General features: G+C 40.7%; 2 protein-coding genes across 2 annotated transcripts; both read right to left on the bottom strand.

Annotated features, from left to right (window-relative positions):
- Positions 1–21,688: 21,688 nt before the first annotated feature.
- On the bottom strand, positions 21,689–22,081 carry LOC138872783 (uncharacterized). The gene has a single exon (XM_070151199.1). The coding sequence runs from the start codon at positions 22,079–22,081 to the stop codon at positions 21,689–21,691; it is 393 nt and encodes a 130-aa protein (XP_070007300.1).
- Positions 22,082–23,784: 1,703 nt separating this feature from the next.
- LOC138872782 (uncharacterized) lies at positions 23,785–36,157 on the bottom strand. The gene is made up of 6 exons (XM_070151198.1): positions 35,898–36,157; positions 25,432–25,966; positions 25,111–25,320; positions 24,604–24,946; positions 24,398–24,489; positions 23,785–24,312 (listed from the first exon to the last, which is right to left on the bottom strand). The coding sequence occupies exons 1-6, from the start codon at positions 36,155–36,157 to the stop codon at positions 23,785–23,787; spliced, it is 1,968 nt and encodes a 655-aa protein (XP_070007299.1).
- Positions 36,158–72,089: the final 35,932 nt, after the last annotated feature.

Below are 72,089 nucleotides of genomic sequence, written 5' to 3'. Positions count from 1 at the left end.
ATACGCGTCACACCCCTTCTCAACCATTCACTGAGCCTTAAAGAAAGAAATAACTCTACTGGGAGTGTGATCTAAAGCACCCCTCCACTTAACATGCGGTACACCTGACATACCCAACGTCATGGTTTTGGCGTGATAATCAAGAATGGCATAATGGGATGACAACCAGTCCATGCCTAAGATAATGTCAAAATCTGACATGCTGAGTAACAATAAATCGGCTCTAGTCTCAAAACCACTAAGTGCAACCAAACACGACCGATAAACGCAGTCCACAACAAGAGAATCTCCAATAGGAGTAGAAACATAAATAGGGGAACTCAAAGAATCCCGAGATACACCCAAATGCGGAGCAAAATAAGAAGACACATAAGAATAAGTGGATTATGGCTCGAATAGAACCGATGCACCTTTTTCACAAACCAAGACAATACCTGTGATGACAAAATCGGAGGCAACAACCTCGGTACGGGTAGGAAGGGCATAGTATCTGGCCTGGCCTCCTCCTATAGAGCGACCTCTACCTCCCTGACCTCCACCTCTAGCTGGCTGAGTAGGTGGGGTAGCAACTGGAGCTATAACCATAGCCTGAGAACTCTGCGGGGCACGTTGTGGCTGAGAAGTCTATAGAGGTGCACCCCTTCCTAGCTAGGGAAATAACTCACCATATGGAGGGTGTCACCACACTCAAAACAACCTCGCGGCTGACGTGTTAGTGGGAACTGTGTGGTACGGGTACACTAAGACCCCTGAACACCTAAAACACTATGTGAAATTTGAGACGTAAACTGAGCTGGTTGAGCCACAAAACCTCTACCATGCTGTAATATTCCTCCAAAATAAGGACCAGTAGGCCTCTCCAATCTACGAGGTCACCTCGCTTCCCTATACTCTCTTTGTCGACCTCGTCTGTCCTTTCTCTCTTGGACCCACCTGCCATCTACTCGGCGAGAGGTCCTCACCACCCGCTAAACTGGGACCACCGGCTGTGTCGCCATGACACCTAGAACTTGAACAATGGGAACGCGCTGCTCTGGAGTGGGGGTGGTGGAAGTCTGGGTTCTTTCCCTGATCAGTGAAGTAGTCAGTACAACCTGAATCAATCCCGCCTGAACAAATGTATCAAATATCCTCAGGAACTATTTTAAGGCCTCCTGAAGTGCTGGAGTAGTAGTAGGAGTAGGCGTATCATGTACCTGGACTCCGGCTGGAACTACTGGTGGCACTTCGAGGGCAGCTCGCGCGGGTGCTCTGGCTGCACCACTTACGTGTCCTCGGCCTCTACCCTGGCCCCGACTTCTAACGGCTCTTGTAGGGGGTGCGGGTGCCTGGTCATCTCTGGTAGCACGTGTTCTCACCTTATGTGAGGGAATGAAAGATAAAGATTTAGGATTGTGATGTCAAAATCTCACACAACAGAGAATTCAAATGAAGTGGAATTTTCCTAACAATTACATAGCCTCTCGCATATAAGTACAGACGTCTCCATACCGATCCGCGAGACTCTAATAAACCGGCTTATGATTCATGACTCTAGAGCTTTGATACCAATTTTTCACGGCCTCAGTTCGCCCTCTGTGAACTATCGTGACGACACCTAGTCTCTACGACTAGGTAAGCCTAACAAAAGCGGAAAAGAAAACAATTGCGGAAAGAAAATAATTAAAAACTGAGATAACAAAATATTACAGTGTTTAAGGTGCCGCCTGGCATGTAACAGTACAAAATCTCAACCTAACACTCCCAAGATCCGGAACCTCATGAATCACAAGCTAAGAGTTTACATAAAAGTTCTAACTCCAGAAATATCTATCAATAAGAAAAATATAGAAGGGCTATACTACATTAAACCTAAAGTTCAAGAGCAGAAGTTTTCAAGAATCTTCAAATAAATTCAACTTCTATGTTCAATAATACAATATTTACCAGATTTGAAAAGGAAGTCTATACAAAGTATACAGTGTTAACATCAAGTTTCAACTACAAAGGTTTCTTAACACGGTCTAAAAATTGAAATTAACACAGGCATAAATAAGGAGTAACGACGAGAAATAAAATAGATAGTGAAAATACAACAAAAAAAAAAAATTATCCAAGTTGTGAATCCTCAGAGGAAATGAGAGAAATACCTAAGTTTTTGGCACACTGAAGATGAGTAAGTTCCTCTCCAAAGATAAATTTTATGCTTCCATCTTCAACATTCATATCTCAACACGGAATCGTCTTCAACAGCTCCGATATGAGTTATATAGAGAGAAGGTGGGCTTTGAATGGCACTCACAACAACCAATACGAGTTTCAAGAGAAGGGGTAAAAGGGATTTGGGAAAATAGAGGGTTTTAAATGGCCATCACAGTTCTAGGGTTTTGGCAGTCAATCAGAGGAGAATGAGAGAAATAAAACATTTACTTAGGTGAAAAATATGATATTTCAATTTTACTACCAAAGAATCTGAGGCGACTCAATCACCTCAATAGACCTTTTGTGGCAACTGTTGATTGGTCACTACACATGCCTCTTCAGCAAAAAAAATTATTTTGTAGGAATTAAAAAAGTAGTATATTAGAAGCGACTTTAATAAAGTCTCCACTAAAAGTTTACTTTCTGTAACGACTATAGTTGTCGCCGGTAAATAAATAATTATTTGTGGTGACTTTTTCAGTCGCAGCTAAAACCATAACAATAGTGGCAATTTAAGTGGTCGACACCGAAAGTTGCCACTAAAAACTTTGTTTCTTGTAGTTAGGGACTCTTCGGTCTGTGGATGCAGCAGATATACCTCGAAGTCTCTATGGAAGGGCCTCGCCTCAAGGATGATAGGGCTGTGTCGAAGTACCTGGATCTTAACATGAAAAACATGCGCAGAAAGGGAGTGAGTACACCACAGCGGTACTCAGTAAGTGCCAACCCTAACGTCGGTCGGGTAGTGACGAGGAAGGTTAGGGCCCTACTAAGTTTAAATAAAAAATAAGATATAACAATATAGGATAAGACAGTATACTTAAGTGCAACAGTAAGACGTAACACAGAATAGAAAGAACAACAACAACTACAACAGAGACAAATTAATCACATAAAGGAATACAACTCAACATAGAGATAGCAACTGGGGATCTACCAGGATACCGTCTTGTAGCCCCCAAATGTAAATATCCAGCAAACTGGGGATCTACCAAGATACCGTCTTGTATCCCCCAAATGTAAATGTCCTGTGGATCTCCCAGGTGTCGTCCCGTAGTCCAACTCATAGTGCGCCAGAGATCTACCGGAAACCCGCTCCGTAGTCCCCAAATGTAAATACCTAGTACTGGGGGAATCTACCAGGTGCAGTCCCGTAGTTCCAATATAAATGTGCAGGGGGATCTACCGGAATACAAATCCGTAGTCCCAAAGTAAACATGCATGGGGGATCTACCGGGATACCGTCCTATAGTCCCATAGTAAACACACAGCAACAACAAGAAAGAATATTCAGTTCAATCCAAATTTCATAACAAAGTAAGACAAGTATTTCTAACCTAGCATGTCACACATAATTTAAATAAAACTGTTTGAGCAAGTAAAACAATTAAGTCAATTAGACATGCTTTCCTAAGCTAATAGTAGGCTCAAATTTCAAGTAGTATAAACAAGAAAGGAAACACAATTATAGTTACTTAATGAAAACAGATTTTCAACAATTAGCACAAGTATACACTTGTCACCTCACGTACAAGGCCTTTCAAATATCACCAATACCAAATCCTAAATGGAGTTTCCTCCACACAAGGTTAGGCAAGTCACTTACCTCGAACAGGCTCAAAATCAACCCGTGACCACGTTCTTGCCACGAGTACTCGACTCTAAATGACCCAAATCTATTCAAATCAATTGCATAATGTAAATAACACTTCAAGTAACTGATTCCACTAATAAATTCTAAGCTAATATGCAAAATTAGGTAAAATGACCAAAATGCCCTCTGGGCCCACGTCTCGGAATCGGGTAAAATTTATATTTTTAGAATTCTCATACTCTCACGAGTCTAACCATACCAAAATTATTTAATCCAATTTCAAATTCCCAATCAAAACTCGAAATTTTGGTCTAAGAACTTTTTCCAAATTTTCCCCAATTTCTCACCCCAAATCCGAAATTAGATGATGACATCATGTTTAGATTAATGGGTTATAAGAAAAAAGGAGTTAAGAATCATTACCCTATCAATATCTCTGAAAATCTCTCAAAACCTCGCTCAAATCCGAGCTCCCAAGCTTTAGTTTTCACAAAAATGGCTTAACCCTCGACTTTGAAATTTTATATTTTGCCCAGACGCGTTGTTCTTCGCGAACGCGAGACTACTATCACGAACGCGATGCAAAAAAATCCTACTAGCCAACTTCCTCTTTCGCGAACGCATAGCTTACACTAGCGGACCCTACGCGAACGCGAGGAGCATGTCGTGAACGCAAAGACCAAAGGGTCCATACCTTCGCGAACGCGGCACATCATCTAGAACGCAAAGCACGCTTTAGCTGCTTCACCTAGATGCTCTATGCGAACGCGAGACCCTCTCGCGAACGTGATGAATATTTTCTCCGCAACACAATAGCAGAAAATCTGCAATCTTTCCAAGTCCAAAAATGACCCGTTGAGCATCCGAAACACACCCGAGGCCCCCGAGACCTCAACCAAACATGCCAACCAATCCTAAAACATCATTCAAACTTGTTCCAATCTTCGTAACGCTCAAAACAATATCAAAACACCAATTTAACATCTGATTCAAGCCTAAGAACTCCAAAAACTCTCAAATTACGCTTTCGATCAAAAAATCTATCACACCTCGCTCGAATGTCCTGAAATTTTCAAGCACGTAACATTCAACACTACAGAGCTACTCCAACTTTCGGAATTCCATTCCGACCCCGATATCAAAATCTCACTATCGAACCGAAAACTTCAAAAATTCAACTTTCGGCATTTCAAGCCTAAATAAGCTATATATCTCCAAAGCACAATCCGAACATGCCCCTAAGCCCGAAATCACCCAACAGAGCTAACGGAACTGCCGGAATTCCATTCCGTGGCTATCTTCACACTACTCTGACTACGGTCCAACTTCTAAAACTTAAGCTCTCATTTAGCGACTAGGTGTCCCAAAATACTCTGAAACTCAAATCCAAACATCCCAGCGAATCAAAATAGCATAAACAAACACGGGGAAAGCTATTAATAGGGGATTGGGGCATAATTCTTAAAACGACCGGACGGGTCGTTACATCCTCCTACACTTAAACATTCGTTCGTCCTCGAACGAGCATAGGGACATACCTGAAGTAGTGAAAAGATGAGGGTACCAGCTGCGCATATCGTGCTCGGTCTCCCAGGTCGCCTCCTCGACCGGCTGACCCCGCTATTGAACATTCACTGATGCGATGTTCTTTGACCTAAGCTTTCGAACCAACATGTCTAATATTTCCACTGGCTCCTCAACATAAGATAGATCCTTGTCCAACTAAACTGAACTGAAATCCAACACGTGCAACGGATCACCGTGATACCTCTGGAGCATCGAAACATGAAATACTGGATAAACTCCTGCGAAACTGGGAGGTAAGGCAAGCTCATAAGCAACCTCCTCAACACGCCGCAATATCTCAAAAGGGCCAATAAACCTCGGACTCAACTTCTCTTTGTTACCAAATCTCATAAAGCCCTTCATAGGCGAAACCCGAAGCAGAACCCGCTCTCCAACCATATAGGAAACATCACCTAGACTAGGCTGTATGGAGCCTATCCTGAATCACCTTAACCTTCTCCCAGGCATCCTCAACCAAGTCTGTGCCCAATAATCTAGCCTCACCTGGCTCAAACCAACCCACCGGGAATCTACACCGCCTACCATATAAAGCCTCATACGGTGCCATCTGAATGTTGGACTGATAGCTGTTGTTATAAGCAAACTCCACCAATGGCAAGAACTGATCCCAAGACCCTCCAAACTCAATCACACACGCACGGAGCATATCCTCAAGAATCTGAATAGTGCGCTCAGACTATCCATCTGTCTGAGGGTGAAATGCTGTACTCAACTCCACCCGAGTACCCAACTCATGTTGTACGGCCCTCCAAAACCGTGATGTGAACTGAGTACCTCTATCTGAAATGATGGAAACTGGATTACCATGCAAACGAACAATCTCCCGGATATAGATCTACGCTAGATGCTCCTAAGAATAGGTAGTACACATAGGAATGAAATGCACGAACTTGGTCAACCAATCGACAATCACCCAAATGGCATTGAACTTCCTCAAGGTCCGTGGGAGCCCAACTACAATGTTCATGGTGATCCGCTCCCACTTTCACTCCAAAATCTCTATCTGCTGAAGCAACCCACCCATTCTCTGGTGCTCATACTTCACCTACTGATAATTGAGGCACCGAGATACAAACCCAACTATATCTTTCTTCATCCGCCTCTACCAATAGTGCTGCCTCAAATCCTGGTACATCTTCGTGGCACCCGGATGAATGGAATATCGCAAATTGTGGGCCTCCTCTAAAATTAACTCCCAAAGCCCATCAACATTGGGTACACATATCCGACCATGCATTCTTAATACCCCGTCATCACCAATAGTCACATCTCTGGTATCTCCGTGCTGAACCTTATCCTTGAGGACAATCAAATGAGGGTCATCAAACTGACGCTCCCTGATACGATCAAATAAGGAAGACCGAGAAACCACGCAAGCTAGAACTCGACTAGGCTCCAAAAGATCCAATCTCACAAACTGGCTGGCTAAGGCTTGAACATCCATTGCCATGGGCCCCTCCGCTGTTGGTAAATAAGCCAAACTCCCCAAACTCTCTGCCCGATGGCTCAAAGCATAGGTCACCACATTGGCCTTGCCCGGGTGATACAAAATAGTGATATCATAGTCCTTCAGCAGCTCTAACCACCTCCTCTAGCGCAAATTAATATCCTTCTTCTTAAACAGATGCTGCAAACTCCGGTGATCAGTATTAATCTCACAAGGCACACCGTACAAATAATGACGCCATATCTTCAAGGCATGAACAATAGTAGCTAACTCGAGATCATGGACAGGATAATTCTTCTCATGTACCTTCAATTGCCTAGATGCGTAGGCAATCACCATACCGTCCTACATAAATACCGCTCCAAGGTCAATCCTCGAGGCATCACAATAGCCAGTATAAGACCCCGAACCTATAGGCAATATCAAAACTGGGGCGGTAGTCAAAGCTGCCTTGAGCTTCTAAAAGCTCAACTAACACTCTTCCATCCATTGGAACAGAGCACCCTTCTAGGTCAACCTGGTCATAGGCGCTGCAATAGATGCAAACCCCTCAACAAAATGATGGTAATAACCCGCCAAGCCAAGAAAACTACGGATCTCTTTAGCTGAGGATGGTCTGGGCCAACTTTGCACTGCTTCCACTTTCTTCGGATCCACATTTATCCCCTCACTAGAAACCACGTGACCCCAAGAATGCCACAGAATCCAACCAAAACTCACATTTCGATAACTTAGCATATAACTTCTTCCCTCTCAAAGTCTGGAGCACTGTCCTCAGGTGCTGCTTATGATCTTCCTGACTCCGGGAATACACCAGAATATCATCAATAAAGACAACGGCAAAGAGTCAAGATATGGTCGGAACACACTGTGCATCAAATGCATAAAGGATAACTAGCTCCCGAATCTTCAACTGATGGTAACCTGAGCGCAACTCAATCTTAGAAAACACTCGGGCACCCAGAAGCTGGTCAAACAAATCATCAATACGAGGCAAAGGATAACAGTTCTTCACAGTAACTTTGTTCAACTTTAGCGATAATCAATGCACATATGCATAGAACTATCCTTTTTCTTTACAAACAAGACAGAAGCACCCCAAGGTGATACACTGGGTCTAATAAAACCCTTATCAAGAAATTCCTATAACTGATCCTTCAACTCCTTCAACTCAGGAGGGGCCATATGATATGGAGGAATAGAAATGGGCTGAGTGCCCGACAACAGATCAATGCCAAAATCAATATCTCTATCGAGCGGCATGCCCCGAAGGTCAATTGGAAACTCATCAAGAAAATCCCATACTACAAGGACTGAATCAACTAAAGGGGTATCAATACTGACATTTCTCACATAAACTAGACACGCGTCACACCCCTTCTCAACCATTCGTTGAGCCTTAAAGAAAGAAATAACTCTACTAGGAGTGTGATCTAAAGAACCCCTCCACTTAACATGCGGTACACCTGGCATACCCAGCGTCACGGTTTTGGCGTGATAATCAAGAATAACACAATGGGGTGACAACCAGTCCATGCCTAAGATAATATCAAAATCTACCATGCTGAGCAACAATAAATCGGCTCTAGTCTCAAAACCACTAAGTGCAACCATACACGACCGATAAATGCGGTCCACAACAAGAGAATCTCCCATAGGAGTAGAAACATAAATAGGGGAACTCAAAGAATCCCGAGATACACCCAAATGCGGAGCAAAATAAGAAGACACATAAGAATAAGTGGAGCCTGGATCGAATAGAACCGATGCACCTCTGTGACAAACCAAGACAATACCTGTGATGACAAAATCGGAGGCAACAACCTCGGTACGGGCAGGAAAGGCATAGTATCTGGCCTAGCCTCCCCCTCTAGAGCCACCTCTACCTCCCTGACCTCCACCTCTAACTGGCTGAGTAGGTGGGTAGCAACTGGAGCTGTAACCATAGCCTGAGAACTCTGCGGGGCAAGCTGTGGTTGAGAAGTCTATGGAGGTGCACCCCTTCCTAGCCTAGGGAAATAACTCACCACATGGCGGATGTCACCACACTCAAAAAAACCTCGCGGCTGATGTGTTAGTGGGAACTGTGTGGTACGAGTACTCTGAGACCCCTGAACACCTAAAACACTGTGTGGAATTTGAGATGTAAACTTAGCTGGTTTAGCCACAAAACCTCTACCATGTCGTACTCTTCCTCCAAAATAATGACCAGTAGGCCTCTCTAGTCTACGAGGTCACCTCGCTTCCCTATACTTTCTCTCTCAACCTCGTCTGTCCTTTTTCTCCTGGACCCACCTGCCCTCTACTCGGTGAGAGGTCCTCACCATTCGCTAAACTGGGACCACCGGCTGTGTCGCCATGACACCTAGAACTTGAACAATGGGAATGCGCTGCTCTGGAGTGGGGGTGGTGGAAGTCTGGGTCATTTCCCCGATCAGTGAAGTAGTTGGTACGACCTGAATCAATCCCGCCTGAACCAATGTACCAAATATCCTTAGGAAATATGTTAAGGCCTCCTGAAGTGCTGGAGTAGTAGTAGGAGTAGGCGTATCAGGTGCCTAGACTCCGGCTGGAACTGCTGGTGGCACTTCGAGGGCAGCTCGCGTGGGTGCTCTGGCTGCACCATGTACGTGTCCTCGGCCTCTACCCCAGCCCTGACTTCTGAAGGCTCTTGCACGGGGTGGGGGTGCCTGGTCATCTTTGGTAGCACGTGTTCTCACCATATGTGAGGGAATGAAAGACAGAAGTTTAGGATTGTGATGTCAAAATCTCGCACGACAGGGAATTCAAATGAAGTGGAATTTTCCTAAAAGTTACATAGCCTCTCGCAGATAAGTACAGACGTCTCCGTACCGATCCGCGAGACTCTAATAAACCGGCTTGTGATTCATGACCCTAGAGCTCTGATACCAATTTTTCACAGCCCCGGTTCGCCCTCTGTGAACTATCGTGATGGCACCTAGTCTCTATGACTAGGTAAGCCTAACAAAAGCGAAAAAAAAACAAATACGGAAAGAAAATAATTAAAATCTGAGATTACAAAATATTACAGTGTTTAAGGTGCCGCCTGGCATGTAACAGTACAAAATCTCAACCTAACACTCCCAAGATCCGGAACCTCATGAATCAAAAGCTAAAAGTTTACATAAAAGTTCTAACTCCAGAAATATCTATCAACAAGAAAAATACAGAAGGGCTATACTACATTAAACCTAAAGCTCAAGAGCAGAAGTTTTCAAGAATCTTCAAATAAATTCAACTTCTCTGTTCAATAATACAATATTTACCAGATTCGAAAAGGAAGTCTATACAAGGTATACAGTGTTAAACATCAAGTTTCAACTACAAAAGTTTCTTAACACGGTCTAAAAATTGAAATTAACACAGGCATAAATAAGGAGGAACGACGAGAAATAAAATAGAAAGTGAAAATACAACAACAACAACAAAAAATTATCCAAGTTGCGAATCCTCAGAGTAAATGAGGGAAATACCTAAGTTCTTGGCACACTGAAGATGAGTAAGTTCCTCTCCAAAGATAAATTTTATGCTTCCATCTTCAACTTTCATAGCTCAACACGGAATCATCTTCAACAGCTCCGATATGAGTTATATAGAGAGAAGGTGGCTTTTGAATGGCACTCACAACAACCAATACGAGTTTCAAAGAAGGGGTAAAAGGGATTTGGGAAAATAGAGGGTTTTAAATGGCCATCACAGTTCTAGGGTTTTGGAAGTCAGTGAGAGGAGAATGATTTGGGTAAATGAGAGAAATAAAACATTTACTTAGGTGAAAAATATGATATTTCAATTTTACTACCAAAGAATCTGAGGCGACTCAATCACCTCAATAGACCTTTTGTGGCAACTGTTGATTGGTCACTACACATGCCTCTTCAGCAAAAAAATTATATTGTAGGAATTTAAAAAGTAGTATATTAGAAGCGACTTTAATAGTGGCAATAATTATTTGTGGCGACTTTTTTCAGTCGCAGCTAAAACCATAACAATAGTGGCAATTGAAGTGGTCGACACTGAAAGTTGCCACTTAAAACCTTGTTTCTTGTAGTGAGGGACTCTTCGGTCTGTGGATGCAGCAGACATACCTCGAAGTCTCTATGGAAGGGTCTCACCTCAAAGGTGATAGGGCTGGGTCGAAGTACCTGGATCTGCACATGAAAAACATACGCAGAAAGGGAGTGAGTACACCACAGCGGCACTCAGTAAGTGCCAACCCTAACATCGGTCGGGTAGTGATGAGGAAGGTTAGGGCCCTATTGAGTTTAAATAAAAAAAAGATATAATAGTATAGGGTAAGACAGTATACTTAAGTGCAACAGCAAGACGTAACACAGAATAGAAAGAACAACAACAACTACAACAGAGACAAATTAATCACAGAAAGGAATACAACTCAACATAGAGATAGCAACTGGGGATCTACCAGGATACCGTCTTGTAGCCCCCAAATGTAAATATCCAGCAAACTGGGGATCTACCAGGATACCGTCTTGTATCCCCCAAATGTAAATGTCTTGTGGATCTCCCAGGTGTCGTCCCGTAGTCCAACTCATAGTGCGCCAGAGATCTACCGGAAACCCGATCCGTAGTCCCCAGATGTAAATACCCAGTATTGGGGGAATCTACCAGGTGCAGTCCCGTAGTTCCAATATAAATGTGCAGGGGGATCTACCGGAATACAAATCCGTAGTCCCAAAGTAAACATGCATGGGGGATCTACCGGGATACCGTCCTATAGTCCCATAGTAAACACACAGCAACAACAAGAAAGAATATTTAGTTCAATCCAATTTCAAATTCCCAATCAAAACTCAAAATTTTGGTCTAAGAACTTTTTCCAAATTTTCCCCAATTTCTCACCCTAAATCCGAAATTAGATGATGACTTCATGATTAGATTAATGGGTTATAAGCAAAAAGGGGTTAAGAATCATTAAACAATCGATATCTTTGAAAATCCCTAAAAACCTTACTCAAATCCGACCAAGCTTTTGTTTTCACAAAAATGGCTAAACCCTCGACTTAGAAATTTATATTTTACCCAGACGCATTCTTCTTCGCGAACGCGAGACTACATCGCGAACGCGGTGCACAAAAATCCTACTGGATAACTTCCTGTCTAGCGAACGCGAGGTCTGCTCACGAATGCGTAGCTTACACTGGCGGACCCTACGCGAACGTGAGGACCATGTCGCGAACGCGAAGAACAAAGGGTCCATACCTTCACGAACGTGGGATATCATCGCGAACGCGAGACCCTCTCGCCAACGCGATGAATGTTTTCTCTGCAACACAACAACAGAAAATCTGCAATCTTTCCAAGTCCGAAATTGACCCGTTGAGCATCCGAAACACACTCGAGGCCCCCGGGACCTCAACAAAACCTAAAACATCATTCAAACTTGTTCCAAACTTTGGAACGCTCAAAACAACATCAAAACACCAATTTAAAATCTGATTCAAGCTTAAGAACTCCAAAAACTCTTAAATTATGATTTCTATCAAAAAGCCTATCACGCCTCATCCGACTGACCTGAAATTTTGCAAGCACATCATATTCAACATTACGGAGCTACTCCAACTTCCAGAATTCCATTTCGACCCCGATATCAAAATCTCACTATCAAACCGGAAACATCAAAAATTCAACTTTCGGCATTTCAAGCCTAAATAAGCTACAGACCTCCAAAGCACATTCCGAACACGCCTCTAAGCTCGAAATCAGCCAATGGAGCTAACAGAACCGACGGAATTCCATTTCGAGTCCGTCTTCACACTGCTTCGACTACGGTACAACTTCTAAAACTTAAGCTCTCATTTAGAGATTAAGTGTCCCAAAACACTCCGAAACTCAAAACCAAACATCCCGGCAAATCAAAATAGCAGAACCAAACACAGGAAAAACACTTAATAGGGGATCGGGGCATAATTTCTTAAAACAACTGGCCGGTTTGTTACACTTTTATTTCTAATTCTTGTTGATAACTGAACTTTGGTGTTCCTTATATTTATCTGTTGTTCTTCTGTTATTACGTGATGCTCCCCGCAGCATGTTTCCCCCTCCTATCTTTAACTGTACATTTCTGCCTTTATTTTCCGATGTATATGATTTAACTTCACAGGTTTATTTGGTAGTCTAGTCCTAGCCTCGTCACTACTTCGCTGAGGTTAGGCTAGACACTTACCAGCACATGGGGTCGGTTGTGCTAATACTACACTCTACACTGTGTGCAGATCCCTTTGCAGCAAATTTTGGACCGTAGTGAGGGTGTTGTCTTCAGTCCATTCAGGCGACCCGAGGTAGTCCTGCATGCGTCCACAGGCCTTGGCATCTCCTCCGATCATTTCCTTTTTGTTTTTACTTATTCAGAGATAGATTCGTGTATTTCAATTCAGACTTTATTTATAGTATTCATAGATGGTCCGTGACATTGTGACACCAAATTCTGGGTGAGTTGTACTTAGACTTCCGCAGTTTGTATTAATTTAAATTATCACATTTCATCTTCCGCACTATTTTGTTATTATTATTTTTGTTGATTGGTTATGTTGTTTGGAATTGCTAGGGGACTAAAAATGAAAATGGTTGAAAATTTTCACTATTAGCGCCATCACGACTCCCGAGGGTGAAAAACAATATTGTAATCCTCTTTTCTTTTTCACATTTACGTCACAACTCAATTCACAATTTGAGCCAATTATACTTCCACAAATCGTTTTACAACTTGAGCCAATGCTCTTCAATGTTCAAATACCAATATTACTTCTACAAGCCTTGCTCAATAATAGAAATCATCACATAAGGCATGAACAATACAAATAGAGTCACATTAATCATAGTATAGGACTCACGGGCATGCTTGACACCAACGTATAGATATTCGTCACCATGTCTATATGTCGTACTCAACAACTAACACATAGAAAATATGACACAACTCCTAATCCCTCAAGCTAAGGTTAGACCAAACACTTACCTCGATGCCATGAACAGAATTCAAGCCTCAACTACTGCTTTACCTTTTGATTCCACCACCAATTCGCTCGTATCTTGCCATAAGTTACTTAACTATATCAATAAATGCTAAATGAATCAATTCTACTACATGAAAATAGGTTTTCTAATGTTTTTCCCAAAAAGTCAAAAATCGACCCCAGGCCCGTTTGGTCACCTGAAATTCGGACCAAAACCCGATTACCCATTCACCCCCGAGCCCAGATATACAATTGGTTTTGGAATCCGACCTTAATTTAAGGTCTAAATCCTCAAATTTTGATATTTCTAAGTTCTACCCAAAATTCCCATCCACCATGAAAACCCTAGATTCTAGGATTAAGTCTTGTAAAAAGAAGTTAAGGAGTGAAAGAAATAAGTTAAAAATCACTTACATGTGTTTTGGGGAAGAAAGAGTGCCTTGAAAAATCGCTTCTTATGTTTTAGGGTTTTAAAAATTGAAAAATAACTAAAAAGTCCCGTTTATATACCCCTCTCAGACCCTCACCGTGGATTGCATAAAAAGGACTACGGTCGTGGAGCTCCTCCGGGGACCGCGAAATATAGAGCTCGGCTGTGAAGGCTCAGCCTTGCTCACCGCATGAATCCTACTGCGGTCGCGAAGAACCCATCATGGCCGCGAAGGCTGCACCGTGGACCACGAGACCTGGCTTCAGAGACCTGCAACTTCTCTAAACCTGCAACTTTTCTAAGTGTAAAAACATCCCGAAATGTATCCGAAACTCACCCGAGCCCTCGGGGCTCAAATCCAAACATGCATACTAACTCAAGGAAATCGTATGGACTTACTCGTGTAATCAAATCGCCAAATTAACACCTTTAACAACGAATTAAGCATCAAAATCAAAGAAAATATCTCATGAACTCTTAAGTTCCATTTTTGACAACCGACGGTCCAATTCACGTCATTTCAAGTCCGTTTCTTACCAAATTTTATAGGCTCAACTTAAATCCTATATAAGACCTGTACCGGGCTCAGGAACAAAAAATACGGCCCCGATACCATCAAATTCAAACATATTTAAATTTCTGAAAACTCTTATAATTTCAGTTAAACAATTTTCTTCAAAAATTCATTTCTCGGGATTAAGACCTCAGAATTCAGTTTCGGGCATACGCCCAAGTTATAAATTTTACTAAGGATCCTACGAGATAGTGGGATCATGGGTCCGGGTCCGTTTACCAAGAATGTTGACCAAAGTCAACTTTAATCAAATTTTAAAAGCCAATTTCCATATTTTACTTAGATTTCATATAGAAGCTTTCTGGAAGCGCACCGGACTGCGCACACAATACGAGGTGAGATAGAAAAGAGGTTTTTAAGGCATCGAATCACAGAATTTACTTTCAAAACGAGTGATGAGCTATTAGGTCATCACATTCTCCACCTCTAAAACAACCGTTCGTCCTCAAACGGACATAAGAAGGAAGTACCTGAGTCGGAGTAAAGATGGGAATATCGGCTTCGCATATCAAACTCGGACTCCCAGGTCGCTGCCTCAATAGACTGGCCTCTCCACTAAACATGAACAGAAGGGAAACTCTTCGATTTCAACTAACGAACCTGCCGGTCTAGAATAGCTACCGACTCTTCCTCATAGGACAAGTCCTTGTCCAATTGGACAGTACTGAATCTAACACGTGGAATGGATCGCCATGATACTTCCGAAGCATGGACACATGAAACACTATATGCATGGATGATAAACTCGACGGCAACGCAAGTCCGTAAGCCACCTCTCCCACTCGATCAAGAATCTCAAATGGGCCAATGAATCTAGGGCTAAGCTTGACCCTCTTCCCAAATATCATCACGCCCTTCATAGGTGACACCCGAAGCAACACCCGCTCGCCAACCATGAATGCTACATTACGAACCCAAGTAAAATAATAAACAAAGTTGAGATGTGCATTATTAACAATTACTAACGCAGATGATGGTATCTTGTAGACAGGATCTCTAACAATTAAGACTTGGGACCTATTTTATTGTTATACTTAGTCCTATTGGCATGATTTCTAGTGAACACTTCAAGACAATAACAAATGGAGTGATCAAAATTCTATAGGTATGATGCTAATGATCAACGCAATATAATATCAAATGAAGTGATCAAAATCCTATAGGCATGATTACTAGTGAACACTGCAAGACAATAACAAATGAAGTGATCAAAATCCTATAGGCATGATTGCTAGTGAATATGTTGAGGCACATTGAAAAATAGTTCATAGACATTTGTTCCTATAGGCAGGTTTTCTAGCAACACATAACAATAAGAACAATTGCAGCATTTAAATTCATGTTTGCTAACAGGCAGTATATATGTGTGTGCTTCCCCTAATGACATGATTTCTACAGTGCACATATAGATCGAACGACACATATAGCAAGTGAATCAACGAGTCCTATAGGCATATTATCTACCCCTTTTCATGCAAACATTAAGGATCTACCTGTTCCTCATTTTTTACTAACACTTAGTTGTTCATTACAAATTTATTACAGGTCCAATAATAAATATAATTACAAGTACTGTACAAATAATGACAGTATCCCCATAGCATGCCCAAAAAATACCCAGCATTTCCTGTGCCTTTAATAACTCTTACGCAACATACCCAAGAACCATATTCATCATCACAACCTAGAATCCATAGAAGAGCTTAATCTAGATCACACAACAATTGACCAACAAATTTACATATTCAGTAGACCATAGGAAGAAAGAGTTGAGTGTCAGGAATAGTGCAGGTCTCAGTAGTAGAAGGAATGACTAAAAGACCCCAAATTCTAGTGTGTAAGAGTTTACAAGGGTCTCAAGTGGACCTCGAGCAGTGCTCACACTAGGGAGGTCAGTAGTAAGAGCCTTGGTGGCCTTGGCTTTCAGCCGGCCAAGAATGATAGGTTCAGAATAGCATAGGTTACAAATGAAAGAGAGTGGACAATGATTAAGGGACAGAAGTTGAGGAAATAGACTCATAGCTTAAAGTAGACATAGCAAAGTTGAGAACACATAGCAACTAAGCAAACAAGTCACAAGGCTTAGAAGCAGGCTCAACAAGACTTAGAAGCAGGCTCAGCAAGACTTAGAAGCAGGTTCAACACTTAACAAAATAACATATAGGCAGTCACATATTGAAAGAATAAAGGGAGAAAAACGTTTACAAAGATTCCCATACATAGGTGCATAATCTAAACAAGTTTAAAACCTAAAAGGTCCAAATTATGCTAAGTATACATCCTAGTATCACAAGACATCCATGTTAACACTATAGCAGAACAACATTTAGACAGGATAGGGAAGAAAGTTATTACAACTACTTGTGAATCAAGGGAGCCAAAACACGCTAAAAGTCATATTGATAAAAAACTAGCCATGGTTGATAAAAGATTCTTGATATATGATTTAGAACATACGGTGTAAGCAAGATAACACCACAGAAATTCAGAATAAGAAGATAGACTCGTACCCTCTAGTAAATGTAAATATTCATGTTTTGAACACAATTGAATAGTTAGCTAAAGAGAGTACAAATTGTGTAGGTAAAGCATGATCAAATAACAGAATTGACGGCCTGAAGCAATGATATACAACAAAGAGATGATGACAAGTGCGCAACTGGCAAGGACACACAGAAGTAGCCTAGAACACATTGGCTAAACGGACTTAAGAGAGCCCAAATTATTCAAATTAGGCATAAGTATGTCTCAGAACTAGCAACATTAAGTGAAATTAAATGCTAAAGAGACTTAAATGAGTGTAAAGTAAACAGAGTTGCACACAAAAGGTAGCCCAGAAACACGTTAAGTGACGCATTTTAGAAGTGAGAATATATGCAAATCACAGGCACGTTAGAACAAAACAGCAAAGCCAAGTGTCCTAACAGTTCTGGATAGTAAGAAAGAACAAAGGTTCCATAAAAACTCAGAATCTTAATGCGTCAAAATTACCAAGTGCTTCAAAAGAACCCCGAGCAATGCTCGCATTTAGAAGAGGTTGAATAATAGGATCCCAATGGCCTTGGCTTCCAGATGGCCAAGAAATAAAGCACAGAACAAGAGAATGAAGGAATAACAGAACAATAGCTTCAAATTTTTTGAAAATTTAGCGATTAAGGTATGTCTTAAAGGGGAATGGGGAGGGGTTTATATATAGTAGCAGAAATTGAATAAGTAAACAAGGACATCTGTAAAATCAAACATAAATAATTAAGTATTAACATGCATAATCAATAAATATCGGATTTAGGGAAAAAAAAGTAAACCCTAATTGACAGAAATCAGAAATTAACCAGAGATCATTTCTAATCGAACCCATATAGCCATGATACAAATGCATATGGACACGATTTTGTCTAGATTCAAGCAATTGAAGTAGAACGGGCCCAAATCTGAGATATGGTACTTGACAAGTTTAGGCAACTAGTAAGTGATAATATAGTCTTGCAAGTAATACTGGGTAACACATAAAAGGCAAGAAAATCATGGAAGGGATCCATGATTGAAACGGATTAGGAGAAGATTGAGAGGGAGGCTAGGGTTTCTAGGGGAGGGAGGAATGTTTGAGGGCGACTACTGAAGAGATAATAGGGATTAGGGTTTGGGTGAGGGAATATAAGGAGAATGGGGGGAAGTGTTATGAGCCATTGATCAATTTTGATTAACGGTTGGGATTAAAACAGGCCGGGGTCTAGTTCTTTGAACTGGGTTGGGGAATAGGGTCATTTGGGCTGATGAGTTTGTTGGTCCAGGGATTTATTTGGACCTTAATGGTCCGAAATTAATCCCAAATTCTGGCCAAATTTTAAAATAGATAATTGGGGATAATAATTAAAATAAAAATAGTTAAATAAGATATAAAAATGCTATTTATGAAAATTAACACTTTAAAATAGTAATAATAGAAGATTATAAAAATATAAGCTATTATTTTGACTTTGAATAAGATAACAAATGTAATACAATTGTAAAATACAGGCTATTATTACAAGATTGTGCAAATCGCCAGAAAAATACTAATGTATTTATATAAAATGAGGTAAAAATATTTGAAATATATATTATACATGCAATAATAATTTTAGGTAACTAAATAACCACAAAATAAATTGAAGGAGTAATTAATAATTATTCAAGTAATTTAAATGGAGGAAAATCAATTTAAAAGCTCTAAAAATCATGAAAAATTATAGAAAATGCTTGTATAGATTTTGTAAACTAAATAATGATGCAAAATGATGTTTTGAAAGTATATATACCATTTGATAAAGAAGAGGAAAAAAGTAGGTATCAACGGCTGCCCCTCTTTACCCGGAAATGATGAAAGAGTTGTTGGGTAAAGAAAATGATGACCAATTTTGGTCGAATCGAGTGAGGAATGATATGATTTTAAAAATGGGGTCGAACCATGGTTTCTAGTTGCTTACATATCCCTGGTGTTACGAGAATTGGGTCATGTGTAGTTCTGGATCCAACGATGAACGAAACCGATGGAGTTGTTATATGAATGGTCGTTTGTTTCGGAAAAGGTTCTTTTGGGCAGGATAGTTTCGGACGAATCTATACGAAGTTATGAATATGAATTTGAAACGTTATGGCTATATCAATGAGCAAATATTTGAACGGTCATGGAGTAAGAAGTGGGAATTGATGATGGTCGCTTACATTTTGAAATAATTGCAAGATGTGAACGTTATGAACGGAAACTGGAGCGAGGATTTCTCCTATTTGAAGAATGGTTACTTCTTGAATTCCCTGCAAAACTTAAAACCAATACATGGTAATATATATGGGTTATTGTAAGAATTTAACATGATGCAAATTCCTTTTGGACCATGAAGGTTGTCTTTGGACGGTGAGGATGATGTCCTTAGACCATGACGTCCTGGGCCATGAGTCGTGAGATAAGGGATTCACAGGCCATGAAATGATGTCCTCGGGCCATGAGAATGGTGCCTCTAAACTATTATGCCTTTGAATAATGATGTGCAATATTGAGAGATCCTCAGGCCATGACATGGTGTCTTCAAGATATGAGGATGATGCCTTCGGACTATGACGCCTTTGGACAAAATGGCGATGTTTCCGCCCATGAAATACAAAGATATGATACTTGGTCATATGAGAAATGAAACAAGACAGAGCTTAGTCTTGCATAAAATTGGGGCAGAGCTTAGCCCTAAGAAGGCAAAAAATAGTGCTAGATTTCAAGAAGCATAGCATTCGGTATTATGCAAGGAAAGGTAGAGCTTAGCCTTATGTAGTTGAGGATGCAGGGCTTAGCCTCATGTAAGAAAGGGATATAGTACTTAGTCTCATGCAATTAGGAGATAGTGCTTAGTATCATGCAAGGAAAGGCAATTCTTAGCCATATACAGTTGGGAAGGTAGGGCTTAGCCTCATGCAAAATCAGAGACAGTGCTTAGTCACATGCAATTAGGAGACAGTGCTTAGTCTCATGCAGGGAAAGTCAATGCTTAGCCTTATGTAGTTGGGGAGGCAAGACTTAGCCTCATGCAAAATAGGAGACAGTTCTTAGTCTCATGCAATTAGAAGACATGGCTTAGTCTCACGCAATAGAAGGCAGTGCGTAGCCTTATACAATTGAGGAGGCAGGGCTTAGCCTCATGCAAAAATAGGCCTACCTCCTGCAGAAATAGGAGACAATACTTAGTCTCATGCAATCGGGGAGGCAATGCTTAGCCTCATATAAAATAGGGAGGCAATACTTAGCCTCATGGAAAATAGGAGACAAACTTAGTAGGCGTTTGGACATAAGAATTGTAAAATTCCAAAAAAGGTGAAATATTTTTTCAAGTGAAAATGGTATTTAAAATTTAGAGTTGTGTTTGGACATAAATTTTAGTTTGGGATTTTTTTGAAGTTTTGTGAGTGATTTGAGTGAAAATTTTGAAAAACAACTTTTTGCAGTTTTTCAAATTTTTGAAAATTTTCAAAATGCATCTTCAAGTGAAAATTAAAATTTTTATGAACAAACGCTGATTTCAAAAAAAGTTAAAATTTTTTGGAAAAATCTTCCATCAAATTTTATGTCCAAACGGGCACTTAGTCTCATGCAAAGAAAAGACAATGAGTGATAGCAAGTATTTCTTATCTGGAGACATGTTTGCTTTTGGCAATTTTGTCATTATGAAGATAGTGATTTTGATATGTATGAATACCCCTGTTATGTTTATTGTACCTGCATCCAAAGAAAAATCGTGAGTTTTGTGGGGAAGGTCGGTTCGTGCTTTTGTCTTCAGCTTGCCCATGCACCTCTCTTGAGATTCTGTTTGAGTTACCCTAGGTAACATCTGGCTGTCATAGAAATAAAGTTTTTAAAAAATATGCGTGCATTTGATGAATATAGTTATTTAAAAACATAGTAGTATGAAATATCAAGTAAATTAGATGAACCAATAACTGTGACACTTTAGAGACATTGCGACTTCTTTGCATTAGAATTTTGAGGGTCCTCTTCAAAATTCTACCCCAGTTTAATAAGCGGTTCTTTGGTCATTCCGTATATGATGAAATTGGCTGAACATGCTCCAGAATTTTGAGGGTCCTTCTCAAAATACTGCCCCAGTTTCTGACCATGGGGAAAATGAAGATTTTATAAAGATATGACCGAACCCACATGACTGCCTATGTATCCCCTCTTAAATGTGAATCAGGTCAAACGTTGTTCAATTACATCAGATGAAGAAATGCAAACAATCTAAACATAGTATCTTTTGACTGCGTTTGAATTGATAGGCTTTGGCCAAATCTCTCCATCCATTTCCGCGAGTATGAGTGCTCCTCCTGTTAGTACTCTTTGAACCATGTAGGGCACTTGCTAATTGGGTGAAAAATTCCCTTTGGATTCATCTTGATGCGGAAAGATCCGGTTTAGCACCAGCTGCCCTGGTGTGAACTGTCTGGGTCTGACCTTTTTGTTGAAAGCTCTGGACATTCTGTTCTGAAGAGGTTGACCATGGCATTCCACATTCATTCTTTTCACGTCAATAAGAGCCAATTGTTCATAGCGGCTTTGTATCCATTTTGCGTCGCTGAGTTCAACTTCTTGTATGATTCTTAAAGAAGGAATTTCAACTTCGGCGGTAATAACAAATTTAGTACCGTATACCAACAAGTAGGGATTTGCCCCGGTTGATGTGCAAACTGTGGTACGGTACCCCAATAAGGAAAATGGTAATTTCTCGTGCCATTGCTTGTGATTGTCTACCATATTTCTCAATATTTTCTTGATGATATTATTTGCAGCCTCCACGACTCCACTCATTTGAGGCATGTGGAATTCTTATGCTCGATTTTGAAGATTTCAGACATGGCTTTCATTAAGTCACTATTGAAGTTGGCGGCATTGTTGGTGATGATGGATTTTGGTACCCCGAATCGGCAAACAATACGTTCCCTCACAAAATTTGCGACGAATTTCTTAGTTGCAGCCTTATAAGATGCAACCTCAATCCATTTTATGAAGTAGTCTATGGCTACTAAAATGAATCTGTGCCCATTCGAAGTAGCGGGCTCGATCGGACCGATGACATCCATTCCCCAAGCGGCAAAAGGCCAAGGTGCACTTATTGGATTGAGTTCATTTGGTGGTACCCGTATCATATATGCATGTATTTGACACTGGTGATACCTTTAGACATACCTGATGCAGTTTGTTTCCATAGTCATCCAAAAATATCCTGCTTTCAATATTTTCTTGGCTAAAACGAAATCATTCATATGCGGTCCGCAAGTTCCGGCATGTATCTCTTAGAGCAGTTTGGAAGCTTCCTTGACATTAGTGCACCGTAATATCCTAGGTCTTTAGTCCTTCTGTACAGAATTCCTCCACTTTGGAAGAAATGGTTGGCTAATCTTCAGAGTGTGCATTTCTGAGTATGATTTGTAAGCTTCGGGTATTCTCCTTTTGCCAAGTATTCCTTGACATCATGGAACCACAGATTCCCATCCGTTTCTTCTTCAACATGAGCCCAATAAGCTGGTCGATGTGTCCGGGTGCATTATCATGGAAGACAAAGTGGCCAATGCGTCTGCGAATTCATTATGGATTCTCGGAACATGTTTGAACTCTATCTTTATGAACCTCTTCATCAACTCTTGCAGATCATATAAATATGGTAATATTTTGGTATTCTTTTTATCCCACTCTCCTAGAACCTGATGTACCAGAAGATCTAAATCACTAATTACCAGCAATTCCTAGATATTCATGTCAATGGCCAAATTGAGCCCCAAGATGCAAGCCTCATATTCTTCTATATTGTTAGTGTACGGAAACCTGAGTTTTGCGGATACCGGGTAATGCTGAGCTGTCTATGACACCAAAATGGCTCCAATACCCACTCCTTTGAAGTTCGAAGCCCCATTGAAGAACATTCTCCAACTGTCGTAAGTTTCGATGATATCTTCTCCTACAAATGATACTTCTTTATTGGGAAAATACATTTTCGGTGGTTCATATTCTCCTCCTATAGGATTTTCTGCAAGATGATCTGGTAATGCCTGTCCCTTGACTTCCTTCTGAGTTACAAAAACAATATCAAATTGACTCAACAATATCTACCATTTTGCTAGTTTCCCTGTAGGCATGAGTTTCTAGAAAATGTATTTCAGATGATCCATCCTTGATATGAGATATGTAGTGTAGGCACAGAAGTAGTGCCTCAATTTCTGAGCTATCCACGTCAGGGCACAACAGGTGCGTTCCAGCAAAAAATACTATGCTTCATAGGGTGTGAACTTCTTACTCAGATAGTATATGGCCTGGTCTTTTATCCCCGTCTCGTCTTGATGTCCCAAGACACAACCCGAAGCCCCATCTAGTACAGACAAATAGAGTAGCAGAGGTCTCCCGGTTCTGGCGGGACCAACTGGTGGTGTGGACAAATATTCCTTGATTTTGTGAAAAGCTTTCTAGCAGTCTTCAGTCCAACTTGTTGCGGCATCCTTCTTTAACATTTGGAAAATTGGCTCACAGATCACGGTCGATTGTGCTATGAAGCGGCTAATATAATTGAGACGCCCCAAGAAACTCATCATATCTTTCTTATTCTTTGGAGGTGGAAAATCCTGGATAGCTTTGAATTTTGACGGGTTTAGCTCTATTCCTCGGTGGCTGACGATGAATCCTAACAACTTCCCGGCAGGGACCCCAAAAGCACATTTTGCGGGGTTCAGTTTCAGATTGTACCTCCGAAGTCGATCAACGAACTTTCTCAAATCCACTATATGATTTGTATCCTTCTTGGATTTGATGATGACATCATCCACGTACACTTCTATCTCATTGTGTATCATGTCCTGGAAAATGGTTGTCATGGATCTCATATAAGTGGCCCCAGCATTCTTCAAACCAAAAATACACTCCCCATGGCGTAATAAAGGATGTCTTCTCGGCATCCTCTTCATACATCCAAATCTGATTATATCCCGCGAAGCAATCTGCAAAGGATTGGAGTTCATGCTTGGCACAGTTGTCGATTAGTGTGTGTATATTGGGTAATCTCGATAGACAACATACTCTGACCTTCCCATCCTTCTTTGGAACTGGCACGATGATATCCAACCAGGTAGGATATTCGACCACTCTGAGAACCTTAGCTTTGATCTGCTTGGTGACTTCATATTTTATTTTCAAACTCATATCTGACTTGAACTTTCTGAGCTTCTACTTTATAGGCGGACACATTGGGTTGGTAGGTAGTTTATGAGCCACTATAGATGTGCTCAAACCATTCATATCATCATAAGTCCATGAAAAAATGTCTTCATACTCTTTCAGAAAACGGGTGTACTCTTCTTTCTCTGATAGTGACAGGTGAATGCTTATGCGAGTTTCTTTGACTGTTTCAGAATCTCCCAAATTGACTATCTCGGTTTCGTCTAGATTAGACTTAGGCTTGTTCTCAAAATTTTCCACTTCTCTGGAAATTTCTTCAGGTATTATATCTTCTTCTTCTAATTCCTGTAAGTCACTATCCTTATGTTGCCTTGTTTCATTACATGTCAGAGTTGTCGGTTCATCAAGATAAGTAATAATACTATTGTAGAGAAATGTAAAGGATAATAATAAATACTAAAATAGCAATGCATTAAATAAATCTTGAAAACATCAAACAAGTACGGGTCGATGACTCGAGCAATTATTTTAAACAAAATATGTTCAAAAACAAAATATTGAAAATGTCATAAATGCTCAAACATTATTTTAAAAATAAATCATGCTAATTTCCAGGCTACCCAGGAACTCGACGGGCTTGGGATAAAAATAGCTCCTTTTCCCACGGTCTGAATTGTAAGGTCTTCCTCCTCCTCCTCCTCAACTATTGCACTCCAATCCATGTCTTCGTCATCTAGAAATAGGTTCCTTAGCCCAGCTAAAGCTTCATTTTCTTCAGACCCACATATCATGTCAATTTGTTGAAATGTCTGGTGCAAATGCGGTATTGGCTGTTCAAGAGGGTAATAAGGACCACGCCATGGCAGTGACCAATCATTGTACTCCTGTCAGGTGTACTGATATTCAAGTCCAAAAGTCGTACCATGGCGCTTTATTTGTACCGGCTTGGTAATCCCTTGGAGATTCTTGCCGAGACCCTTGCCGGGTTCATACCCTGTCCATAACAATATGCTTTTAATCTTGTTACTCCACCATTTGTCTTTCTCAATTGCATTGACGCGCTCGATGTAATGGTACGTTTCTCCCCCCAACTTCCTTCTATTCTTGACAACCAAAATAGTTTGATTGGTGTAAATGGGATTACTACCATCCCCGTGGATGATTACTTCCTGATGATTCCATTCGAACTTCACATCCTGGTGTAGAGAAGAGGCAACGGCCCCATCAGCATGTATCCACATTTGTCCCAACAACAAATTGTATGTGGAAGATATGTCCAATACTTGAAATTCAACATCAAACCAAGTCGGGCCCATTTGCAAACAGAGGTTGGTCTCCCAGATTGTGGCCCTTTGGGACCCATTGAATGCTTTCACGTTCATAATTCCTGCTCGTATTTCATGCAAACCTTTACCCAATTTCTTCAAAGTAGTCAATGGACAAATGTTGAGACTTGAACCCCCATCTATCAGGACCCTGGCGATGAATTTTCCTCAAATTGCATTATGATATGTAGTGCCGTGTTGTGACTCAGTCCTTCCAGTTGTCACACCTCCTGCTTTTACACCCCGAGGGGGTATACGAGAGTTTTTTCCAATTTAAGTGGCATTATTCGTTATGAGATTATTTATTTAATTCTTAGAGTCGCCACTTGGAATATTTTAATTGCTGTCCCAAGTCACCTGTTTATTTTAAATCTCAAATCGAGGAAATTTCGACTTTCCTTGTGAAGTTTGCGAACTAGAAATTCTATGTAAGGAATTTTGTTAACCCGAGAGAAGGTGTTAGGCATTTTCAGGTTCCGTGGTTCTAGCAAGGTCAAGGTCACTTAGTGATTTATACTTGGCTTAAATTGTTTAACTACTCATTTTAGAACCTATGTGCATTTACCTTTTTAACCGCTTTTAATCACTTGAATTATGCGTAATTAAAGAATTGAGTTACGCGTATGTATATTCTTTTCTTTTGGCGTGTCAAAATCATGTCACGCGAACATGTCCACGATTAATATCGCTTTTGTTGATTTATTAAAAAAGTTTGGTTGAAGTTGCGCGAACGCATCCCTCGAGTTACTTTTAGAATTAAAATTGCAATCATATTATGCAAACGTATATATAATCGCAATACTAATCTAAATCGGGCCTAAAGCAAACTATGATGGTTTGAACTAATAAGAAGTTTGCGAGGGCCATGGAAAGTTTAAAAATGGCGCACCTCGATCTTAAAGAATTATTATTAATTATACAAGGGTCATGGGTTATCTACTTTGGCTTATGGCACGCCTCAAAACTAATTTTTAAAGGAGTTAATTAATTAAAGAAGGCTTTAGGGGGTTTAAAATTATTTTTAAGCTAAAACTCGAATTGAAACTAACAATAAAAGGGCGGGTATTGAAGAACAATTGGGCATTTGGTTGTGTGAAGGGCCCAATTGGCTTTTGTAAGCTTACATGTCAAAAATCACAGGGGAACCAGGCTTGAGTGAAATCCAAAAGCACACTAGGATATCGAGAAAGCACTGGGCCAACGCTAAAGGCCCAATTGTATGATCCAGCACAGTCAATTAAGCAAAATTACAATTCTTCATGAGAACTTGAAATTAAAACAGCTACTGTCAAGCTCTTGCAAATGTAGACAAATACAAAGCATGTTCTTGATGTTCAACCACATTCTATGATAAATGTATTCCTTAATGTCATAACAACACAATCATTTACAATCTAATAGAATTTATGAATTCGAACCAAAAACTAGCATGATTCAAAATAAAGAATACATCTACCAGTATAAGCTCAACTCTATCCCGTTCCACACATTGAATCCCATTCCAAATGACCTTAAACAAATAGTTAATTTCCAAATGCATACATTCTACTACCCATAGCAACATTTGACTTCTAATATTAATCAATTTGGACAGTGTTTATGCAGTAACATGAAATCTTCTCCCAAAATACACACAACATGGGCCTCAACTCATCCTTCACAACAACAAACCAAACCTCAAAACCATTGCAACGGTTCAAATCCTCTTTTCAAAGAATAATAAACACTGAACTGATTGTACTACAACTTTAAATAAGGCTACTATGCAAATTGCTATTCTCAACATGGATTTTGACCATATACTATAGAACAAATCCATTCGCAACAAGAACATATCACGATAAACTTAAAACATGATGAAATGGACAAGAAGAATGGAATCAGAAATGAATAGCCTAAGGGCAATGTAAAAAATAAGGCCCTAAAACAACATGATTATTATTGACATCAACAAGAAGACATGTCTTTCATGCAACAACATATTCAAACTTCATATCCACTCATGGTTCAAAAGAGTACCTGGAAATTGGAAGAGAAAGAAGGAAAATGAAGAGTTAGCAACAGCAATAGCAGAATCAACTCAGCAAAAACAGCAAACTCAGCCTCTTTAAACCATTTTTAAACCCAAAATGACCAGAAATTCTTGAAAGATTTCAAACTCTAAAGAATGACAGTAGAACTAGACCAATTTCCATTAAAATGCAAAGGATTTTATGTATATTTCAACTCACCCTTTTCTACTTTTTAGGGTTTTGAATCTATGAAAAAAAATCTCCCCTTGGGAGTGAAGAAAATAGCCCTTTATAGAGAAGCTTTAGGGCAGCAGAAATGATTTCAATTTTTGCCCTTTAATCCTTCTCCAATTTTCATTTTTGCTATTGAATCCTTAGTCTTAAAATCTGGTTTTTAAACTAGTCCCAAACCCACCTTATAGGCAGCTTTCTAAATCAGTTACACAACATTTCCATACCCAAACTTCCCAGACTACCCTTTAAAACCTTGTTATTTACCCCCAGCAAATCAAATGGGTCAAGCCTGACCCAAGGCCCAAAGCAAAATGAGTGGGATTTCCTTGAAACTAGGTCAGAAATGAACCCCAAAACCCAAACCAAATCAGCAAATTATTTTAGTGATCCATGAAAAGCAGAAGAGAAAACAACTTGAATGATTTCAAAACCAAAAACTTATCTAAATGACTAAATCTTAAACTAACACAAATGAGCTATAATTAAACTAGCCACAAAATCTAATTAAGCTGAATATAAGACTAACACAAAATCAGAAGCTTAACATGACTAGAATAAAACCTGAACAGGCGAATGAATAATCCAAGCAAAACTCAACGAACAACCTTTTAAAATTGGAAAAGAATTGGGAAACACACGGTACGAATGTAAACACAGAACAAACAAAGGGAAAATCTAGGTTTAGAATTTGAACCTTTACTAATTTCGAATCAGAGGAAAACTATTTAGAGAAAAGGAGAAGAAAAGAAAGGGAATAGAAGGTGAAATACATAAACGGATAGAAAAATGAATGAAAACTTACCCAGTTAATGCTTGAAACAACATTGGAATCTCCGATTTAACCAAAGTCAGTGCTAATCACTTGTTTTTTGTGAATAACAAGCAAAAATCATTAATTTTGTGTTAAATAAGGCTTTGAAACTCGAAAGTGCGGAGGTCTGGGTCTTGCATGCCACAGATCCGATGTAAGTTGATTTTGGGGCTTAGGGCTTCAACCTTAGATTCAAGATTCAAACCAGTGTAGAGGATTCGAGAGATGCTAGTTAGGGATTAGGAAAGAGGAGGCCATGGGGGTTTTGTGGTGTTAATTTGGGGCCGATTTGAGGCGGCAGCGCCACCGGAGAGGGTGAGAATATTAGGGCGGCGCTTAGGGTTTTGGTCTCTGGTGAGGGAGATGAAGTGAAGAGATGAACTGGGGGGTGTAGCCCTTCAGACAGTTATATACACCTAGACAGGCTACTTCCGGGTCGTTCGATCAAGTGAGATCAACGGTTCAGATCGGGGGAACTGAAAACGGGGTCGTTTGGTCATTTGAAGGGGTGGACCGGGTATGGGGAAGAATTGGGCCTGAAATTAGACGGGTAATGAGTGAAATTAATTGGGCTTGGGGGGAACATAATTAAAGGAGCCCAAAAAATCAGTTCTCTTTATTTCTTTTCATTTTCCAATTTTCTTTCTTTTTCAAATTAAAATAAACCTAAATTATCTTCTAAGAACTAAATTAATCTACCAAATTACTCTTTATAGTAATTACAAAAATTAATTAAGTCCTAAATTAAGAGAAAACTATAACAATTCGAAAATTAAAGAGTTAAAAATGCAAAATGAACTATTTTTATGATTTTTTCTAATTTTGTAAAACAACTAATTTACTAATTAATATAAAATATAAAATTAAGTCCTAAATGAAAATGCAATGTATTTTTGTATTTTTTATGAATTAAATAAAAATTAAACATGCACACAAAAATGCAAATAATCATAAAAATTCTACAATAATCATAAAATAACAAATAATTAAAAGAAAAATCTAATTCTTTGGAATTCTATAGGAGTAATTCATGTGAGGCAAAAATCACGTGCTCACAGCTACCCCTCTTTGCTCGGAGACACGGAGTGTTTTCGGGAAAAGATAAAATGAGCAATTATGAGGGATTTTTGCCCGTTTGAAACTCCATGAGAAGAATTTTTGAAAGAGCCTGACCGAACCTTGCTTCAGAGGTTGCCTACATATCCTTGGCTATAAAGGAATCAGATCAGTATAGTTCTGGAAGTTTCGGTAGCTGGGACTATTGGGAAGCTGTGATTTCATTGTTGCTGCTGCGGCTACTGCTTGCTGAACTCCTTATTACACCAAAATAAAAAAATAAAAAGCTAAACTAGCTAAGTCTATCAACTATGAGTTACAAGATTCCTATCTATAAATCCTTTAAAGCTTGATCTCAGGTCTTGGCTGGCTCTTGCCGTAGACTCCGATCTGAATCATGATGCTCGTCAACTGCAGCCGCTGGTTCATTCTTCATCTTTGGATCAAGGTGGAACACGCGAAGCCTGTGACTTCAATTATACCTTGAGCAGTCCGCATCCTTCTCCACTTCAGCACTTTGAGTTCATTTATTTTTACTCTTTTTCTTCTTCTTTTCTTTATTTTGGATTGAGACTCATTTTTTTGGTCGTCTTGAATCCTGTGCCTCGAGGTCAAACCTGCTCAGACACCAAAACAAATAAGCGAACGAAATTTTTCTGCCCCAGTTTTCACTAGGAAAATTTCGTGAGTTATAATAACAAAACCCTACACTATTTCTCTACTGAAAAAAAAAATAAGGATCATGTATCTTTAAGAGAAAGGGATTAGGGAATGGAGACCTATAACTATAAAACTCAACCAGGGAGTGGAGACCCTGTGTTGGAAAATGTGACTAGGGAGTGGAGGCCCTATGTCTAAAAATCTCAACTAGGGATTAGAGACCCTATATTGGTAAAAGGCAACTAGGGGATGGAGACCCTAAGTCTAAAAATCTCAACTAGGGGTTGGAGACCCTACGTTGGCAAAAGGCGACTAGGGGATGGAGACCCTATGTCTAAAATCTCAACTAGGGGTTGGAGACCCTATGTTGACAAAATGTGACCAGGGGATGGAGACCCTATATCTAAAAAACTTTAACTAGGGATTGGAGACCCTATGTTGGCAAAAGACGACTAGGGGATGGAGACCCTATGTCTAAAATCTCAACTAGGGGTTGGAGACCCTATGTTGGCAAAAGACGACTAGGGGATGAAGACCCTATGTCTCTAAAATCTCAACTAGGGGTTGGAGACCCTATGTTGGTAAAAGGCGACTAGGGGATGGAAACCCTATGTCTAAAAATCTCAACTAGGGGTTGGAGACCCTATGTTGGCAAAAGTCGGTGGAGACCCTATGTCTAAAATCTCAACTAGGTATTGGAGACCCTATGTTGGCAAAAGGCGGTGGAAACACTATGTCTAAAATCTCAACTAGGGTTTGGAGACCCTACGTTGCCAAAAGGCGACTAGGGGATGGAGACCCTATGTCTAAAAATCTCAACTAGGGATTGGAGACCTTATGTTGGCAAAAGGCGACAAGGGGATTGAGATCCTATGTCTAAAATCTCAACTAGGAGTTGGAGACCCTATGTTGGCAAAAGACGACTAGGGGATGGAGACCCTATGTCTAAAAATCTCAATTAGGGGTTGGAGACCCTATGTTGGCAAAAGGCCACTAGGGGATGGAGACCCTATGTCTAAAATCTCAACTAGGGCTTGGAGACCCTATGTTGGCAAAAGGCGGCTAGGGGATGAAGACCTTATGTCTAAAATCTCAACTAGGGGTTGGAGATCATACATTGGCAAAAGGAGACTAAGGGATGGAGAACCTATGTCTAAAAATCTCAACTAAGGGTTGGAGACCCTATGTTGGCAAAAGGCGACTAGAGGATGGAGAACATATGTCTAAAAATCTCAACTAGGGGTTGGAGACCCTATGTTGGCAAAAGGCGACTAGGGGATGGAGACCCTATGTCTAAAATCTCAACTAGGTGTTGGAGACCCTATGTTGGCAAAAGGCGACTAGGGGATGGAGACCCTATGTCTAAAATCTCAACTAGGGGTTGGAGACCCTACGTTGGCAAAAGGCGACTAGGGGATGGAGATCCTATGTCTAAAAATCTCAACTAGCGGTTGGAGACCCTATTTTGGCAAAAGGCAACTAGGGGATGGAGCCCCTATTTCTAAAATCTGAACTAGGGGTTAGAGACCCTATGTTGGAGAAAGACGACTAAGGGATGGAGACCCTATGTCTAAAATCTCAACTAGGGGTTGGAGACCCTATGTTGGCATAAGGCGACTAGGGGATGGAGACCCTATGTCTAAAAATCTCAACTAGGGGTTGGAGACCCTATGTTGGCAAAAGGCAATTAGTGGATGGAGACCCTATGTCTAAAAATCACAACTAGGGGTTGGAGACGCTATGTTGGCAAAAGGCGACTAGGGAATGGAGACCCTATGTCTAAAAATCTCAACTAGGGGTTGGATACCCTATACTCGCAAAAGGCGACTAGGGGATGTAGACCTTATGTCTAAAAAATCTCTACTAGGGGTTGGAGACCCTATGTTGGCAAAAGGCGACTAGGGGATGGAGACCCTATGTCTAAAAATCTCAACTAGGTGTTGGAGACCCTATGTTGGCAAAAGGAGACTAGGGGATGGAGAACCTATGTCTAAAAAAATCTCAACTAGGGGTTGGAGATCCTTTGTTGGCAAATGGCGACTAGGGAATGGAGACCCTATTTCTAAAAAAATCTGAACTAGGGGTTGGAGATCCTATGTTGGCAAAAGGTGACTAGGGGATGGACACCCTATGTCTAAAAATCTCAACTAGGGGGTGGGGACCCTATGTTGGAAAAGCATAAAAGATTGAGATTGGGGATTCTAAACTACCATTTTTTGAATTTTCTTCTTGCCTTTCTTTTTTTTTTCAAATTGTTTTCCTTTCTTTTTTTTTATTTCAAGGAATGAGTAAATGCGGGAAAGAAAAATTGGAGTGGACTTCCCTTTTTATCGGTTGTTGTTGCTAGGCTGTTTCTAGCGTTTGCACATTTCTTTTTCCTTTTTGGTTGCACCTGTTTCTTGCGCAGTTGCTTTGGATTGGCCTGCTTCAAATTTTCAAACAAAGAACAATTGTTAGTTTGAAACGGTGGTTGGTTTTGTGGCCTTGATTGTTTTTGATCACTCTATCTTGGCCCAACTCTTTTGGTGAGAACCTCTGCTGCTTGTTGGCTTTTCTGAAGATTGATCTCTCTCCTAAACCGAGGAACTCATATTTCCAGACTTTCCAGATGACGGTTCACCCTTGTGGGGCTTTCGTCCTTTCACCTTATTCTGCCTCTAGGGGCTTTTGACTTTGGATTTCTTTTCATTTTCAATAACTTTGATTTCAGAGCATCAGCCATCATGGTCAGCCAAGATCGACTTGATGCATCCACTGAGGCTGGGTACTTGTCGTTGGACTTGGCTTTTATTAAGAAGAAACCTGTAAAACCAATCTTGCCGCCTTTTATTTGTATTAGTTTCGGAACAGAGTTAGACCGAAAGGGGTTCAAAGGAAAGTAAACATAGGACAAGAAAGTGAATTTAAGGAGAAGTGTCTCTTTCGGAGAGGAAAGAAGGACTTATCTGGAGTGCACGCAGACTTTAATAGATATGACATGCTTCTTGGACTGGATACCTGATCTGCACAACTATCCAACCTCTCATAAACCCATTGCGACCCATGTTTTAAAATTGAGAAACCTTGCCAGGACTCTTCTGGTGCCAATGGTGGTGGGTGATTTTTTCTTTTCAATCAACGGCACCCTTTGTGGGTTTTCGCCAATCGACCTCTCTCATTTCTGTTCTCACCGTTGCCTTATAGTGCTCTTTACGAGTTTTCACTAACAAGACTCTCTCGTTTTTCAGTTTCTCTGCTCACTATCGCCTTACGGTGCCCGTAGGTAACCAATAAGACTCTCTCATTTTATTTCTCTCATCTTGATTGCATCGATTGATTGGAAGGACTTGAACAAGGTTTGGGTAAAAAGAACTTGGATCGAATTACAACTTTGGAATGGTTCAGGCAGAATCATCGTCGAACCATTATAACATCTGCCCCAGTTTCCCTTTTTGGGGGAAACTAGATTTTTGTTTTGGTGTGACTGAACCCTAGAGAGAGGCTACCTACGTATCCTTTCGGAATCAAGTCGAACGTAGTTCAGAAAAACATTTTGTTTTTGTTGTTTTGTTGTTTTTTCTTTTTCTTTTTCTTTTATTTTGTTGCTTTTTTTTACAAACGTCTTCAAGTTCCAAAGAGGGTAACGAAAGAAAGGGTTATCAAAGGATTAAAGTGTTTGGGGTAGCGAAAATGAAATCTTTCATCATCCCAATCGGATAATGTTATTGCTACAGAAGGATTAAACATAGTAGCTTTTGACTGCATCTGCATTTACAGCTGTTTCGGGGTCATTTCCTTCGATGTCTCCTAGGTATAATGCCCCTATTGGCAACAATTTTCTGATAATGTATGGTCCCTTCCAATTAGGAGCAAACTTTCCTTTTGCTTCCTGATGATGGGGAAGAATACGCCTTAAAACGAGTTGCCCCACTTCAAAGTTTCTAGGCCGCACTTTCTTGTTGTGGGCACGGGCCATTCTTTGTTGATACAATTGCTCGTGGCAGACTGCGGCCATTCGCTTTTCATCGATCAGGGTTAACTGTTCCAGACAGGTTTTGACCCACTCACTGTCTTCAATTTCAGCTTCAACAATGATCCGAAGAGAAGGGATTTCAACTTCTGCGGGTATTACGGCTTCAGTGCCATAAACCAAAAGATATGGGGTTGCTCCAACTGATGTGCGCATAGTAGTGTGATATCCCAACAATGCAAACGACAACTTTTCATGCCCTGCCTGGAACTTTGAATCATCTTTCTCAAAATCTTTTTGATGTTCTTGTTTGCTGCTTCGACGACACCATTGTCTTTGGACCAATAAGGAGTAGAATTTCGATGCGTGATCTTAAGCTTATCACATATCTCCCTCATCAAGTGGCTATTCAAATTTGCAGCATTATCCGTAATGTGCACGAATACCAAAATGGCAGATGAGATTAGAATGCATGAAGTTTACCACAGCTTTCGTGGTGATAGATTTGAGAGTAATTGCTTCAACCCACTTTGTGAAGTAGTCGATAACGACAAATATGAATCTATGCCCATTTGAAGCTTTTGACTCAATCGGCCCAATGACGTCCATGCCCTAAGCAACAAATGGCCAAGGTGCTGACATGGGATGCAGTTCTATAGGCGGTGCATGAATCAAATCACCGTGCACCTGACATTGATGACATTTCCGGACGAAACTGAAGCAGTTGTTTTCCATAGTCATTCAATAATAGCCTGCTCGGAAGATTTTCTTTGCCAAAACATACCCATTCATGTGGGGTCCGCACACTCCTACGTGCACTTCATACATGATTCTTCCGGCCTCTTCGGCGTCAACACATCTTAACAAGTTGAGATCCAGATTCCTTTTGTACAAGACCTCGCTGCTCAAAAAGAAACCACTTGCGAGCCGTCTAATGGTTCTCTTTTGGTCTCTACTGGCTTGCTCGAGATATTCTTTAGTTTCCAGAAACCTCTTTATATCATGATACCATGGCTGAATATTTGGTTCTGTCTCAACCGTATTGCAGTTACCGTGCCTTTCCCAGATTTGAATTTCTAATTGGTCAATGTGGGCATTGCCTGGGTATGGCAGCATCGAGGCCAAAGTAGCGAGCGCATCAGCTAACTCATTATGAAAACGAGGAATGTACCTGAACTCAACTAACTTGAACCGCCTGCCAAGATCTTCCACATGTTGCCTGTAGGGAATAAGTTTGATATCTCGAGTTTCCCATTCTCCTTGAGCTTGTCGGATAATTAGATCTGAATCTCCCATAATCAACAATTCTTCGACATCTTGGTCGATTGCCATGTTCATACCCATAATGTAGGCTTCATACTTAGCAGTGTTGTTTGTGCAGAAAAACCGAAGCTGGGTTGTGGCTGGATAATGCTGACCAGTGGGTGAAATCAAGATTGCCCCAACTCTAATACCTTTTGCGTTCACATCCTCATCGAAGAACATTTTCCAAGCATTGGTGTCTTCAGATAGTACCTCAATTGAATTTAACTCTTCATCCGGGAAATAGGTGCTCAAAGGCTGGTATTCATCATCAACGGGGTTTTCAGCAAGGTGATCTGCTAAAGCTTGGGCTTTCATTGTCGTGCATGTGACATAGACTATGTCAAATTCAGTGAGTAATATCTGCCATTTTGCTAAGCTCCCCGTGGGCATCAGCTTCTGGAATATGTACTTTAGAGGATTCAACCTGGTCGTGAGGTAAGTGGTGTAGGCTAGCAAATAATGCCGCAGCTTCTGAGCGACCTAAGTTAAAGCGCAACAAGTTCTTTCCAATAAAGTGTACTTGGCTTCATAATTGGTAAACTTCTTGCTCAGATAGTAGATGACTTGCTCTCTCTTTCCAGTCACATCGTGTTGCCCGAGGACACAACCAAAATAATTTTCCAAGACTGTCAGATACAAGAACAGAGGCCTCCCATATTCTGGTGGGACCAAAACTGGTGGGTTCGACAGATATTCTTTGATTTTGTTAAAGGATTCTTGACACTAATCTGTCCATTTAATCCCTACATCTTTCTTTAACAGCTTGAATATGGGTCCACACGTGGAGGTCAACTGGGCAATGAACCGGATGATGTAGTTCAATCTACCCAATAAACTCATAACATCCTTCTTGGTTTTCGGAGGAGGCAAATCCCGAATGGACTTTATCTTTGTTGGGTCTAACTCAATTCCCCTTCGGCTGACTACGAAACCCAAGAGTTTGCCAAATGGGACTCCAAATGCGCACTTGGCAGGGTTTAGCTTCAAATCATATTTGCGTAACCGCTCAAAGAATTTTCTCAAGTCCCAAACATGGTCATCCTGAGTTTTGGACTTGATGATCACATCGTCCACATACACCTTTATCTCTTGGTGCATCATGTCATGAAAATGGCAGTCATGGCCCTCATATATGTTTCCCCGGCGTTCTTCTGACCAAAAGGCATGACCCTGTGATAGTAGGTGCCCCAGGGTATTGTTAAAGCTGTCTTTTCCGCATCCTTTTCATCCATTAAGACCTAATGATACCCAACATAACAATCCACAAAAGACTGTATCTCATATTTGCCACAGTTATCCACAATGATGTGGATGTTCGGCAAAGAGAAATTATCCTTGGGACTTGCTTTGTTCAGATCTCTGTAGTCCACACACATTCGAGTTTCCCGTCTTTCTTTAGCACTGGAACTACATTATCTAACCATGTGGTGTATCGAACCACTCAGATCATCCCCGCTTTTAACTGTTTTGTGACCTCTTCTTTAATCTTGTCACTGATATCGGTTTTGAACTTTCTTTACTTTTGCTAGACAGGAGGATAATCAGTGTAGGTCGGCAACCTGTGGACCTCCAAATTGACACTTAGTGACAGCATGTTTGGATATGGGCATGAAATCCACAAGCATGTCATGTTATTTAAAGTCGTATTATTAAACTGAAAGAAGAAATAAGAAAAAGTAACAAAATAAAAAAGAATAAAGAGAGATGAACGATGAAATATTGATTACATTTCATTGAATTTTGAAGATAACAAGGTTTATATTGGCAATTAAAAATAGGAAACTAAAGAAAACATCCGAGTTACACCCTGAAATAACCCGTGATGTAGAAAAAGTGGCAGTACTGGACTACCGGGATTCCCGCCTGATTGGGAATGGAGTTGCCTTCTAATTTTGCAGCTTGGCATTGAGTCCCATGTATAGCACCTCAGCGGTGCTTTAGCCTTCCCCCGGTTGGAACATGTGAGTTTCATACAACATCTACCTCATAGCCCCACAGATTTCTTCAATTTCCTTGGTCGTGAAGGCCTCATTTTCCTCTTCTTCATTATACCTGGGCCTGACGAAAGTTCTATAAAGATGCGGAACCGGCTGAGGCAAGACCCAAACATTGTTCTTTCATTTATCTGCCCATTTTTCATTAGCTGGAGTGGGTTGGAAACCTACTCCAAAGAACTTTTCACTTGCAGCAAGAGTGATAGATTCGGTGATTCCTTGCAATAACATCCCGATCCCCTTCTCGAGTTTATAACAATGCCTGATCATTTCCTTGGCAACCATAATAGACGCATTTGAGAGAAAAGGTTGAGGACAAGGGTTTCCTTCTTCACATTGGTCTGCGACCACAACCTCGAAAGCTTGATAAACTATATGTTCACTTCCTTTCCTAGCCTCGAGACATGGTACTGACGGGTCTCGGTAAATCAATTGCTCATCCTCTCAATGGACTACAATCTCCTGATCTTCATGTTCGAATTTCACCATCTGGTGGAGAGTGGAAGGTACAACCCCTGCTATGTGAATCTAAGGTCTTCCCAAGAGGAAATTATAGGAAGTATCCATGTCCAGGACTTGAAAAGTCACCTCGAAATCCGCCAGACCAATAGTCAAAATCAGCTCAATCTCACATATGGTTGTCTCTTTTGATACCATCAAATGCACGCACACAAACGTTGTTGGGCCTGATTCTCTCAGTACCAATCTCCATTCGTTGAAGAGTTGAGAGAGGGCAAATATCTACTCCATAACCACCATCTAGCATGACCCTTTTCACATAATATCCCTCGCATTTAACTGTCGGATGAAGGGCTTTGCTATGGGTGGCCCCTGGGGGAAATCATTCTTGCTGAAAGAGATTTGATTGACTGCAAAAAACCTTTCCGCCATCCTCTCCAACTGTTCCACAGTGGTTTCAATGGATACATATGCTTCATTGAGAGTTTTGATCAACACTTTTTGATGTTCAGTTGAATTCATTAGTAGAGACAACAGAGAGACTTGAGCAGAGACTTCGGGAGTTGGTCAATTATCTCGTAGTCCGCCATTTTCATTTTTCGGAAGAATTCTTCTGCTTCTTCAGCACTTACTGGTTTTTTGAGTGGGAAATGCTTCTTTGTGGAATTATTCACTTCCTCCAGATTGAGGTATTGCTCAGCTTGGTTATTTTCCTTAACTACTCCCAAGATCTCTTTACCCTTGTAAGTTACTACCGCCTTGTTGTAATTCCATGGAACGGTAGTGGGGTCTATTATGGGCTTCTGTGGTGCGCGGCCAATAACCACGGGCTCATTCAGTCTTGGTGGAATTACTGGCCCCTGTACCACGTAGGTCCCTTTAGGCACATACATTTTAGATCCCTTGTTTAGCTCAAACGTTCTTGGAGGGAACAATGACATCTGTTCTTTCTTTTGGCCTGGGGAACATAGAGAACAACATCTTTTGAACACGCTGCCCCAGTTTCGGCTTCTACTTTCTTTTCTGTATTCTGTGGGGTGGGTTTTCTCTTCTTCTCCCCCTTGTCTTGTTTTGTGACAGCTTTTGGTTTCCTTTTCATATCGGCTATGAAAATGATGGCTTTTATAGCTGGGTCAAACTCTCTATCTTCACAAATTATTCTGATAATCGGCCCGTTGTTATGAGTCGGTAATGGATTGTTGGTTACATTAGGAACATCTTTGTCCTTTAGCACTATTCTCTTATGTTCTATTAGATTTTCCATAGCACTTTTTAGAGTCCAACAGTCATCTGTATCATGCCCTTCCGCCCCCAAGTGGTAAGCACATCGAGTATCTGCTCTGTAAGCGGGCGACACTAGGTTCTGCCTGGTTTGGGGTACATTCTGCAATAAACCCATCTGGACAAGTTTGGGGAAAAGGCTGGAATATGACTCACCAATAGGTGTGAAGTTTTCCATCTTAGGTGGTTCCCGAGCACGGGCATTATATTGGAAGTTGTTCTGTGGAGGTCGGGGATTATATTGAGCTTGATGAGGTGGTTGATTTTTGGGAAATGGAGCTCGGTTTTGATTGAATTATTGTTGTGGCTCAACGTAGGCTGGGCATTCATCATTGCGTATGGCGGAGGAACCATATCATAGGCCACATCCTGATGGGGATAGTAATGTTGTGGGGTTCTTGCAAGGAAGTAAGGTCTGGGTGGATGGGACTTTCTTACACTTGAAGTTGCCATTGCCTTTTCTTCCTTCTTCTTTCGGTTTGCTACACCTCCAGACCCGGCTTGAAGTGCTTAGGAGGTAGCCCTTATAGCAAACTGACTCAAGATACGCCCTATTTTTAAACCATTCTCAATCATTCACCAATTTTGATGGCCTCGGCAAACGGTTTCCCCATCGCAGACATCATGTTATGATAATAACATCCTCTTGGCCTTGAAGAAAAACACTAACCATCTCCGTTTCATCCATTGGAGGCTTGACTCTGGCCGCTTGTTCGCACTATTTGACAGCATACTCTCGGAAGCTTTCCGAGGACTTCTTATTTAGATTTGACAATGAATTCCTATTAGGGAAATGTCGATGTTATACTAGAACTGCCTAGCAATGTCTTGAGCTAGGTCATCCCAGATATGCCAATGAGATATATCCTGATCCATGTACCATTCAGAAGCAATGCCGACCAGGCTCTCTCCAAAATAAGCCATGAGAAGCTCCTCTTTTCCACCTGCTCCTCGCAATTGGTTGCAGTACCTTTTGATATGGGCTATGGGATCCCCATGCCCGTCATTTTTTTCAAATTTCGGGGTTTTGAAACCCAAGGGTAAGTGCACGTGTGGGAACATACACAAATTGGTGTAGGACATTCTTTTTTGCCCGCTCAAACCCTGTATATTTTTGAGACTCTGCTCCATGCTCCTCATCTTTCTGGTAATCTCCTCTTGTTCAGGATTTTTTGTGGTTTTCTCCTACCCCACGGTAAACTCGTATTGGGGTGGCTGAAGGTAAGCATTGTTAGTAAACTGGGTTGGTTCCATTGGGAAAGATAGTGTTTGAAAGGTGAAGGATGATGGATCAAAGCTAGGCCCGGGTAGAGTATGTTGTGCCGTAGCTGAACAAGGTGGCACGGTGAATATGTTTGAGGTCGCACCTGAAGTTAACACCTGGGGGTGAGCTTCAGAAGGTGTTCCAGCAAAGTGGGTTGAGATTGTAGGATATCCCAGTGGGGTATTTGGATAACTTATGGGGATGTTGGAAGTCCCACCTGCCCTGGGAAGTAGCTCGGGGAATCCAGGTATCGCACTCGGTGGTTCTCTGCCATTGGACCAGGCATCCCACATTTCCATCATGCGGAGACAAAAAATTCTGTTTTCCTCTACAACTACAGATTCTGAAGTTGGGATGGCCGAGATCGGGCTATCCTCTAGGATAGGAACTGTTTGTAAGTGACTTTCCAACGACATTTCAACACTTCCTTTTGATCTGGTGAAATACGAATGTAAAGCCAGATTACCACAAAAACCAACCACCTTAATATAGAACATAAATGATAGCCAACACAACAAACCGGTTAGTGTGAGACAATTAACACATAGGTAATCGCACGTTGTGGGTGTGATGCACCTATACAGTTAAGTGTGTTTCAACATGTTTTGCAACGGTTGCCTGTTTCATCCCGGCTTTTGTTTATCTCTCCACTTTTCCTTTCTTTCCACTTTGGCTTTTTAATTCTTCTCCTTTTATTCCTATTTTTCTCTCTTTTCATCTTTTTTTCTCTTCTCGCTCTTCTTTTGGTTTTTCTTTGGCTCTCTTTTCTCTCCTATTTTTTTGGTTTTTCTTTCATTGGAGTTATTTACAAAATCATGACCGGATCCGATAAGGATTGCCTACGTATCACGACGCTGCGTGAATCAGATCATCTCGTAGTTCAGGTAATGCGAAAAATAAAGAAACAAATTTTTTGGGGTTTTCCAAATTTTCATTAATAAAACTTCTACTTTACTGAATTACAAAAGACTCGAAACATATTTTTTCTAGAAATTTAAAACTTCAAACAGACTCGAGACATACTTTTTCTAGGAATTTAAAACTTCAAACAAACACAAAACATAATTTAAAAATGAAACTACAGACTCGAAAAAGAAAATGCAATCAAGAGTACATCAGTGCCTCCAACCCTATCCTCAGAACACCAACTGGTCTTACTGCGGGCCTACGCGCCATGTCATCTTGGAGGCGATAGAGATCCTCTATTATCTGGTGGATAAAGATCATTACAGTGGATAAGAACATGGATCTGGTCATGTCCTCACACTCACTGCATTTCATCGTGATGTAGTCGGCGATCGTTCTGACGCTTTCCCTTATGATGTCCTTTTCTTGCAACAAATGCCCAATCTATTGGGATCTAGCCTCTAAGACCTAGGTGGCGGTATGATTCTTCTCTTGCAAATGCTGTAAGTCTCCCTCTAACTGTGCCATCAAAGCGTAGCAATGTTCTCTCTCGGCTTCGAAACTCTTGGCTTGTTTAGCCATTTTACTTTCGAGGTTGCTAATCTCCTTTTCCCAACCTGTGACCCCTCTTTCACATCTTTCTTTCATCTGTTGAATGAAAGCAGCCCATCTTTCTACATTTTTAGCCAACTTTGCTCGTACTTTTTCTAGCTCAGACTCAGTTTTCTACAGATCATCTTCACAGTCATGTACCTTTTGTGTAAGGTTGTAGATGAGCCTTTCATCTTTTCTGCTTTTGTCCGGGTTCTCGGATGCTATTATCAGTTGTCGAACCTGGGCTCTAAGAGCTTTTTTTTCTTGAACTAGCCTTTTCTTCTCACCCTCGGCTTCTCGTGCCTGTAGATCATTGTTGAAGGTGACATTTCTCAACTCTTCTCGCAAAACGTGAATGCTGGCTTGATATTTCTTTTCCTTTTCTCCCCAGGCCAACCTTTCTTGAATTTTGTCATCAAAAGCTTGAACATGGGGCCTTTTAGCAAGCTTCTCGGGTTCGGGCTCGGGCTCTGGCTCATTGTTCACATAAAAACTTCTTTCAACCAGGCATAATAATTGGGATCAATTTCGCCCCTAGCAAGGTCTGATACCTGGGAGTCACTTTTTAGATACCGATAACCATTCCAATCCCGTTGAACTAAAGCCTCGGGTAGCATTGCTTCTGGGTGTAATTCAATGAATTGGGTGCTTAGATATGCATCTTTGGGTAACACCTGATATCTTCCCAGTTGTCTCAGAACTCTTTGTGGTGCATATGGTTCTATACTTCTCACTCCCATCATCATTAAGTAGCCTTTTGAAGCCGTGACTTCTATTACCGGGAGCCATCCTATGGTCCATTCAATTTGATTCGCTCTCAGTTTTCTTAGATAGGAAACCCAAGCTTCGACCCCTTCTGGTGGTTTGTAGTCTTCCACCATTTCCTCATATTTTTTGATGAAATTGTTCCCGTCCGAAGCATATATCATGAACTTAGGATGATGGTGAAGGTGTTCGATCATCCACATTTGAAGAAGAACATTGCAACCCTCGAAGAATTGAGCCCCAGATTGCACAAAGTTAATGCCCGGTATATGTCTGCCAGCACTAATGGGAACAGTGTGTGATCTTTTTTGGTGATGAGGATCTGTGCGATTCTGGCCATACGAGTGTCTATTGTGACCTCCACATTTGGAAAGACCATAACCCTAGAAATGCCACGATGAAGGCAAACTAATGATGAATTCTCCATATGCTCTTGTCTTGTTTGTTATTCAATCCCTTTCATGTGTTTCAAACCCGGCTGAGTGCCCGAACCTAAAATACAAGAAGTAGAAAGAACAACATCCTTTGCTCACGTGGGCCTTATTCATTTGTTTGCTAATATTCAGAAGATCGAAGAACTTGTGTTTAGAGGGAGCCCTTGGAAATATGAGTTGTTGCTTTCTTAACCCTTGGCCAAAATCAATATACCCGGCCATTTCTTCCAGAGTGGGGGTGAGCTCAAAATCCGAGAAACGGAACACATTGTGGACAGGATCCCTGAAGGTTACCAAGGCTTTGATTAAATCCTCCCGGGGTTTGATGTGCATGATGTCTATCAGGGAACCCAACTGTTCTTTCACCCAATCTCGGTCATCTTCATCTAAATCATCCCACCACCTGCGAAGCTGCAACCGATCCCGTTCTATGACAGATTGCGATGGGTCTTGGACAGTATTCATTTGTACCTGCATAGGGTTAAGGTTAGGGTTGACTCTTGTGGACTCTTTTGCAGAACAAGTTTTCTAAAGAAAATCAATGGACGAATACCCCTTTCATTGCTACTTTAGCAAAAATGGTCATTTTTGCAAATGTTGCCCCTTCACAATTCCAAATAAATTTTGAGGCCGAGGGTAAGTATTTAATTGGAAAAGACACCTTTTAAATAGACTTGCATGTTCCTCCCAAAAATAGCCTTTCGACAATTGAAATGTAATATAAGGCTATTCCGGTAAGAAACGACTTAAAATACAACCGAAGCTGGGTCGGCTTATTATTTTGACCAAAGCCCTTAAACACCCTTTATTTTATTATTTGTAAAAATGAGGCCGGACCTTATGTGGGTTGCCTACGTATCCCACATCCGGTAAGAATTAAACCTGCATAGTTCGGTCAGTTTTGACATAAAAAACATGATATTTGACTCACTCTTTTGAAATACATTTTTCTTTTTTATTTCAAAAATTTGTCAGAGTTTCGAGGCATTTTCAAATACCGGGATTTTCAAAATCGGGTAAATTTTTTATCCTACCTCACTCTTGGTTTTTCTCTTTATTTCCTTTTCCTAGCCGGTCAACATGCAAGCTGAAAAAAATAAATATTCACATAGCACGTATGATGCATCAGGATGATCTTTATTTTGGGTACACCTGTGCTAGACAGGCACAACCCCTGTGTTGAGTCCCCAAGATCAAATGCATGTGATGCAAATAATCGTTCCTACTAGGATCCGGCATAAGGTTGCGTTATTCTAGGTTTAAAATCTGGAGTTTGTGTTCTAGACTTGGGTTGCCCGAGCGGACAACTAGGGCTGAAGAAGGGGCAACATACCGGGAGCACTAGATTCTACCCGGCCTTGTTGCTGGCCCAGCCTCGATCTATTTGGTATAATTTCTACAGAAAAAGCGGGCCACGCGGATGTGTGCACCATTTTCAAAAGACTCATAGGGGTGGCGTAAGAAGACATTTAAGTAATATCAAAGCGGTAAATGACAATTAGCACATTAAGTCCACAAAATATAGTAATATCAACAATAAATCCATATAAAATCACATTAACAAGCTCGAATTCTTGAACCTTGAACCAGAGATTCTGGGTTCGATCCCCAGCGGAGTCGTCAGAGCTGTGACACCTCCTTTTTTACACCCTGAGGGGGTATACGAGAGTTTTTTCCAATTTAAGTGACATTATTCGATATGGGATTATTTATTTAATTCTTAGAGTCGCCACTTGAAATATTTTAATTGGTGTCTAAAGTCACCGGTTTATTTTAAATCCCAAATCGAGGAAATTTCGACTTTCCTTTTGAAGTCTGCAAACCAGAAATTCTAAGTAAGGAATTCTGTTAACCCGGGAGAAAGTGTTAGGCATTTCTGGGTTCCGTGGTTCTAGCACGGTCTCTTAATGATTTATACTTGGCTTAAATTGTTTAACTACTCATTTTAGGACCTATATGCATTTACATTTTTAACCACTTTTAATCACTTGAATTGTGCGGAATTAAAGAATTGAGCTACACGTACGTATACTCTTTTCTTTTGGTGCGTCAAAATTATGTCACGGGAACGTGTCCACGATTAATAACGCTTTCGTTGATTTATTAAGAAAGTTTGGTTGAAGTTGCGCGAACGCATCCCTCGAGTTACTTTTACAATTACAATTGCAATCATATTACGCGAACGTGTATATAATTGCAATACTAATCTAAATCGGGTATAAATCAAACTACGATGGTTTGAACTAATAAGAAGTTTGTGAGGGTCTTGAAAAGTTTAATAATGGCGCACCTCGATCTTAAAGAGTTATTACTAATTATACGAGGGTCATGGGTTATCTACTTTGGCTTATGGCACGCCTCAAATCTAATTTCAAAAGAGGTTAATTAATTAAAGAAGGCTTTAGGGGGTTTAAAATTATTTTTAAGCTAAAACTCGAATTGAAACTAACAATTAAAGGGTTGGTGTTGAAGAACAATTGGGCATTTGGTTGTGTGAAGGGCCCAATTGGCAACGGGCCCAATTTGCTTTTGTAAGCTTACATGTCGAAAACCACAGCGGAACCAGGCTTGAGTGAAATCCAAACGCATACTAGGACATTGAGAAAGCACCGGGCCAACGCTAAAGGCCCAGTTGTATGATCCGGCACAGTCAATTAAGCAAAATTACAATTCTTCATGAGAACTTGGAATTAAAACAGCTACTGTCAAGTTCTTGCAAATGTAGACAAATACAAAGCATGTTCTTGATGTTCAACCACATTCTATGATAAATGTATTCCTTAATGTCATAACAACACAATCATTTACAATCTAATAGAATTCATGAATTCGAACCAAACACTAGCATGATTCCAAATAAAGAATACATCTACTAGTATAAGCTCAACTCTTTCCCATTCGAGACATTGAATCTCATTCCAAATGACCTTAAACTAATAGTTAATTTCTAAATGCATACATTCTACTACCCATAACAACATTTTACTTCTAATATTAATCAATTTGGACAATATTTCTGCAATAACATGAAATCTTCTTCCAAAATACACACAACATGAAATCTTCAGATCCTCTTTTCAAAGAATAATAAATATTGAACTTATTGTACTACAACTTTAAATAAGACTACTATGCAAACTTGTTATTCTCAACATGGATTTTGACCATATACTACAGAACAGATCCATTCGCAAAAAGAATATATCACGATAAACTTAAAATATGATGAAATGGACAAAAAATTGAATAGCCTAAGGAAAATGTAAAAATAAGGCCCTAAAACAACATGATTCTTATTGACATCAACAGGAAGACATGTCTTTCATGCAACAACATATTCAGACTTCATATCCACTCATGGTTCAAAAGAGTACCTGGAAATTGGAAGAGAAAGAAGGAAAATGAAGAGTTAGCAACAGCAATAGCAGAATCAGCTCAACAAAAACAGCAAACCCAGTCTCTTTAAACCACTTTTAAACCCAAAATGATCAGAAATTCTTGAAAGATTTCAAACTGTGAAGAATGACAGCAGAACTAGACCAATTTCCACTAAAAATGCAAAGGATTTTATGTATGTTTCAACTCAGTCATTTCTACTTTTCAGGGTTTTTAATCTATGAAAAAAATCTCCCCTTGGGAGTGAAGAAAATAGCCCTTTATAGAGAAGCTTTAGGGAAGCAGAAATGATTTCAGTTTTTGCCCTTTAATCCTTAGTTTTAAAATCTATTTTTTAAACTAGTCCCAAAACCCACCTTCTAAGCATCTTCCTAAATCAGTTACACAAGATTCTCATACCCAAACTTCCCAGACTACCCTCTAAAACCTTGTTATTTACCCCAGCAAACCAAATGGGTCAAGCCTGACCCAAGGCCCCAAACCAAAATGGGTGGGCTTTCCTTGAAACTGGGTCAAAAATGAACCAAACCAAAATAGCAAATTATTTTAGTGATCCATGAAAAGCAGAAGAGAAAACAACTTGAATGATTTCAAAACCAAAAACTTGTCTAAATGACTAAATCTTAAACTAAACCAAATGAGTTATAATTAAACTAGCCACAAAATCTAATTAAGCTGAATATAAGACTAACACAAAATCAGAAGCTTAACATGACTAGACTAAAAACCGAACAGGCGAATGAATAATCCAAGGAAAACTCAACGAACAGACTTTTAAAATTGGAAAATAATTGGGAAACACACGAGACGAATGTAAACACAGAACAAACAAAGGGAAAACCTAGGTTCAAAATTTGGGTCTTTACTAATTTCGAATCAGAGGAAGACTATTTAGAGAAAAGGAGATGAAAAGAAAGGGAATAGAAGGTGAAATACATAAACGGATAGAAAAATAAATGAAAACTTACCCAGTTAACGCTTGAAACAACACTGGAATCTCCGATTTAACTAAAATCAATGCTAATCGCTTGTTCTTTATGAATAACAAGCAAACATCATTAATTTTGTGTTAAATCAGGCTTTGAAACTCGAAAGTACGGAGGTCTAGGTCTTGCATGCCACAGATCCGAGGGAAGTTGATTTTGGGGCTTAGGACTTCAACCTTAGATTCAAGATTCCAACCAGTGTAGAGGGATTCGAGGGACGCTAGTTAGGGATTAGGGGAAGAGGAGGCCATGGGGGTTTTGTGGTGTTAATTTGGGGTCGATTTGAGGCAGTGCCGCCACCGGAGATGATGAGAATATTAGGGCGGCGCTTAGGGTTTTGGTCTCTGGTGAGGGAGATGAAGTGAAGAGATGAACCGGGGGTGTAGCCCTTCGGACTGTTATATACACTTAAATAGGCCAGTTCCGGGCTGTTCAATCAAGTGAGACCAACGGCTCAGATCGGGGGAACTGAAAATGGGGTCGTTTGGTCATTTAAACGGGCGGACCGGGTATGAGGTAGAATTGGGCCTGAAATTGGATGGGTAATGGGTGAAATTAATTGGGCTTGGGCGAAATTTTATTAAAAGAGCCCTAAAATCAGATCTCTTTATTTCTTTTCTTTTTCTTTTCATTTTTCAATTTTCTTTTTTTTCAAATTAAAAAAAACTAAATTATCTTCTAAGAACTAAATTAATCTACCAAAATAAACTAATTACTCTTCATAGTAATTACGAAAATTAATTAAGTCCTAAATTAAGAGAAAAACTATAACAATTCGAAAATTAAAGAGTTAAAAATGCAAAATGAAATATTTTTGTGATTTTTTCTATATTTGTAAAACAACTAATTTACTAATTAATCTAAAATATAAAATTAAGTCCTAAATACAAATGCAATGTAATTTTGTATTTTTTATGAATTAAATAAAAATTAAACATGCACACAAAAATGCAAATAATCATATAAATTCTACAATAATTCCTAAAATAACAAATAACTAAAAGAAAAATCTAATTCTTTTGAGTTCTGTTGGAGTAATTCATGTGAGGCAAAAATCACGTGCTCACACCGGTGGCAGCCTGTCTTCGTGAAAAGTGATATTGTGGCTTTCCAACACTTGTCCCACCGTGTTGGTCATTTCTCCCCCAGTGATGTTATTGGGTACATTAGCTTCGTTCAACACTTTCATCAATGCATTCCTATGCGCCTCAGAATTTTGTAGTGATAGTATGGATATCTGAGCAGGGGTTTTGTTCAGATGATCAACCATAGAATACTCTCTTTCTTGCACCTTTCTCCAAAGATCATCCGGGCCAATTTCAATGATAGGCTGCTTGGGAGCAACTTCTTTACTTGTTCCTCCCAAATGCTCGGGCATGTAAACCCTACCAGTCCTAGTCATACCTTGTACTGTATTGATTTCTTCCATTTTCCCATTTCCTTTCCTTTATGCTTCCGCATTGTAGTCCCAAGGTATGGCATTGGACTTAAATGACAGTGTAGGTTCTACTGTCACGGTGAAGGGTGTGGTCACTTCCACCTCAAACGGAGTTGGCGTAGCTGAAGGCGTTGTTACTTCAACCTCAAACGTGGTCGGTGTGGTTACTTCAACCTCAATTGGTGATTGAATCTGCACCACAATAGGTATGAGAATGACTGGAGGTATTTTAGGTTCATCCCCTTCACAAATGAGCCCGATTGATCCTTCTGGATCCCATTCTCCATCAGATTCGATCACATTTACCCCTCGCCCCTGTGATCCTGGAGGGGATTGTTACTGACATTAGGTGCAGCCTCTTTTGCTTGTATAACCTTGGTGTCAATCAACATCTGGATCTTATCCTTCAAAGTGCGACATTTATCAGTAGTATGACCCTTCATGGCCGAGTGGTATGCACATGTCTTGTTTGGATTGACCCACTGAGAGGAGTTTTCCATGGCAACAGAGGGAATAGGAGTGATATAACCGACAACCTTTAATCTTTCATACAATTGGTCGATGGGTTCAACAGTCGGGTTGTATTGTCTGGGCGGTCTATGGTCGGAATTTGGTCTTGGTTTTTGGTAATTTTGGCGGTAGTGGTAGTATGCTAGCTAGATGTTATAAGCATGGTAAGCAGCAGCAGGTTGTTGGTATCTGAGAGGCGAAGACTGATATGTGGGTGGGGTTGTTTGGTATGTGAGAGGAGACTTTAGACCTTGGGCCACCATCACTTCCCCTACTTCCTGCTTTTTAGAAATACCGCCCCATTGCAAGGCTTTGTTTGTAGCCCGGAGTGCCTCAAATATTTTCACCATTCCGCTCTTAATCCCCTCTTCTATTCTTTCTCCTAACTTGATGATGTCAGAAAATTTATGTTTCTCAATAACCATCAGTCTCTTATAATACTACAGATCCTGAGCTCGGACAAAGAACGTATTCATCTTTTCTTCTTCCAGTGCTGGCCTTACTTTCGTAGCTTTAGACCTCCACCAAGTATCATACTCGTAGAAATTTTCTATTGGCTTCTTCTTACGATTCTGAGTGTAGAAGACGTCTGGCGCATTTTCTGTATTGAACCTCAACCGATCCATAAAATCTAATGCCATGCTTACCCAGTTAACCCATTTCTTCTGGTTTTGACTGATGTACAAGGACAAGGTATCTCCAGTGAGGCTCCTCATGAACAACTTCATGCGTATTCTTTCACCTTTATCAACCCTTACGAGCTTGTCACAATATATTCTCAAGTGTACCTTCGGATCACCTGTTCCGTCGAACATTTTGAACTTAGGATATTTGTAACCCTCTGGCAGTTCTACGTCTGGCTGAATACACAAATCCTTATAATTCAAACCTTTGATGCTTTTACTGCCTTCAACACCTTGGACTCGACTAGTACGTTTCTTGAGGTCCTCTGCCATGTTCTTGATGAGCAAGTCCTTCTCGGCGGATTTCGTTGTGTACAGGGTCTGTTGTGGACTGTGGGGGTAAGATTTCCACATATATAGGGTTGCTTTGATGGACTCCATGAATTTGGGTGTAGTGGCGGTCGTTGGTTGAGTTTTGGGGATCAGGGGTAGGTTATGGTGCGTTCTGAGGAGTGTGGTAGGTGGTGGTTTGTGGATACTGTGTCGAATGGTGATGATATTGTGGAGGGGTTGGTACTGGCTATCACACCTCCTTTTTTAATACACGCGCAAGGGCATAAAGGAGTTTTTCCAATTAAAGGACAACCGGAACGGGATTTATTATTAAGATTTCAGAGTCGCCACTTGGGAGATTAATGGTGTCCCAAGTCACCGGTTGAATCCCAAACCGAGGAAAAGTATGACTCTGTATTACAGTTTGCGAACAAGAAATCCGGATAAGGAATTCTGTTAACCCGGGAGAAGGTGTTAGGAATTCCCGGGCTCCGTGTTTCTAGCACGATCGCTCAACTATTGTATTTGATTTTATCTGATTTTAATACATGCTAGCTTATGTGCCTTTTATTCGAAAACCGCTTTTATCATTATTTTAAAATAATTGCAACGTCGTGAAAACGCGTTTCGAACCATGTCACAATCAATGCACCCGTGATTTTCAACACATTTCGACTCCGTTGAGATTTGGATTTGGGCCGCATCAATGCGCACCCGAGTTTAGGAAGGTAGTTGAATTAAAATCACGCCTAAAGAGGCTAACGCGTTATTATTTTGGGGAAGGTCATGAAATTCACTAAACAGCCCATCCCGAGTTCTAAGGGTTTTAATATAAAATTTATTGAGGGCCCCGCAATCTGCATTACATTTGGCGAGGCTCATCTCATATTTTATTTACAAGGCAATCCTAAAATGACTACATTTTCTACTTTATTTGTCTCTAAAAATGAAGAAAAGGGCCCTAATCTGTAACATAAAATATTCAAAATAGTATTGTAAATGAATAGAAGTAGCTATTTTCAGTTATTTAGGTCCTCCAATCTGGACCAATGAAGGTTGTCCATGAAGGCACAGAGGCCCAAACCCAGTCGTAATGCGAGTTGAGTAACACTCACCGAAAGCCCTCCAATTAGTCGAAGTGTTCAACCATTTAAAGCAAGAATAGCCCATGTTTACTTGATTTAATGAAGCACTGGACAATTACTTTATACATTACTAGTGGATTCATTACCAGAGGTGAACAAATTGGGCACAATAGCACAAAGGCAACGAAACACTCTCAGATTGATTCAAGTGGTTCTAATCAACGTTACTACTCAGTTTGAAATTTCCAATTATGAGTATCCTATAAATTCGACCTTAGCAACAGTAATGGCAATTCAATTACCAACTCAAATTTCCAAACCAAATCTCAACAATAAACTATTGAGGCTAGCTCAAACACATGAACTAAAATAACTATAACTATCAAAACACAAAATCCCTAAGCTAGTTAATGGACTAATGCCAACTGATGATCACAATAGTCCAAATTAGTCCTTTCTCCTGTCTCCAGTTAATAGAACAAACGAGGCCTACAAATCTCAACATCCTTTCTCCTGCTTCAATTATCTTTTGATTTCAAATCATGTCTATTCGAAGTGAAATTAATCTGATAGGGCTAATGAATAATTACAAATCTGATAGTTCGATCAGTCCATTATACATGAATAACTTAACAGTCCACTACAAATAAGCTAAAATAAGGAGTTTGTCCAAAACGAAATCCTAAACTAATTGTAGCAAATTGAACTAACAACACACAACAAACTCCGACAAGTATCAAGTGGTGATTTCGTTTCCATTTTCGTTTGGTGAGATTACATCAAAACAGGCTTGAAAGTGTACCTGGAATTGAATCAGACAGAAACAAGGAGAAATCAGCAGCAACCAATAATTACTGGAATTCAACCGGTCAAACACAACAACAATCGAGTGATTTTGAACCAAAATAGTTTCACAGAAATCAGGAAAGCATCTCAGCAATTCAGCATCCAGTAATGACCAAAATGAACTCCAAGACTCAAAATTAAACTAAGAGGACTTGAGCAGCACAGTTTTTTTTATCATTTTCTATTTTTTTTTGGATTTTTGACTTTTGAAAATCTATTTCAGATCTGAAGAGTTGAGAGAATGCTTTTTGGGGGAATTTTTTGGTGAAGAGCTGACCCCTTTCACAAGGCAAATGTGACCCTCTTTATAGGCAAACAAATAGCTCCTTATTTTCCTTTTAGTCCCTTATGTAATTTCACCCTAGTCCCTTAGTTCTTTTACTTACTTAGCAAGCTAACACACATGTTTATTGATATTCCACTATGACCCCAACCTAGAAGCTTCTAAGGGATCCTAGATCACATGCCAAAGAAGCCTTACCCTGATAATACCCTAATTGCCCCTGTGATTAAGCGATTATCTGACCACATTTAGCTGACCACACTAAATTACCAAATCAGGATTAACAAACTTAAACTATCAAAGCACAAAATCAAAAAGCATGCAAAACAAAAAATTAAACTAACTGAGTTCCTAGCTTCATTCAAATAAAATTGCTAAACTAATTGGCGAATTTAAACTAATCAACAAATTAAAGCTAAACCAAAAGGAGAAAGGGGGCGACTGAAAACAGAATTAAAAGAGTTTATTGATTTTCATATTACTGATTATTGCTAGCAAAGTAAAACTAAGATGTTACCACAACAAAAAATGAAACAAAAGAAATACAACTCACTGATGAAAAGAAAAACTCCGGCCAGTTGACATTTCCCAAACCTCGGCCAATTCTGATGACGCTTGGCTCTAACGACACTCAAATCCTCACGAGGAAGGCCTAGGGATCCTTTGATGTCAATTGCATGTGCTTTGGTCGTTTTAGGGTTTTGGCCGGAGAAATAAAAACTAATATTCGAGCCTGTCCGGCTACATTCGAGACAACAGACCATGGGGGTTGGGTAGAGGAGGAAGAGAGGATGTTGGGGTGTTAATTTTTGGGCGTTTGGCGTAACCGGCGTCATGGCCGGAAAATCTTCCACGAGATATTCAAAGGTTTCTGGTGAGATTTTAAGGAAACTAAGGGTGGGAATGGGAAGAGGAGAGCAAGGTGGGTGTGTGGTGTTAATCTGGTGGTCGATGGCATAAGTGGGTTCGCCGGCGGTGGGGTTCCGGCGAGGTAACGAGGGGTTCGAGGAAGGTGAGTTATGTTTTAGGGTTTGGGAATATTTCGGACATATTTATTAAGTCAACAAGAAAGCACCACAGCCGTTGGATTATGGAGAATGAAGGGTTGGGATTGATTTGCTATGAAACGCCGTCGTTTGGGCGTCTCTGAAGATGGGTCGTTTGGACCGGGTGGGGGGCAGGTTGGGTTCTGGGGATTGGGCTGGTCGTGGAAAGAAAAAAAAATGTTGGGCCTGGGGTGAATCAATTGGGCATGGCCCAAATCGTGGGCAGCCCTTTCTCTATTCTTTTTGTTTTCTTTTTTCCTTTTCATTTGTTTCTTTTATCTATTTTTTGTATTTCATCTTGTATATTTTTTTGTATTTTTCTGATTTTATAAAATTGCAACAATTAAAATAAAGTCCTAATATATTTTACAATTAAACTAATTGATTTCTAAAATTATTTTAAAAACTATTTCGGGACGAATTCACAATTAAACAATTAAAAATACAAAAGTGAACTAATTTTGTTATTTTCTTCATATTTGTTCTAAAACAAATTAACCCCTAATTAATACTAAAATATGAAATTAAATCCTAAATGCAAATGCATATTTTTGTATCTTTCATATGAATTAATATGCACAGATAAAATGCAACAATTAACAGAAAATGACACCAAAAGTCACAAAAATTGTAAAATAATAAAGAAATTGTTTTGTTTGAATTTATGGGAATAATTTACTTTGGGAAAAAAATCACGTGCTCACAACTGCCCCTCTTTGCCCAGAAACACGAAGAGTTTTCGTGCAAAGATAAGTGAGCGAAAATGAGCGATTTTTGCCCGTTTGAATATTCCGTGTGAAGCATTTTTTAAAAAAAGAGCTGACCGCACCTTGCTTCAGAGGTTGCCTACATATCCTGGGCTAAACAGGAATCAGGTCAGTGTAGTTCGGGAATGTCCGGTAGCTGGGACCACCAAGAGCTGTGATTTCACTGTGATTGCTGCTGCTACTGCTTGCCGACCTTCCTTATTACACCATGTCAAAATAAAAGAAGCTAAATTAAACTATGACCTATGAATTACAAAATCCTATCTAAATTCTTCAAACTTGTTGTTGTACTTCCTTGTTGCCTTGCTGTCTTGTGTTTTCTTGGTAAAATCCCTTGTTGCCATTGCAAACTACAAACTGAGGTGTTGTTCCTTTCTTCAAATTGCTGAACTTGAATGTATTCCCTTGTTGTACGGGCGGGCTCCCGATTACTGAAACTTGAACTGTATGTCTCTGTTCTCCAGGCGGACTCCTGACTTCTGAATCTTGAAATTGAATGTATTCCTCTGTTATCCAGGCGGGCTCCTGACTGCTGAACTTGAACTTGAATGTATTCCTCTGTTATCCAGGAAGGCTCCTGACTTCCAAACTTGAATGTATTCCCATGCTATCCAGGCGGGCTCCTGTCTTCCACACTTGAATGTATTCCCTGCTTTTCTTCAGGCGGGCTCCTGACTGTTGACTTGCAATGTATTCCCTGCTCTCCAGGCGGGCTCCTGACTTCTGAATCTCAAAATATGTTCCCATGCTATCCAGGCGGGCTCCTGACTTCGAATAGACAAAACAAAGAAAATTTTCTGCCCCAGTTTGGTGGCTGAGGACAGATGTGATTGTAAAACTAAACCATATTACCAAGTATTACTAAGGATTTGAAAGCTAGGTCCCGTTATTCAGAGGGGTCCTGATAACTCTTGACTAAACAACGGTTGAAAATCTAAGTTATATCTTCTACAAGTGTGACTTTTGCTAAATCTTGCTATCTGGGAGGATCTTTAAACTACTCCTCATTATCCATGAGGGTCCTAAAAATCAAAGGTCAAATTTTATCTTAAGGGTGACAACTTTCATGTCTGAATTATACTACCCTACCCCAGAGTTTACACTAAATGTTGTTATCTAATTGAAATCTTAAAGCTAAGTCCCATTATTCAGGAGGGTCCTGAAAACTCCTAATTGAATCCTATTTCGAACATGCACACTTCTAAGCCAACTTGTACTCCTTTAGGATACATTTATGCTAGATTATGCTATTTTTGAACTTTAAACTAGGGTCCTGAAAATCAAAAATCAAACTTGTTTGTTGACTGCCTTTCTCCACGAAGGGTTCCTCTGAAACAAACGAACTTTTCTGCCCCTGTTTTAATCAAAGAATATTTATCAGTTCAAAAATGGTGGTAAGTTGGTGGCATTCTTGCTGGAGATCTTTCTGCTGCATTGTTTTGTTCCGACTGGCTTCCCGAACTGGCCTTGAATCGCTTGCCTTTCTTCCTGAATTTCAAACTCCTAACTCTGACAAACCGAGTGTTCTGTACCCATATTGTTGTCTCACACCTCTGGCCCTTTTTCTGAACTTTTGCACTTCCCACGTCATTTCCCAATTATTCCACCGATGACACTTCCGGTGATTCCCTGTATTCCACCTTTCATCACATTGTTTTTGACATGCTCTGACCACATCTCGCTTTACACTTTTCGGAATCTGGTAGTGAGTTTTGAAATACCTTTCTACTTGCTTTGAACAAAACTGACATTGAAACATTTTAGACAGATAAAACCCCCAAAGAACATGAAATGCAATGAGTTTACGAGTTAAGGATAAGAAGAATCCAACACTGGATGGCTGCTAAAAAGAAAAGGGGAACGAAACTTATCTGACAGGAACAACCGGTACCAATCGTTGTGACATGCATTTCGGACTAATTGGCCCAATCTGTCCAACTAACCAACTCTTGGTCGCCACCCTTTGTTGCCCCAGAATTTCCATCACTTGATTACTTTATCCAAAACTTAGCCTTGTTCATCCTGTGGTGCCTCAAAATAATTTTCCACCAACAGACCTTTCTCCATTAATCATTTCTCAACTCACTTTCGCCTCAAGGTGCCCGCGAGAGTTTTCACCAATAAGACTCTCCCATTTTACTCTTTCTCTCAACTCCCGTCGCCTTACGGTACCTGTGCAGGATTTCACCAATAAGACTCTCTCATTTTTATCTTGTTGCTTTTCTTGCTTGAACCAGAGTGTTGCCCCAGACATGAATTATCTTTACCTTCTTGACTTGGCATTTCTCAGAGATTGATCAGAAGGTCTTTCTTTGGACCGTAATGTGAGCTTTGGACGGGGCTAGAAATAAGGGGTATGAAAGGCTCAAAATAATTTCAAAATGGGTTAAAATTACAACTTTCGAAATCAGATTTCTCACAACAACCACGACTTCTGCCCCGGTTTCTTGCTTGGGGACTTTTGGATTTTATTTTGGTATGACTGAACCTCAGCGAGGCTGCCTGCGTACCCTTGCAGGATCAAGTCAAACGTAGTTCACATCATAGAGACTACGTTGTTGTTGTTTTTTTCTTTCCGCTCTTCTTTTCCTTTCTTTTCTTCATTTTCTTTTCTTTTCCCTTTCTTTTCTTTCTTCTTTTCACTTTCAATTTTCCTCTTCTTTTCTTTTCCTTCTTTCCTTCCTTCTTTTTTCACTTTTCTTTCTTTTCCTTTTCTTTTCATTTTATTTCTTCCGCACTCGCATTTCTTAATGGTGACATTGATTCCGAAATAGGGATATGAAAGAAAATAAGTAAGGTTCAAAGGGGATGACAAGGGGTAAAAGTATTTAGATAGCAGAACAAAATGCCTTCGTCATTTCAATCTTTAAAATATGCCAAATACAAACAAGTACAATCAAAATAAAGAAATCATACATAGTATCTCTTGACCGCATCGGAATTGATGGCCATTTCTACACATTTTACTTCAACATCTGTCGGATATAATGCACCATTAGACAACACTCTAGTTACGACAAATAGCCCCTACCAGTTCGGGGCGAACTTTCCCTTTGCTTCAGCCCAATGAGGCAAAATACGTCTCAGCACTAACTGTCCTACTTCAAACTTACTCGGATGCACTTTCTTGTTGTACGCTCTTACCATTCTTTGCTGGTATAACTGACTATGACTCACTGATGCCAATCTCTTTTCGTCAATCAAACTCAACTGCTCAAGGCGGCTTTTCACCCATTCATCATCACCGATCTCAGCCTCCGCAATGATTCGAAGAGACGGGATTTCCACTTCTGCGGGTATCACTGCTGCCGTACCATACACCAAAGAGTAAGGAGTCGCCCCCACCGAAGTACGAACAGTGGTGCGGTATCCCAACAATGCGAAAGGCAGCTTTTCATGCCACTGTCTAGATCCTTCCACCATTTTTCGGAGTATTTTCTTTATATTCTTATTGGCTGCCTCAACCGCACCATTTGCCTTAGGGCGGTATGGAGTAGAATGACGATGAGTAATCTTGAACTGCTCACATGTCTTCCTTCATCAGATGACTATTGAGATTAGCGCCATTGTCCGTGATGATTACCTTCGGAATCCCAAACCGACAGATGATATTTGAGTGCACAAAATCAACCACTGCTTTCTTGGTTACGGATTTGAAAGTTTTCGCTTTAACCCACTTGGTGAAATAATCAATGGCCACCAGAATAAACCTGTGTCCATTTGATGTTGCTGGCTCAATTGGACCAATGACATCCATGCCCCAAGCAACAAAGGGCCATGGCGCAGACATTGTATGTAACTCGGATGGTGGAGAATGAATCAAATCTCCATGCACTTTGCACTGATGACATTTACGCACAAAACTGATGCAATCCCACTCCATAGTGAGCCAGTAATAACCTGCTCTGAGAATCTTTTTTGCTAGAACGTACCTGCTCATATGCGGTCCACAAACTCCGGAATGGACCTTAGCCATGATAGATGTGGCCTGTCTCGCATCAATGCATCTCAACAACCCGAGGTCTGGAATTCTTTTGTACAACACTCCTCCACTAAGGAAAAACCCGCTAGCCAACCATCGAATTGTTTGTTTCTGATCACCTGTGGCCTGTATCGGATACACACCCATCCTGATATATTCCTTGATATCATGAAACCACGGCTCACCATCCAGTTCTTCTTCCACCACATTACAATAAGTGTGCTGATCGCGGACCTGAATCTGCAAAGGGTCCACGTAAGCCTTATCTGGATGGTGTAACATCGATGCCAGAGTAGCCAACGCATCGGCCACTTCATTATGAATCCTTGGAATGTGCTTGAATTCTATTGACTGAAACCGCTAACAAAGCTCATGCAAACATTGTTGGTATGGTATAAGCTTTAAGTCCCGTGTTTCCTATTTTCCTTGAATTTGGTGTACCAGTAGGTCCGAGTCACCCATGACCCAGACTTCCTGGACACCCATACCTACAGCTAATATCAACCCCAAGATACATGCCTCATATTCTGCCATGTTGTTCGTACAATAAAAACGAAGCTGAGCTGTAACAGGGTAATGTTGCCCTGTTTCAGAAATAAGCACCGCTCCTATTCCCACGCCTTTCATGTTTGCAGCCCCGTCAAAGAAAAGTTTCCATCCTGGCTTCTCGACTTGTTCCAACTCTTCAACATGCATCACCTCTTCATTAGGGAAATAAGTCTTCAAAGGTTCATAACTTTCATCAACCGGATTCTCGGCCAGATGGTCCGCCAAGGCCTGTGCTTTCATCGCAGTCCGAGTCACGTTGACAATGTCAAACTCTGTGAGCAGGATCTGCCACTTTTCAAGCCTCCCTGTGGGCATAGGCTTCTGAAAGATATGCTTTAATGGATCCAAACGAGATATGAGGTAAGTAGCATAAGATGACAAATAGTGTTTTAGCTTCTGTGCCACCCAAGTTAGGGCGCAACATGTCCTTTCAAGATGAGTATACTTAACCTTGTAGGATGTGAACTTCTTGCTGAGGTAATAGATGGCCTGCTCCTTCCTTCCAGTAATATCATGTTGACCCAACACACAGCCGAACGAATTGTCCAATACCGTTAAATATATAATCAAAGGTCGCCCTGGTTCTTGCGGAACCAACACGGGTGGATTTGACAAATACCCCTTTATCTTATCAAATACCTCCTGACATTCGTTTGTCCACGTGACCACAACATCTTTCTTTAATAGCTTAAAGATGGGCTCACAAGTTGTCGTGAGCTGGGAGATGAACGTGCTGATATAATTCAATCTCCCCAGCAAACTCATCACCTCGGTCTTGTTCCTCGGAGGTGGTAATTTGTAGATGGCCTTGATTTTTAATGGATCCAGTTCAATACCCCGGCGGCTGACTACAAACCCTAACAACTTTACAGACAGCACCCCGAACGCACATTTTGCAGGATTAAGCTTGAGATTGTACATGCGAAGCCTTTGGAAGAACTTTCTCAGATCCCTGACATGGTCAGATTGCTGTCTAGACTTTACAATCACATCGTCCACATACACCTCGATTTCCTTGTGTATCATATCATGGAATATTGTTGTCATTGCCCTCATATAAGTTGCCCCAGCATTTTTCAAACCAAATGGCATGACCCGATAACAGTATGTTCCCCATGGCATGATGAATGCCGTCTTTTATACATCCTCCTCGTCCATTAAAATCTGGTGATAACCCGCGTAACAATCCACAAAAGAACCAATTTCATGTTTGGCACAATTATCAATCAATGTGTGGATGTTCGGCAGCGGAAAATTGTCTTTTGGACTTGCCTTGTTAAGATCCCGATAATCGACACACACCCCGGTCTTGCCATTTTTCTTCGGCATAGGCACAACATTAGCTAACCAGGTGGGATACCGTGTAACCCGAATGACCTTCGCATCGAACTGCTTGGTGATCTCTTCTTTGATCTTTACACTTATGTCCGTTTTGAACTTTCTTAGCTTCTGCTTGACAGGAGGGAATGCCGGGTTAGTGGGCAATTTATGAACCATTAAATCAGTACTTAGCCCCGGCATATCATCATACGACCATGCAAAAATATCCCTATACTCAAACAACGCTTTGACTATCCCCTCCTTGAGTTGTGGCTCCAGATGAACACTTATTTTAGTTTCACGAACATTGTCTTGGTCCCCTAGATTAACTGCTTCGGTGTCATTTAAGTTAGGTTTGGGTTTTTATTCAAAGTGACTTAATTCTTTACTAACTTCCTCATAGGCCTCGTCATCATCATATTCCACCTCATCGTCCCACTCGATTTCTTGCACTATTATTTCTGAGTTAGATTGACTTTTAAAACTGGGCCGAAGATTCCTCATGCATGTCATGTCATTGATATCAGCATAAAAAGAACTGTACAGAAAAGAAAAGAAAAAAACGGAAACAAAGTTAGGAATTAAGAAAGAAAAGGAATTGCATTTCATTGAATGTAAAGATAATAGGGTTTTAACTCATCCAAATGGACGGAACATAGTAACTAAATTACAAACCCTGGAATAATCTAGGTGAGCAAAAGGAAAACAATACCCACTACCATGACTCCCTCCGAGATGGAAGAGGACTGGCTTCCCATTTGTTGACATTAGAACGTGGCCCGATGTACTATATTTCTTCTTTGCACGAACCTTCCCCGGCCTCAACCATGTATACCTCAGCAAATACCCTCTCAAGCCCTTTCTCCAAGTTCCCATATGCCCCAATCAGTGGACCAGACACCTTTGCCAATAATTTCTTCCCGATACTTGGCCTGACGAAGGACCTGGACAGACGTGGAATTGGTTTGGGAAGAACCTAGACTCTTTTCTTCATCTTGCGGGCTCGTATCACATCCGCCGCCGTAGGCTTGAACCCCAGTCCAAAGGTATCTAGATTCTTTGTCAAATAAACTGGCTGAACAATACCTTGCAAATCAGCACCCAACCTTTTGCCTGTTACAAACCCGTTTTTCAACATTTCAGAGGCTACCATGACAGTTGCAGTTGTTATTCTGGGGACCGGGACGCTTTTCCCTTCAGGAACCTTTTCTACCGAGACTGTATCGAAAATCTGGTAAACCCACGGCCCCTTATCATCATCAATCTCTATGAAGGGTACTATGGCATCACTTACAATGCTCATGTTTTCTTCCCCATGTACTACGATTTCTTGTCTATCCCACTCGAATTTGACCATCTGATGTAGTGTAGAAGGCACCGCTTTGGCAGCATGGATCCATGGTCTCCCTAACAGAAGATTATAAGGCACCGCCACGTCTAACACCTGAAACTCCATGGTGAACTTGACCGAACCAATTGTCAATTCAAGTGTGATGTCACCCACTGTGTCTGTACCACCACCATCAAACCCCTAAACGCAGATGCTATTCTTATGAATTCTGTCATCATCAACCTTCAACTTATTCAATGTAGAAAAAGGACAGATATTGGCACTGGACCCATTATCAATTAGTACTCGAGTGACTATCGAGTCTTCACATTTCACGGTCAAATAAAGAGCTCTATTATGTTCTGTACCCTCCACGTGCAATTCATCATCAGAAAATGTCACTCTGTTTACCTCAAAGATTTTGTTCGCGATTTTCTCCAAATGATTCACTGAAATTTTATCAGGGACATGAGCTTCGTTCAATATCTTCATCAAAGCCCGGCGATGTTCATCCGAGTGGATAAGCAATGAAAGCAACGAGATTTGGGCGGGCGTTTTCCTTAGCTGCTCGACAATAGAATAATCTTGCACTTTCATCTTTTTCAAAAACTCTTCTGCCTCTTCCTCCGTAATAGCTTTCTTAACTGGCACCGAATTTTCCTTGGGGGCCCTGGTCTTTCTCAACTCTTCGGGGGTAAAACAACGTCCCGAGCGAGTTAAACCTTGTGTATCACAAACTTCCTCTTTGATTTCCTTCCCCTTGTAGGTCAAAACTACCTGCTCATACTTCCACAACTGGTTCTATGTGAGCCCCCTTCACGACTGTCGTAGGTGTGCTTGATACTCCCCGAACCACTACCTTGATCAACTCTGGTTTCTTCGCAACAATGGACGATCCTTTTCCCATCACCACGACTGGCTTGTTGTCTATTCTTTTCAACTGAACCACTGGTTTCACACTAGCTGACTTTTCATTCACTTTGGCTTCACTAGAACGGATCATCATGACTGTCTATGAGGGCTTCTTAAGCTCTGCTTCTTTATGTATCAGTTCAATCATATTGGCCTCATGATGCACTGGCAATGGGTTCTGGTTAATATTGGGTGCTTCCGGGGCCTGAACCTCGATCCTGTTTGTGTCAATAAGTTCTTGCACAACAATTTTCAATTTCCAACATTTCTCAGTATCATGTCCGGGAGCCCCTGAACAATACTCACAGCTCACTGAATGGTCCAGATTTTTTGGAAGGGGATTTGGCATTTTGGCCTCAACCGAGTTCAACAAGCCTAACTGCCTCAGTTTGTGGAAAAGAGTGGTATAGGATTCTCCCAGCGGAGTGAATGTTTTCTGTTTCTGCATTCTCTCGTTTCTGAAAACCTAGTTTGGGCGGAAGACGGATCCTGGCCTATAAGCCCTCGGGTGTGGATATGTGTTTTGTGGAGTTGGGTATGTGTTTTGGGTAGCCGGTGCACGCCATTGTGCGTGAGCTGGAGGCTGGGTATAAGTCTGGGCATGGTGGACGGAAAAATGTGGCTCTGGTGGTGGATAGTAGTGTTGAGGAGGGCCATATGGGGTATACGAATAATTTGGGTAGTGGGGTCTGGGTTGGTTGTAATAGGGTGAAAGGCTTCCAGACCTGGACCATGCTCCGGATTCGACAGTTGCAACCTCTTCTTTCTTCTTCTTCCCAAGCACACCCCCAGTGCCATTTTGAATGGCTTGGGTGGTTGCTTTGATTGCTAAATAACTCATGATCTTATTGGATTTGAGTCCCTACTCAACCATGCCTCCCATTTTCATGACTTCATTAAAGGACTTGCCCACTACTGACACCAAATGACCAAAATAGGTGGGCTCCAAAGCCTGCAAGAAATAATCAACCATTTCACTCTCTTTCATCGGGGGGTCAACCCTCACCGCTTGCTCTCTCCAACGGAGCCCATATTCTCAAAAGCTCTCACCGGTCTTCTTCTCGATCTTTGTCAATGACAGCCGATCTGGGATGATTTCAAGATTGTATTGAAACTGACAAGCGAAGGCTTGGGCCAAGTCGTCCCAGGTGTACCACCTGCTATGGTCTTGTCTAGTGTACCATTCCAACGCCGATCTGCTCACACTTTGGCTGAAATATGCCATCAGCAATTCATCTCTCCCCCTACTCCTCTCATCTTGCTACAAAATCCCCTTAAATGTGCTATTGGGTTGCCATGCCCATCGTACAAATCAAACTTAGGCATCTTGAACCCGGCCGGTAACTGAACATCTGGGAACAGACATAAATCTTTATAGGCCACACTTACTTGGCCCCCTAACCCCCTCATGTCTCGTAATGATTGCTCCAGGATTTTGACCTTTCTGATCATCTCCTCCTGCTCAGGATTTTTGGGCGGCTTCTCGGTGCCTGCCGTGAGATCAAGATGAGGGGTATAAGAGTAGGGTTCTGGAACTTTGAAGGTAGGCTCAGGGGGATAATACTGGTTTTCATGCGTATGGAATAGAGGTTCACTGGGGGATCGGTGTAGGGTAGCAGGCTAAGGTGCCACAAAAACGGGAGTGATTGGTGGAGGAGGGTATGAGACTTGTTTGGATGGAGGAGCCTATGATGTATGAGAAGTGGTGCCTTGGCATTGTTGGTAGAGGGGAAATGCTGGAGATGAATTCACAGTGGGTGGCTCCTGAGGCTGAGCCAATGGTGGGATATAAGCGGGGTTAGCGGGATAAACTGGCGGTGGATACCCCTTCGCCCAGGCTTGGTACATTTCAGCCATCTGTTGCTTCAGCTTATACATTTCCTCCCTCATTGCATGAACGTCCATTTCTTCTACTTCTTTCGACGGGTCAGCGATACTCGTATCAGATTCCAGGCCAGTCATGTTCACTTTATCTTTAGACCGAGTGTTGTATGGATGGGTTGCCAGAATGCCAAACAACTAACCACCTGCCTGTACTCACACATTTAGACAACAATTCCATTAGCGATTAGGTTTTAACAGATTGGATAACCGCACATTGGGCATGAATGCACCTATACAGTTAACCATTTCTATTATGTATTTGCTCGACCGCATGCGTCATCCCGGCATTTTCTTAGTTCCAACTGTAAGCTTTCTCTTTTCTTTTCTTTTCTTTTCTCTTTTCTTTTCTCTCTTTCTTATCTCCTCTTTTTCTCTTTTTTCCTTTCCTTCCTCCTTCATTCTATTCCTTTCTTGTTTTTCCGCTCTTCTCTTTTCTTTTCTCTCTTCTCTTATTTTCATTCATTTTTTTTTCTCGCCTTTCCGCTTTTCCCTTTCTTCTTTCCCTTTCCTTGTTTTCTTTTCTTTACTCGGTTACGGTAGAATCCTATGGAGATTGCCTACGTATCGTGACCCCGCACGAATCAGACCAGACGTAGTTCATGAAAATAAGTGCCAAAATAAAGGAACAATTTTTGGGGATTTTCAAGTTTTTCATACCACAACATTCTATTACAAACTAAACATTTTGAAATGGAAAATAACAGACTCCAACTAAACTCAAATACAGACTCCGAACATACTAGCACACTGGGACACAAAAAGAAAACAGACTGACAAACAACAAACTCTAAAATGGAAAATACAGACTCGATCTATGCATACATTAGTGCTTTAAAAGTGGGTGCCCGCGGGGCATCGTTCGGCCTCACCACGGGCTTAGGTGCCAAATCCCTTTCAAGTTGCTCCAGCTCATACATGGTTCGCCTGACATAAATCATCACTGCTGAGAAGAAGGTAGTGCGGGTCATTTCTTCACATGCCCGACATCTCCTAAGGATGGCATGGGCAATGGTCTCAATCCTGTCTCTTGTTCGACCCTTTTCTATAAGCAATCGCCTTACTTGATTATTGCGAGCCTCCAACACATGAGAATCCTAAAGATGCTGATCTTGCAGCTGCTGTATTTCTACTTCCATTCGGGCCAGTAAATCATAGCAGTGTCCACTTTCGGTCTCAAAAGCTTTAGCTTGCTTAGCTGTTTTATCCTCAAGGGTGACCACTTTTCTTTTCAGACTAGCAATGGTCTTTTCGTAATCCTTCTTTAATTGTTACATGTAATGGGTGTGTTCTTCTGTTCTTTTTACCCACTGTGCCCGGAGTCCCGATATGGTGCCTTCGGATTTTTTCAGCCCATTTATCAACCGCTCGTCCGACCGGCTCCTTTGTTGGTTATTGGCAGCTATCCTCATTTGCTGGATTTGGGCCCTAAGCGCCTCGTTTTCTTGGGCCAACCTGTTCTTTTCTCCCTGATCAGCAGCAACTTGCACACTGTTCTCAAATTTCAGAGCTCCAATCTGTTGTTTCAGCTTGTCGATTTCAGCCTGATAGCCTTCTTCTTTTGCTAGCCAACCCCATTGTTCTTGTGATGATTCAGTGAAATCCTAGATGTGGGCTCTTTTAGCTAGCCTCTGATGCTCAAGTTCTCTTCTGTACCATGCGAGGTATTCTGGCAACATTTCTCCTTTGGCCCGATCCTGCACACAAGTATCTGCTTGTAGGTATTGACATTCATTCCAAATCTCGCAGACTTTTGCTTCGGGAAACTGTCCGTCAGGGCTTATCTCAATTACTTGAGCACTAAGATCTTCCTCCTGTGGCACTGTTTGGCATCTCCCGAGTTGTCTCAAAACCCGACATGGAGCATAAGGTTGGATGTTCTTAAGTCCCATCAAAAGAAAATGCGACCTAGCTGCTGGCATGTATATGATTTCTTCAATAGGAAACCATCCCAACGTCCACTGTATCTGACTGTCCGTAAGAGTACGAAAGTATGATATCCACGCTGTTACTCCTTCGGGCAGACTAACCCCGTCAATCCTTGTGTAAAACTCCCCTATGCAGGTCTTGTCAGACGAACCATAACTCAAGAGCTGGGAACGGTGGCATAGATGCTCGGTCATCCACATTTGTAGCAACAAGTTACACCCCTCAAAAAAGTTTCCCCCGGCTTTGCAGGCAGTGAGAGCTCGGAAAATGTCAGACACGATCATAGGCGCAAGAGTGCTTTCATCTTGAGTAAGCAAGGAACTGACGACCCCGGCTACTTTTATATCAATATTCTCATCTTTCCTTGTGAACACCAAGAGGCCCAAAAAGGTTATCATGAAAGCCACCCGTCTGTGCTCATCCCATTTTTGACAGTTATTTTTACGGCATAGCTTGATGTTCGTCTTGTTAAACCCTCCCACGTGGTCGTACCTGTCGTATATGAAGCGCAGAGTGCAAAAGCCTTTTGCCAAATCTGGATTATGGACTTTCCTGGGTATCTTCAATGAATCTAAAAACCGATGCACCGTGATGACTCTTGGAGCAACCAGATATTTTTCTCTTAACGGAACCTCAACATTTCCGATGTACCCGGCTATTTCCTCCAAAGTTGGGGTGAGCTCAAAATCTGAGAAGTGGAAGACATTGTGCGCCGGGTCCCAACAGGTGACCAACGCTCTTATAATATCACCCCGAGGCTTGATTTCCAATAAACCCGTAAGACCTTTCAGATATTTCTTGAATTCGTCTTGTCCTTCTTTGCCTAAATCATTCCACCATAGCCGCAACTCGAAAGGTATTTTAGTCATTATTGAGAAAGGTTCGTTTTGCATCGTGCTCATCCTGCACATTTATTAAAGTGATTTAAGCAAAAACCAAACTTTTATTTGACTTGAAACAAAATTAACTATTCCCTTTTCCAAATTTAAAATGAAAGACTCGGCTTTCGAACACAGCTATGAGAGTCAACCGGTCAAAAATCAAAATTGACCAAAAGTGGTCGTCTTTGCAAAGTCAGCCTTCCGGCGTCCCTTTCGGGAACATTCGGCTATTTTTGACAAAAATGGCATCACCTAACTTATTTATGACGAAAATTAAAATTTTGATTTTTTTTTTACTATTTTTGCAAAGGGGAGGTCGGACCCGATGAGGGTTGCCTACGTATCTCACGCCCTGTGAGAATCAAACCTACGTAGTTCGGGCCAAGAAACTAACTATATTTTGAAAACAAGGCTCTTTCTTTTCATTTTCCATGGCAAGACAAACTATTTTTCCTTTGCTATTTTTTAAAACAAGACAAAATAACGACTCTCCTTTCTTTTTCATTTTCAACAAACAATAAACAACCTATTTTTTCCAAACTAAAACAAAGACTCTTTTTCTTTTCTTTTTCAACAAACAACTTTCCAAAAATAAAAGACTCTTTTTCTATTTTTCCTTTGCTTTTTAGTAAAACAAACTATTAAAAATAAAACATTTTCCTTTTTCCATTTTCTCAAAATTTCGACAGAGTTTCGACAGTATTTGGTCATTGGTTTTTCAAAAATAATCAATTAACCCCCTAACTGTTATTTCTCTCCTTTTCTCTTTTCCTCTTTTTCTCAATTTTCCAACATTCCCGAGATTCAAAAGCCGGTCAACATGCTGGTTCGAAACAAATATATGTACAGAACAAGTACGATGCATCAGGATGGTCTTTTCATTTCAGGTTGCTAGCCCTAGACGGACCCAACCCCTGTGTTGAGTCCCCTAAGTCGAATGCAGCATAATGCAATTAAGCGCTCCTACTAGGGATCCGGCATGAAGTCAAGTTATTCTAGGTTCAAAACCTGGGTATGTGTTCTAAACAGTGCACTCGAGCGGACAACTCGAGTCGAGGAGGGGGCAGCGTACCGGGGACCCGCGAGATCGTCCGGCTTTGCAACTTATCCGAGCCTCTTTTTATTTCAGGGTATGGCACTAACAGAATAGGGAGTCTAAACCAGTAAGCACATCCTCGGAGGTGAGAAGAGAAGGGTTTCAGCACAGCTTATATACAGTTCAGATAATATCAAAACGGTAAAGCATGTAGCATATTTAGCATGCAACATGTAAGGAGATCAGATAAAGCCAACACAACAATTATTCTAAGCTCGAATTCTTAAACCCTGAACTAGAGATTCTGGGTTCGATCCCCAATAGAGTCGCCAGAACTGTCACACCTCCTTTTTTAATACACGCGCAAGGGCGTAAAGGAGTTTTTCCAATTAAAGGACAACCGGAACGGGATTTATTATTAAGATTTTAGAGTCGCCACTTGGGAGATTAATGGTGTCCCAAGTCACCGGTTGAATCCCGAACCGAGGAAAATTATGACTCTGTATTACAGTCTGTGAACCAGAAATCCGGATAAGGAATTCTGTTAACCCGGGAGAAGGTGTTAGGCATTCCCGGGCTCCATGGTTCTAGCACGGTCGCTCAACTATTGTATTTTATTTTATTTGATTTTAATACATGCTAACTTATGTGCCTTTTATTCGTAAATCGCTTTTATCGTTATTTTAAAAGAATTGCAACGTCGTGAAAACGTGTTTCGAACCACGTCGCAATCATTGCACCCGTAATTTTCAACACATTTCGACTCCGTTGAGATTTGGATTTGGGTCGCATCAATGCGCACCCGAGTTTAGGAAGGTAGTTGTATTAAAATCACGCTTAAAGAGGCTAACGCGTTATTATTTTGGGGAAGGTCATGAAATTCACTAAACGGCCCATCCCGAGTTCTAAGTGTTTTAATATAAAATTTATTGAGGGCTATGCAATCTGTATTACATATGGCGAGGCTCATCTCATATTTTATTTACAAGGCAATCCTAAAATGACTACATTTTCTACTTTATTTGTCTCTAAAAATGAAGAAAACGGCCCTAATCTGTAACATAAAATATTCAAAACAGTATTGTAAATGAATAGAAGCAGCTATTTTCAGTTATTTAGGTCCTCCAATCTGGACCAATGAAGGTTGTGCATAAAGGCACAGAGGCCCAAACCCAGTCGTAATACGAGTTGACTAACACTCACCGAAATCCCTCCAATTAGTCGAAGTGTTCAACCATTTAAAGCAAGAAAAGCCCATGTTTACTTGAATCAATGAAGCAATGGAAAATTACTTTATACGTTACTAGTGGATTCATTACCAGAGGTGAACAAATTGGGCACAATAGCACAAAGGCAACGAAACACTCTCAGATTGATTCAAGTGGTTCTAATCAACGTTACTACTCAGTTTGAATTCCAATTATGAGTATCCTATAAATTCTACCTTAGCAACAGTAATGGCAATTCAATTACCAACTCAAATTTCCAAACCAAATCTCAACAATAAACTACTGAGGCTAGCTCAAACACATGAACTAAAATAACTATAACTATCAAAACACAAAATCCCTAAGCTAGTTAATGGACTAATGCTAACTGATGATCACAATAGTCCAAATTAGTCTAAATACAGTCCAGTCTCCAGTTAATAGAACAAACGAGGCCTACAAATCTCAACATCCTTTCTCCTACTTCAATTATCTTTTGATTTCAAATCATGTCTATTCGAAGTGAAATTAATCTGATAGGGCTAATGAATAATTACAAATCTGATAGTTCGATCAGTCCATTATACATGAATAGCTTAACAGTCCACTACAAATAAGCTAAAATAAGGAGTTTATCCAAAATGAAATTCTAAACTAATTGCAGCAAATTGAACTAACAACACACAGCAAACTCCGACAAGTATCAAGTGGTGATTTCGTTTCCATTTTCGTTTGGTAAGATTACATCAAAACAGGCTTGAACGTGTACCTGGAATTGAATCAGACAGAAACAAGGAGAAATCAGCAGCAACCAACAATTACTGGAATTCAACCGGTCAAACATAGCAAAAATCGAGTGATTTTGAACAAAAATAGTTTCGCAGAAATCAGGAAAGCATCTCAGCAATTCAGCATCCAGTAATGACCAAAATGAACTCCAGGACTCGAAATTAAACTAAGAGGACTTGAACAGCACAGTTTTTTTATCATTTTCTATTATTTTTGGATTTTTGACTTTTGAATATCTATTTCAGATCTGAAGAGTTGAGAGAATGCTTTTTGGGGGAATTTTTTGGTGAAGAGCTGACCCCTTTCACAAGGCAAATGTGACCCTCTTTATAGGCAAACAAACAGCTCCTTATTTTCCTTTTAGTTCCTTATGTAATTTCACCCTAGTCCCTTAGTTCTTTTACTTACTCAGCAAACTAACACACATGTTTATTGATATTCCACTATGACCCCAACCTAGAAGCTTTTAGGGGATACTAGATCACATGCCAAAGAAGCCTTACCCTGATAATACCCTAATTGCCCCTGTGATTAAACGATTATCTGACCACATTTAGCTGACCACACTAAATTACCAAATCAGGATTAACAAAGTTAAACTATCAAAACACAAAATCAAACAGCATGCAAAACAAAAAATTAAACTAACTGAGTTCCTAGCTTCATTCAAACAAAATTGCTAAACTAATTGGCGAATTTAAACTAATCAACAAATTAATGCTAAACCAAAAGCAGATAGGGGGCGACTGAAAACAGAATTAAAAAAGTTTATTGATTTTCATATTACTGATTGTTGCTAGCAAAGTAAAACTAAGATGTTACCACAAGAAAAAATGAAACAAAAGAAATACAACTTACTGATGAAAAGAAAACTCCGTCCAGTTGACATTTCCCAAACCTCGGCCAATTCTGATGACGCTTGGCTCTAACGACACTCAAATCCTCACGAGGAAGTCCCAGGGATCCTTTGATGTCAATTGCATGTGCTTTGGTTGTTTTAGGGTTTGGTCGGAGAAATAAAACTAATATTCGAGCCTGTCCGGCTTCATTCGAGACAACAGACCATGGGGGTTGGGTAGAGGAGGAAGAGAGGATGTTGGGGTGTTAATTTTGGGGCATTTGGCGTAATCGGCATCATGGCCGGAAAATCTTCCACGAGATATTCAAAGGTTTCCATTGAGATTCGAAGGAAACTAAGGGTGGGAATAAGAAGAGGAGAGCAAGGTGGGTGTGTGGTGTTAATCTGGTGGTCGATGGCATAAGTGGTGTTCACCGGCGGTGGGGTTCCGGCGAGGTAACAGGAGGTACGAGGAAGGTGAGTTATGTTTTAGGGTTTGGGAATATTTCAGACATATTTATTAAGTCAACAAGAAAGCACCACAGCCGTTGGATTATGGAGAATGAAGGGCTGGGATTGATT

The sequence above is a fragment of the Nicotiana sylvestris genome, chromosome 7, assembly GCF_000393655.2.
Source record: "Nicotiana sylvestris chromosome 7, ASM39365v2, whole genome shotgun sequence".
NCBI lineage: Eukaryota > Viridiplantae > Streptophyta > Magnoliopsida > Solanales > Solanaceae > Nicotiana > Nicotiana sylvestris.
The sequence above is the reverse complement of the archived record's forward strand: the minus strand, read 5'-3'. Positions and strand labels throughout refer to the sequence as shown.

Bases quoted from the DNA above. Each gene is read 5' to 3' on its own strand.
- LOC138872782 (XM_070151198.1), bottom strand. From the start codon at position 36,157: ATGAAAGCCCAAGCTTTAGCAGATCACCTTGCTGAAAACCCCGTTGAT. The intron at 25,321-25,431 runs GTACAAATAAAG...CCTCTTGAACAG, and splicing joins TCCAAGGGATTACCAAGCCG to CCAATACCGCATTTGCACCA. The intron at 24,490-24,603 runs GTTTGAGCACAT...TAAAATATGAAG, and splicing joins GACTTATGATGATATGAATG to TCACCAAGCAGATCAAAGCT.
- LOC138872783 (XM_070151199.1), bottom strand. From the start codon at position 22,081: ATGGTAGACAATCACAAGCAATGGCACGAGAAATTACCATTTTCCTTA.